Below are 72089 nucleotides of genomic sequence, written 5' to 3'. Positions count from 1 at the left end.
AGCTCACCAAAAATTTAATTATGGTTTTAATTACAATGAACAAACTGACCTTGGCAAATTTGGTCCTTCAAACTTCTACTCCTGTTGGGGATAACAGCCAATAGGACACTTTGAGCACTGACATTTTCAAGTTCTTGTAGGAGATACCCTAACGATGATGTTCTATAAGGTATGTTGCTCCCACAGACACAGAATAATTCTTCCCTGCTTGATGTTCACTTGTGGTCCACACACTGAATCAGCAAAGAGCAACTATGGATCTGTAAGTTAACCCTACAGCTTGTGCACTAAATTCTCCATGCTGACAAGCCCCAAGGTTCCAAATGAGGTACACAAAACAACTGTAGCACAGCTGTAAAGTGCAGAGGGATCCCTTTAACCAACCTCAGCTGTGATATGCAAGACGTGTACATGGTGAAAAGGTGAAAATTTACCTTGTTAATGTGTCAGATAAACCTGGTATGACTTTTGCTGAAACATTCACAGTGGCATGAGGAATGTCCAAAAGAGAGGCCACCACTAACAAGGTTAGAAATTCATTTAAGAAAGTGCTTACTCAAAGAATATGGTCCTAAAGGATCTCTATATTATTTCCTTTACTACTTTCCAGAGTGCTTTGTGTTACAAAGTTCAATTATTTTTCCAGGAAAAAAATAAAATAAACATCCAGAAACTGGAAATGAGTTAGCTATGAAACAGATCGTTTGCTTTTGTGTAGCTGACAGTCCAAAATTGTCCTTTGATGCATAGAATGATTGTTTAAAAAAGACAAATCTTGTTTACAACCCCCACACATACTAGAGCAAAGAGAGGGGAACATTACATGTAACAAAGACAAGGTGAAAAGGATTTACTGTAGAAGCTACCATACACAGGAAAGTCTTGCAGTGGAAAATGTTTGAGTACTAAGGATGCCACAGAAATATTTAAATTATTTCTGAACAAATTCAGCACTTTCATTGCAGAAAGACAGGTTTATAAAATGCTAGTAATTTACTAATTCTTTCTGTCAAAATAAAAATCCATTTCATGGCTTTGTGGCATAGGGTCGCATCTTCAACTCTTAATGTTAGAAGAAATCTTATTCATTGCATAAGATCATGCTGAAAAATATTACTCACATAATAAAGCCATCATCAAAGTCAGCTCAATGTCAACAACTCAGAACAGAAAAAAAATTGGTTAGGTGAGGAGTTACAGGAAAATAATAGCAGACTAAATATTGTGCCATTGTCACAAAAATATGTATTGCCTCTTCAAAGAAGATGGGATATGCTATTACATTTATGCCAAAGCTGCTGCTGCACAACGTGTATTTCTATTTTTCTTTTTTGAAGGGAAATAAGCAACCAATTGCAGAGCAGCTCAGCATGCCTGAAATTGCCTTGTGATATGATTAGATGTCCAGATCCCAGAAATTCAAAGACACATGGTTGCAATGATGGCAATTACAACAGGCAGGACATAAAAACATCCATCTGATCTCCCCATTGATTTCCCTCCTCCCAGGGAGTAGTTCTGTTCTGTGTAACTCAAACAAACTCAAGAGGACATTTCTTTATTAAAAAGACATTGTGAGTGATCTGAGAGAGTTCAAATAGTTCTGATATATTTTCTGTGGATGAGAAAACAGAATTTCATGCAGGTGAAGTATGGACACTGCAGTTGCTCAGTGGTGCTGCTCCTCTGCAAATGATAGCACTTCTTCAGAGACCATGCTAATGAAGAGATTGTGTTTCCCTTCATCAACAGAAATCTATGAGATCTCCATGGATTCACAAAGGTGGGACAAAGTGTATTCATTCTGGCAGCGAGAATTTGTGATAATACATGAAAATGTCAGTGGTGACATCTATATTACTTGGGGCTTTTCAAGTAAATTTCATCACTCACAAACCCATGGAGGGTGCTGAGAAACACAGCTGAGTTTGGAAGAGGCATTGTTGGAGGCAACAATGCTAAATGTTGATACATACCATGGCAACGTAGATATCATTTATTCTGTTCTCAGGTCTGCAGCAGAAATAATACCATACATAATTTCAAATGTTGTGGAGAACCTACAATATATTTATGACCAGTTTCACATAGCAGTTTGGCTTAAATTTTATGGAAATATTTGATTTACATCACAAGAAATTCTCTATTTTATTGCACCCAATAGATTTAAAAATCATGAAATTTATTTTGGAGCTTATAAATGTCAAAAATTTATATATAAAATGCATCTATGTATACATAAAATACTCCAGCATTAAACCTGTAAACAGCCTATAAAAGGAGAAAAATATTTACACATTGCTCACAATAGATTATTCTTGTCAAGTGCATAACTCCACAAAAATTGCTGCTAGCTGAAACTTCAAAAGACCTCCAAAGGAAACTGGATATTCATTCAACAAAAGAAAAGTAAAAGGATCTTGAGCAACAAAGGCAAAAAAACCCCAAAAATACAATGCAGAAAAGATACATTTTTGTGAAAATATGGGGTATTCCATTCTGTATCTTTTCATCATGATCCTATGAAAATAAGACCAAGATAGTGTGAAATATGCAACTGCCTTCCTAAATAGTCTTATAATTGCATTACCTAAAACTATTATGAAGTGGAGGAGTTCACAGAAAAATGCTGTATGGTGTAGAAAGGATGAGAAGAAGCTTGGTTTTCCTTTGAAATGGAAAATGTGTTTATTCAAATTGCTTCATTACCAGAAGCCAGCAGCAGACATGGAGCTCAACACTTGCACAAAGAACCACACACAGCTCAAAACCAGCTCTTATCTCTAGAGAAAACCCAGCAGATTACAGCATTTCCTTGCTACCTGATGTATTTTTTCCTCACCTAACCAACTCTGCAATCCAGATTATTGATCAGTCTCTTGGTTAAAGCTAATGTTATTACGAACCATAGATAATACATTAACTGCAGCTCACATGGACGATTCTTCTGGCTTTGTATGCTTTAGCTTTCTAACCCACACATTGACTGTTGGACCTCTTTGTCTAACTACAATGTGTTAATTACCCTTTATTGCTCAGCCTAAGGTTTCTGCTCCAGCACAGGCTGACTTGCTGTTGTGGGTGGGAAACTGACTGTTGCTGTTCTCTTAAAGAAGCAGAGGGCTCTGAGACTAGGGGGCTCCCTGAGTCCAGTGCCATGGATCCACATTGCCAGTTTGCAGCCCTCCTCCCACCCTGAGTATAACTGTGCTGGGTAGGGCCAAGCTGACTCAGCCCAGGCAGGGCCAGAGGCCAAGCAAGGTGTGATCCAGCAAAGCCTGGGTGGCAGAGAAGGGCTTTGGTGTGCTTTTAATGGGTACCGAGCACAAAGACTTCTCCCACGTTGTGTTACAGTGTGGATTCAAGACTGAGGCCCCTTTCAGGTACTCCATTTGCATAAAATGTATATTTAGGATAATACTGAGAAATAGATCCATCAGAGGATGTTTTGACCAGAATGGCTACTTTCCTGCCAGCTGTAACATCCAACTAATTACACTTCTTTCATAATTACACCAGTTTTATTCTAGCACTGCTTGATTACCTTCCCAAGGTTGCTCCAGGAACTTAACTCTTTGGTACATGCAAAGTCTTCTCTTGTATCAGATCAGTTGGTGTCTTTTTCTCCATGACTTAACTGTGCTTCATTATACTTGTGTCATCTTTTTCCTTTGGCTTAAATAATTCTCCACCCTCCATAATATGCTATATTCACTTCCCTATTCACAGGTATACATCTCACTACTTATACCATCAATCCATCTCTGCTGTCCCTCACCCTCACTTCATCAATTGCTGTATCTGTTTCTACAAGTTTTTCCTCTTCCTGTACTCCCATTCTCCAAGAATTTAAGTGTAAGTTATTTATCAGAAGGCCTCGTCGTGTGAAGCCTTCCCCTTGGAGAGTCACACCCCAACTCCCATGCATGAATATTTGAAACAGAGAGGGAATTCAGAACCAGGGACACAGGTGATGTAAGTGTGGAGATATTTACAGAAAGACATGCCCCACACCCTGCATCCTGCAGCAATACAGCAGTGTGAAGTCCAGACATGGGACAGGAGAGTTAGACTCACTCAGCTTCCAACTGCAGCCCCATAGAGGGAGGAGATGATGGCAAGTGCAGGGCAGCATCAGGAGCACAGGTGGTAGAGCACAGAATTTCCATTATGAAGTCATTTTGGTGCCCTTATCCACCTGCTTCTATGGTGATTCCCTACTCTACTTAAAATGCCTTTGTACTACATGCAGAAACTCCAGAGAATGAACCCTAGACCACAAGGAACAAGACTGGTCACCTGCTCATCAAGGACAAATTGTTTATGGCCTTCCTATTCTCTGTTCTCTGTTTACTGACCTTTCAGGTCTTTATACCTTCTTTTTAATATCCATGACAACTATAATTTTATTTATCATGCCTTTGAGTCCTCCTACGATGTCTAGAGCTACTTACAAATCCCACAAAAGAGTTTTGTCACAGATTTAATGTCAGGCATTCCTGTAACTTCAGCTGCATATAAATCATACCTGATACTGGCAACACAATTTTCCTTTCTCCTCATAGCAGTATAATATTTTTATTAGGGTATGTAAATCTAGATGACACACGGCCTTGATCTCCCATTCTGCTGGTGTTCTTATACCATAAAAGCTCTTACTTTTATTAGATATGCCAGAGTTCTCTTCTAGTATTTTTTATTGGGTCTGATTCAGTATTCACTGGGCAAGAGACAGCCTGATTTCTGATTTTTATATGTTCCCAGGGAAGCCAGCCCTTTTGAACCTTTGTCAAAAAATCCTCACCTGGCAGACAACTCTATCATCATCTCCTGTTCTTTTACTCTGCCTTTTCCCAAATGAGATAGCAATCATTCTTTTCTCAGTTTTTGATTATTCACCACCACCTCAAAGTCCTGGGACTTCTGATTTCCAAATTTTCACCTCCACCTTAACAAGGAAGCAGAGATGCTGCTGGTAAGTTATTGTAGCTAACCATGCAGGAATGCTCTCCCACACAAAACAGAATTTTCACATTTCAGCTGGCATAGAGTAGTTGGCTTCCAACTGGACAGCTTCTTCCAGCTTCTCAGGCTTGCCCACTGATTTCCATACCTGTGGATTTGCAAGCTGTGGCCATTCTCACTTTGAGGCATTAAAACTGAAATCTGTGCACTCCAGAGAAAAGACACACCATTGATCAGAGGACAATATTAAATGCTTCTTTGACAAAAAACAAAAAAACCAAACAAAGCCAAAAAACAAAACCCCCACCCTTCTCACATTTGTTTAACTTCCATTTAGCAGGATGCACAGTGATGCTGCAATGACTCTGTAGTGACTGTGCAAATATAAACCTGCCACTCAGCTCCACATGTAGCCAGGAGTTCTCAAAGTATTCCCACAATATAAGCAGCAACTTAGCACCTGCCAAGTCACAACATCAGCTCCAGTGTGATTTGCATCATCTGTTTTAAATAGCTGTCCCCACACAATCTTTCGAGCAATTTTCTGCTGAAATACTCCTAAGCAAAGCTCCAAGGAATGGTGAGAACACATATGAAAATATGTTTTTGTTTTTGTTTTTTTTGTGGTCACAGACGTCCTTCTCCCAAACTTCTCCTCTGAAATCCATGTTTAATTCAAACATCCCGCTGAGTGATGTGTAAATTTGTGGCAATCCAAGTAACCTCAGTGGATCACAAAGGTCATTCTGCAGGGCACCATTAGAAGTGTAACAAGGCTATTTGAAAGGCCAGCACCCTAGTTCTGTTGGAAATACTTTTATTTCTGGCTATTCTCTGGACAGAGTCTTTCTTTCACTGCTGCAAAAGGAAAAGATATTTTCCCATACATTGATTAGCAGTCAGTCCACTGAACAGAAGATTTTCCAAAATGAAAGGACAGTTTCATCTCCTCTGCAGAGGCTTGAGTTCCCCTAACATACAGAAATATAAGACATTTTCAAGATAGTGGAGACCATATACTGCTTCTTAGGGCTGTGCTTCCACTGCAAGGCTTTGGTGACAGGCTGAGGGCAACACATGGGGAAAGAATAAAGAAGCCAGGCCTGCTACAGCTGGTCAGACACTCCATATCCCATGAGATTAAACTATTGTCTTGCCTGCTCAGAATTAAAACTGACACAAATATGTTGAATTGCTGAAATCTAAAAACATGTCATAGACTTTGATATTTACATTGTTGCAAGGAAATTCTTGTAATTTTTGTAAGCATCCATGGCCCAATAAAACCATGAAAAGATGGTGTTTTGTTTATTTTTTTTCAATTAGTGTTAAAAGCAGGAGTGTATATTGATGAATATTCAGAATAAATGGAAATCAAGAAATGGCATTCATATAATCTATGCTGTTTCCTCACAAAAGGAAAAAATCATTGCCTGCCATATATTTATGTCATTTGCTAACTATGCAGTTGCTGGGACTGCATTAACCTTGGCTCTATTTCTGTTGCCAAGGGGAAATGGATGTCTAAATCTTAGATGTTTATCTTGCCTCCTTCATTCTGAATATTTCCATATGATGCCCAGATCCATCTTTCTCTAACAAAATCCTCACTGCTTCTGGTTATTCACAATTTGACTTTCAGTTAGAGGATTTACCACAATTTATTATTATTTTAAGATGCTTGGAACAATTCATCAAGGTTTGTAAGAAGTAGGAAAACGTCACCTGGATGTAAGACGTGTTGCCTGACTTCCTGAATTTCTCTTTGGACCTGTTCAAGGTTTTGATCATAATGGCCATTCTTGTGTAAATTTCCAAATGGAAAAGGGAGATATTTTGGTGTTTAAGATTAAAAAACTGAGATTAAAAATGCGATTTTTTAAAATAATTCAAGAAATTTAAAAAAATATTGAGCCCAGATATACGAAGTTAATAAGTAAAATACCCTGTTCCCAGCAATACAATTTTTTTCCCAGAGAACTGTTTGCACCTATATTTGCCAAATGAATATGAAATTCTGTAACATTCATAAACACATGCTTTAGACCAGGCCTTTTTTGAGGAATAAGTCTGATATGTTTGTTGAAAGAATTAAAGTACTTCTTTTCTTCTTATAGTTAAAATTTTACAAATATATTACTATTGAGTAGTATTAATAGCTGTGTTTAAAAGTCCAGTGTTGTTTATTTGCCTTTTTTTTCCTGGCTTATGAAGGGTAAAATTAAATTTCCTTCAGTTGAATATGTGAAGTTGTTTCTGTATGCCACCTTCACTCCCAATCTATAATGTGAAGACCAGGAATTCTATGAAAGAAAAACCCTATACATAGGTCATCAAAAAAAAAGCTTGCTTTGCTATGTTTTTATAAGTCTTATGGAAGGTTGCATTTATTTAATTCATTTTTCTTGGCCAACAGCTATTCTTCATTGCATAAGTTGGTAGTATTTCAGATATTGCTCAGGAAGTAAAAATACTCTTTTGTAAAAAAAAAATCAGAACCTAGTCTTTCTCCCTTTAACCTATATGGAGGAAGTGCATTTCACTCCTCCATGAGAATTCAGCTCCCTGGGTGCTGGGGATGCTGTCTACCAGTGGGGAAAGTGCTGCCAAGCACTTTGGGAAGGAGCAGGCTCTGACATCTGCAATGTGCAGACTTCACCAAGAGCAAAAAGGCAGGAGTCTGCTGGTGAGCAGTGGGCTTACTTGATACTTATTTTTTAATGAAGTAAAGAGAGACACAAGCATTAAAAATCCCAGTATTCTTCTCTTTTTGAAAAAATGCCATAATTTTCTTTTTTTTTTTCAATGTTCCTTTAGTGCCAAAAGAAACTCTCATGCATTATTTAAATAGTCTTTCTTTACTGCTTGAATGTTTCTTTCTCATCTTCTTGGCAAGATACTAATTTTGGGGTTCTTATTGTTTTGGATACCCAATCTTTCAATCTAGATATTTCTCAATTTTTATAAGAAAATACCCTATATATTTTTTACATAATCTTAAAATCTCTGTCATTAGATATTTCCTCAATGCTTGTCTGATGTTTAATGGCTATGATTTTCTATGACAACTGCAAGATCTGTGCCCAGCCATCTTAGTTGCATAAGAGGTGATTGACAGCTTTGCCTGCTCAAATTTTTGTAAAGGATTCAAAGGAGGAGATAATATGATCATTAAATTCCCTAATTTCAAGTTTTCCATTACTCTTTGTGGAATAGCTTATCTTGAATGATGGGCAAAGCTGAAAGCTCCTAATGCCTTTAGTATCTTCAGCAATGGGGAGTGAGTTTTAATACCACACTGGCTTCTAAAAGATACTTTGCTTGAGGGCTTAAAAAAACTCAGAGTAGATAAACCATCTTTAGCCAACCCTGTTGGGGGGGAAAAAATGAAAATAGAGACAAGAAAATTATTATGTTATTAATAATTCTATTTTTTTTCTTGTGATATAAATTCATAAATTGAATTGATGTGATAACAGAGTGGTTGAGGCATCTATGAGCAATGGAGAGAGGACTTTCAAGATAGAGGAAAAAAACTTTCTTCTGTTACAGCTTCAAGAACGATATGTCTATCCTTTTGCAATGGATTGAGCATTGCAAAACCTGCACTGGCTACAGCAGAAGAAAGAATTCACATCCATTTCAACAAGTGTTCTACAAACAATGATTAAGGCTCACCCCTGTGAAATGAATAAATGCTGTCACTCCCATTTTACAGATGGTAAAACTGAGCTACAGAGGAACTGTAGGATTTGCTTACTGCTGCATGCAAAGTTGAGTACAAACCAGTCTCTTGTCTTGTAATCTGTCTCCTTAATAACTAGACTGCACATCCTTCCTAAACAGGAAATGTCTGGACTCTTTAGAGATACATCAACCTGGCAAGTTATATACTGGCAAAAATTCTTCTGTGACATACATACCCTAAAATTCTTCTGAAGTCAAAGCAGAATTTATAATATAGACTTTTTTTTTTAACTCACAGATTTCTTAAATGTTTAGGAGAGAATTTTTAATAAGTAAAAGACATAAACAATGGAGGTGACTGGATGAAAGGTCTGTGCCTTTAGAGGTTCATAGAAAATACATACAAACACACTGGTTGAAGAAAAATTCCCTGCCTTTCACAGCTACAACTAAACACTATGGATCATGACACCACCTTTTGTTAGATGTTGTTTCCCTGATTGCTTTAGACTCCAAAAGTTACCGTAGCCAGCTATGGCCACTCTAGAATGCAGCATCTGTAAAACAGACTATGAGCTGACTGGCTCAAATGTCTCAACTCATGCAACTATGTTCCAGCAAATATTCCTATTAGAAGTCTCTCTTGATTCATGATGCAGTCTGGCCTGTTAAACACAGGCTCTTCTGCTGACTGCAACCTCTTAAGCAATTTCCAGGTCATCCTGTTCATGGCTATTGGAGTGGAATTAGTCTGGCCATAGCTGTAATGTCTGATCCTGCTTGTTTGGATGCAGAGCATTTGCTGCAAATTTACAACCAACAGACAAAAGCAGGAATACCCATGTTGCAGTCAATTCCATCTTAAAGATAATTAAAGGCAATTATTCTATGCCAAATTTAAATAGGCTAAGTGAATCACCCAATAAGGCTCCTACTTCTCTTTGTTTGCAATTTGGAAATCTGAGCTTGCACAGCTCAGTTTTGTCAAGTGAGAGGGACCCCAGCCCTGGCAACTTTGGTGAATTATGTACATGGTTTTACATTTTTCTTTACATGTTTTGGGGTTTTATTCCCTGACAAATATCCTGAAGTCCTGATAAACAGTTGTTCTTTTCCTTCTCCCACGTGGAGAACTGGCAGACCAGCTCTTGGAAATCTGTAACTCCTTCCTATGCCAACCACTAATGGCAGTCACTACTCCAGTGACACATTCCTGAATACATACTCTATTTTGTTCCCTTCCAGCAGGACAATTTCTTTGCACTTTCATGTGAAAAAAAAAAAAAAAAAAAGAGAGTAGGAGTAAGTCAGAAAGATGAGGACAGGAACATAGAGAAAAAGCAATGGTAGATGAGAATCATCTTGCAGGCACTGAACTTCAGCAATATCAGTGCAACAAGGCTGGTGCAACTTTAGTGGGATGCATTTTGAGAAACTTACCAGCAGCCATTTCATTAACAGAACATCCAGGCATTGACAACTCCCAGGTGTGTCTTCCTCCTCTGACATATTACAAGTAGACTTATCTCTGCTGATGACCTGGTTAAAGAAGTTGTGACATCTTTCACTTTCAATTGGTGTCATTTCATTCATTCTAGTGGCTTTTATCAAGGAAGGCTTGTCAGAATAGAACATCTAATTTTTCTAAGTTTTCCAAGTTCAGGACAAGCATTTTTTCCCATTTGATCAATTTCAGGTGTCTTTTTGATTAGATCTGACAGGAAAGTAATGTTGCCAATCTGCAGGGAATGTCATTTAAAAGAAAATATAAGTGCTTTTGAACTTATTCAAGCCAAAGTCTGTGATGTTACCTGAAAGAAAGATAGATGTTCCATGGATGTTTGCACTTTCTAACTCTGGAGCTCCCTGGGCAGCTCTGCCTGGCAGCCTGCTCCAGGACCACTGATCTCAGAAGCTTGTCCAGCCCCTCTGGGTGCTCTCTTTTTAGTCCTGCAATGGGCCAGAGGAAGATCTTACAGATGAATTTTTTAGGCTGTTCAGCAGTTGCTGCTGAATCAGCCTTAACAGTGCTGAAGCAGGAGCTCAATAAATTGCTGCTAGGGAGCTTGTTTTACTGACATGTCTCATTTGCCCTCAAAAGTCTGCAGCACTTCTAATACGTGGTACAATAACAGGGTAATTGATGAAACCAGAAAGAAATAAAAATGCTTTTTACTTTTGGTCCAGTTTCCCACTCTGCAATCAACATGAGGTTTGTCATGACTTCAAAGGGAGAAGAAGAAGGTCTCCTGTTTGAAGTTTAGCTTGCACGATTTTGAAGCATTCTGTGATGCCTCAAATGCAAGACAAAAACTGAAGGATTGAAAACCTCAATTAAAAAGAAAATCAACAACCTGAACCCCTAACTTTAAAGTCATAAAGAAATGCTTTGGCTCTAAAGAATTTCTCTGAAAACCCTTCTGGGACAAATTATTGTAATTGTTAGCTTTGCACCAAGGAGCAGTCACTTCCACTGGAAAGGAAGAAAGCAAAACAAAAGGAAAGAATTTTCATCTTGATTTTGTTGATTCATCATTATTTAACAGCGAAAATAGAGAGAAAGGAAAAGGAAAAAGAACTTCCTATAAGGCAGCTGACTTCATCTTCTTTAGATCAAAGCAAAGAAAGAAGAGACTTATCTGAAGTGCCCTAGTGAGGGTTCCTCTGAAATAAATAAGTGCCCCTGCAGGGAGAGAAAGAGATTTTCTTCTTGCCTTTGTTAATTACAATTCTCTCAACGAGGAAAAGAGAGGAATGGAGACAGTGCTCTGACATGCTGTTCTGTGTTCCTCTAGCCCAGCAGAAATCCTTAATGCTGGATTACCCTGGCTGGCACAGGCTGTCCTGCTTTCTGCTTGGCTGGCCTTATGGCTGAGGGAGCACTCACTGGCTCCTTCAAGATTTTCCTTCTACTTCTTTCTTCCATACCCAGAGCAAAAAGGATTCAGCAGAGAAGTGTGGCCTGAACATAGGATCAGAAAACGGACAAGGGTCTGAAATATTTTAACATGTTTGTACTGACATTGTCTTCTTAGAGGTTACTGGATGGACTTTATGTGGGAAAGAAAAGACAGAAAAAATTGACCAGGATAAATGGCTGCTATTACTGAAGTCCTTGCAGGCATTGGCTTTGACATCAGAGAAGGTGTCTCATCTGAAGGGTAATTTTGTTCATAATAGCTATCAGAGGACTGATAAATAGCAGCCAAGGTGACAAAACAATTATATAGTTATTTCCATATCCTTTGTGTTTATTTAGTAGCACATTTAATCATTTTGTAAACTATTGGTGCATCTGAGATAATGAACACTATATGGAGATAGATGAAGGGACAGTGATGATACATGTCAGCCTACAACATATACAGCAGTCAGCGTTAATCAGTGAAAACACTGCTATGATGAATCTGAAAAGATGCTCTCACAAATGATTTTTCACTTTTGTAGAGAAATGTGGCACAACTTCCAATATTCTAACTTGTCAAGACATGACAGATGAAGTATCACTGCGTGATTAGTAATAGAGAAGGGCAATGGTTATGTTAAATAAAATCTGAACCACCATTCCTGATGTAAGCCCAGTTACTGAGTGTCTGAGAAAGACTGAGGGCATGTGAGACACCCATCTTCTGTCATTCCCTGTTACATCATCCTTCACTGAATCAGTCTCCACCCACTCTCCATGCTTAGAATCATCTGTTTTCAGGCCTGATTCTCCTGCATATACCTTTACTTTTCATGGGGAGCATCATGGCCCTCGGGAAAAACCTCTGCTGGGTCCTGGCCCCCATCAGTCTGGAGTAGGTATCCTAGAGGAGACTAAAACTAAACCAAAACTGCAGGACTCAGCATGTACTGTCTGCAACTACAGCTTTCCAAGCCTGTAAGTCCCTGTTTGCCTCCAGGATGTGCTAAACAGCAACCCAGGATGGAGTTTTTCAGAGAAATTAGCTGAGAAGTTGCAGAGAAGCAAAAAGGAGACGCATAAGGAATTTGCTGTAGAAGGTCATCAAGACCCACCTGAATGCAGGCTTACCAGGAAATAGATGGCACTGAGCTGATAGAAGAGAAGGGAAACCTTGAGATTAACCTCTAATGACAAGAAGTGAGAGTAGGTATACATCTGCTTGCATTTGTTTTTCCCAGGTGCAGTATATAGCACAGCTGAGAAAACAGTTCAACAAATGCTGCCATCCTTAATATTATTATTTTAAGTTAATCAAAAAACAAAATTTATGTCTTTTCTACTACCTTTTTACTAGCTTTCCTCTGTAGAGATCTTTCTCTTCCTTTCATATCATTATGAAAAAATGTCCAGCTTTCAAAGAATTCGTGGCCGGACTCATTTTTGACGAACTATCTCCATTTCTTATTCACTACCATCTTGCAGAATATGCCTGAGACTTTACTAGCTTCCCAGCAGAAATTAGTTCAGCTCCCCTTAGGCACCTTTGAGCATATTAGAATAGAAGAAGTAGGTAAGATTGGGTTTTTTTTTAATTTTTAGTTTTAGAAAAAGGAGGAGCTGGGGAAGAGAATCATTTAAAAGGGAATGGAAGTACTATGCTCATAAGAAAAATAAAATATGATGAGTTTCCAGCATAAAAGAATAAAAAAAGGAAAGCATTGAAAAACTTAAAAGATTATAAAAGTCTCTTGCTTCTGTTCTCTTCAAATTTGAAGGACATTCTTATATGCTGTGGAGGCACACACAATTCTGAAACAGTTCCCAGAACACTAGCACATATTAATTGGTAGAACTGTGAAAGAGGCATCCCACCCTGAATGATTAAGGGCATGTGCTTCTGGCCCTAAAGATTTACAGTAATGAGGGTGAAGTGGTGTCTTGTCTCACCAATGCTTGTCCTTGGTGCTGCATAAATAAGTAAGCCTCAGTGTTTCAAATGCAGGATAGTCACTTGATGGTCATTGATAGTCATAGCATTAAGTGCTACCATACTGACCAAATTGTTTTCCTTTGAAGACACTCTTTTATAGATCAGTAAATCTAACAACTTCTTTTTCTAGAGCACTTCGTCTCTCTCTAGATCAGACTTATAAATTTTTAACTGCTTCTACCCTGTAGTCAGATTGGTAAATTTTTAATTGCCTATATGGTGCTCCACTATAGTCATCCCACAAATGACTGTACAGGTTTCTGCTGGTTTCACAAGCTTCTTTATCTTAGTGTCATATAACTTATGGCTTTTCTGGCCATCAATTCATCAGTTTCTCTTTTCAGAATAACATAATCACAGAATTAAAGTTATTATCATGTTTATTGTTGCCATTAGATTGGTCTTCTATATCTCTGAATTCCTACTCCAGCAGAATTACAACAAATAACATTTCCCTTATGAAATATAAATAATACCTTTTTTGTCTTCCAGGTCTGAAGCCTTTCTACACGTGTTTCATCTCCTCTAATTTTAGGAATTTTCACTTGACAGATTGAAAATATCTGGGTTTGGTGTCAATCTGTGTGTTATGCATTTCCACAAGCATTCAAGTTACTGTCTCCAAACACTACTGTCGTCCACTTGATCTTGCAAAATGACCCGATAGATGTGGTCAGAAATAGCTCATATGAAGGGACTATATCTTCATATCCTACACAGCAACACAGAAGGCCCACTAGCTGGTTTTTATCCACTGAGTTTATTCCTACTCATCCCTTTCAATTTTTTTCTTCAGTGTGTTTTCCAATTTTGCATGATCTAACAATCTGTTCTTTATTCTATACACCATGAATAGGCCACCAGCCAATTTTGGCTCTCCTGGGAGGAAAACTATGTCTGTCTAGAAGGATAACATCTAGATTTTATAGCACCTTCCTAATTTATTGTAAAAAAAAAGCAATTATTTACAGCATGAAGTTAAAAAAATCCCTTCTGTTATTTCAGAGTTTTAGGCAGCTCATTCCTACTCAACTTTAATTTGGTTCAAACATTTTCTCAGTTAAAATTAACAAAGCACAGAGTTGCTTCTCCCTCTAACCCTCTGCCCCCAAAACATTTCTTTTCTTTCTTTCATTCATATTTTAACATAAAAAGCTTCATGTGTTGCCATTGAAGGCAATAGATCTCATAATATTTCAATTCTCATTTGAGAACAAAATGCAATTCATGATCTTCTCTAGCATAGCAGTCTGACAGGGACAGAGAAATTCTGTTTCTTTCAACCCATTCCAATGAGCAATCTCATGCTACAGCATGCAATCCTACTGCAAAGCAAAGTCAGGACAGACAGCATCCTGGTTTTACCAGCCAGTTCTTTACTGTTTTGAAGGTGGTTAAACTTTTTCCAATAAATGTTAATTTTAGAAGAGATTATGTTTAGATAAAACTTTTTTTATGTCACATTTTTCCAAGAAAATCGAAATATGAAAGTCTATTTTTTCAACTCACTATTTTGCATCATATTTTTCAGTAAAGTAGTAGAGAAAAAGACAAACAAGGTGGAGGGCAGAAATGGGTGAGGAAAAAACGTCAGCTTTGTAAAATCTCAACTGAAAATTTCTGGTTGTATAAGCAACCATTTTCCAGATTTGTGGAATAAAAATGTTGATAATTTCAAATAATTTCCTCCTATTTTTTTTTTAACTAGATCTAAGAATTTTCTCTGGACCTTAGGCAATAAATGAGTTAATTCTCATTTGTGTTTAATTTCTAATGAGATAGATCCCTCAGACTTTCTAAATGCAAATCATATTTGTTATATAAGAAAAACTCATTCTGCAGTCAAAATAGCCTGAAAGACAGGCCAGGTATTATTATAAAATTACTTCATTTTACTGGAAATAGTTACGCCTGGAAAGTCAAGAATAGAATTTGTCAAGAAAATCAGTCTATTCCTAGATCTGTGACAAAGATAATATATTTCCTTTTTTAAAAAACCTTTTCAACTAAAAGGCATGTGGTGTCAGTAAGAGACTTAGAAGAAAAACATGCTAAATTCAAACCAAATTGGCATTTTCAGAGCATTTGTGTGCTCTGAAAAGTAGAGAAGGACACTGAGTTCTCCCAGTCAGCTGATGGCCTGGAAGGAGATAATCCAGTCCATGAGATGTTCTGTGTGAATGAATAAGCTGTCCAGAGCAGCAGGGTGAAGTAGGCCAGGGTCAGCACTGTGCTAGCTCCTCTACCCTTGGGGCTGGTGCTGGCACCTGCAGAGCATTGTCTTGCAGAGCATGGATGCATTCCTTAGCTTGCAGCTGCCTTGGAAATGCTACACGATGCTTTTCTGTGTGTGCCAACCTACCTCTGGAGCTGCTGTCTTCTGAAATACCTGTGTTCAGCCATCTAACTTGAATTCCTGAACCCTGATGTGATGCCACAACTCTAGTAAGTCCTAGCTCACTTCAAATTATATGTACCTTCTTGAGTTTTATCATTCCTTTAAGCAAATACATCACTTGAAAATGGATGTTAAACCAGAAAGACAAAAGCCAAACATACAGATTTCCTATCTCAATGGAAATGTTTCTACTAACTCTGTGTTCCTCCTGGCATATATGCATGTCTCAGCAACATTCAGACCCTTTCTTGAATTTTATGTTTTGACTAAGGAGAATATTATAGAATTTGATTTGGAAATCTGAGAATATATCTGACACAGGAAGTAGCAGCTCCACCCCACACGAGTGCTCTTCAGTCTTCTTAAGGTCCCACTCTCCGTTCCTTAACAAAACCATCATAGCACCAAACAAGCAAAGTAAACTTACATAAAGATGTATTAAGAGCACCACCTACCAATTACTGTGTCTGCATCTTCTACAAGTGAGTCAGCATCAAGTAAAACTCTGTAACTACAAAAATGTGGAAGTTGTTGTGATGTGTGAGAATGGAGGTGCCCCACCAGGTTCCTTGCGAGGTTCCACACTGGCCAGGCTCTGCAGGTGACCCTGGACAGGAAGACATTGTCCACTGCTGTATTTAGCTTGTCTCTGGGTGTCCAATTGGTGATGTCCCCTTGGTTTATTTGTAAATTGTTGTAGTGATGCACTAAGGATGTACAAGCAATTTCTCTTTAGCAGCCAGTCTCCTTCTAGTCCAGAAGGACTGTATGGAGGTTTTGGGGTAACTGCTGAATGCCCCTTTCACTTTTCTTTCAGTGAATCTGTATGCCCACTCTAGCATACTAATTTAGTTTTCTAGGCTATGTAAAGTCCCTTCCAAGGAAAGAATGATCCTAGGGTGCTTTTCATATCAAATTTTTCTACTTGCTAAATTGTAGCAGCTCCTTACATCCTTCATGGAAGCATAATTTCACGGGATCCTTGTTTCATCCCTCAACACTTAAAAATCCAGCTATCACTTTTGTCCTTCTGTTTTCCTCAAGGCACCAAGACCTTATTCACATGTCCAGCTTGGTTCTATATTCTAAAGGCTAAAAAGTCTGTAACTCAAAACAGTGTTTCTTGGGAAAGAAAAGTCAACAAGAGAGTGACAGCTCTCTAGGACAGTAGGTGCTAAAAGGTCTGATATAATGGCATGAAGAGAAAATCTTCTGGATTTTCTTTTCTCCCTGGTCGTCTGTGTACTTTCTGTAAAACTAAAGTGCTTTATGCCTCCTTCCACCAGCATGGTACCTCAGTATCAAATAAAGTACAAGTCTGAGACATGGAGTTATTTAAAACCTCTGAGCCTGAAAGTTCAATTCATTCTTGTCTGTTTTGAAAACCATATTTTGCAGGAAAGATGGAAAATGTTCCATTCTTACAATAAAGACAGGAATCAAGAGAAATATCTGCTACCATCCTCTGAGCTTTCCTTGTCAGATGAAGAAGCATGAGCCACAGAGTGTATGAACAAATTCAGAAAGATGAACTATTCTTCACTCTTTTACCATAGACTATCCTCTGGCTTTAGCATATGGCCAGGATATCACACAGAACAACAGTTTCTTAATATAGATTAGGAACAGCACTGAGCCAACTGCAGTTTCAAACCCATCTGCCCATGCAAAAATACTTTTTCGCTGGGATCTTCCTTCTAATGCTGAATTATTTCTGCCCACAAACCCCTTCTTCCCAAATAACTTATGAAACAATGCACTTTAAAAAAAACTAAAAGAAACAGAGGGCTCCTGCTACCCACTATCCCTACAGTGGCCTGTCATTAGGAATGAGGCTCACAATCTTCCAAGGTCCTGTCAGGACAACTTCATAATGTTTATTGTCATTGTGTTGATTCTGCATTCTGTGAGTATCCATATGCAAGCTTTCTCCTGTAATCAGATTTATCAGAGCAGACTAGTGTCTATGCAGAGTCCCTCCACAGTCTGTAACATTAAGCATCTTTGCAAAGATCTATGGCACTCCCCAGGCCATTTCTTAATTTTCTTGTTGCCTATCCAAGATTTCTCTTTCTAAGGGGAAAAAAATTGTGCTAGCTTTTTCAGGTGCTTGCTAGCTTTTTTTGTTTTTCCTCAATCTGACTGTTTTTTGTTCTGTGGGGTGTTTTTCCCCCCAGTTTTCCTGTTATTCTTCCCAGACTTCTGATATTTTTACTCAAAATTTCTTTGTTGCATGATAATAAAATACATCCACCATATTTTCAATCTCTTCTAATCATTATCAGTTCAAAACTAACTACATTTCCTTCCAACAGAAACAAGACTTATTCAACAATTTCTTGTGAGTTTAAATGTTTCTTCTCTAAATTGTCTGATGAAAACATTACTCATATTTGTAAAAGGGAGTGAGGGTGTGGGATTAGACAGTTTAATATGACTGCTTTCTCTTTTGCATTTTGAATTCAATACTGCAGATCAGGCACTGCACTGCAGCATTCTTCCCAAAACTCACAGGAGCCCAGCTCTCATCTCTCTTGCTTTTGCTGCCTATTGGTTTAACTCCATGCAAGCCTAAGAGATTATACCAATAAAAACTTGAGATGACACATTAGAGAATCAGGTCTATATTAACTTGATTTCTACAAAGCCAAATCTTTTCCTAACTGAGTTCCGAGCATTCAGAATTTTTTCTAGCTGTTCTTCCAAATGATTCCCTTCTATTTGGAGCCTGCTGTTGAAGTATCTTGTATATTGCTCAGCTTCTTCTGTGCTTTTGCTGCATTTTAGTCAGCTTTCTATCATATACATCACTCCCAGAATGGAGAAAAACTTTTTGGACAGGCAGAAATGAAGCTGTATAAGCTGAAGTAGCTGTATGAAGCTCCTTACTCATAGGTAAGTAACTATAAGAAAATTGAGATTGAAATCAAATACTACATTAACAAGTTAACAGCCTATGTAAATCATAGCTGGCTATCACCCATTAACTCAAGAGTATCTATTACAGAATCCTTAGACTTTCAAAAAAATAAGTTAGAAATGAATCAGAGGCTCAAAGTGCTTTTGGTAATTAAATCATTGTCTAGATACACATTACAGATTCATTGAAGAAGAATGAGATTTATGTTTTCCATTAGCTGTTGAAATGGCCCATTAGCTGTTGTTGGTTCCCAACAGGAGAACTTTGTAGGTACACAGTTTGTGGTAGCTGGGGGTGGGGCTGAGACCAAGCCTCATCCCCAATGGGCTGCAGCTGTGAAAAACAGGTGAGCAGTGTTGAAGGTAATGAGGTGCCCGGGGGGCACTGGCCAATCACCAAAGGGAACAGAGGGCACACAGGTGTAATGCATGACCGTGAGAGGTATAAAAGGTTGGGCTAAAGAACAGGAAGGGCAGTTGCTTGGAGCCTTCTGAAGGGGTGTAGTGTTGCTCTGTATGGGTTGAAGCCTTCTGAAATTGTGTGATGTTGCTCTGTGTATTGTTGCTGTCTCAACTGCAACATATGCTGCAACAAAACTTGTGAGTAAATAAAGGTGAATTCCTGTAGACTGTAGCTCACTTTACTCTTCACTGAGTAAAAATCTGGCTGGATGGCTGAGCCTAGAGAGTGGTGCTGAGTGGAGTTCCAACCAGCTGGTGACTGGTAAAAGTGGTGTTCCCCAGAGTACAGTACTGGGCCCTCCTCTGTCTCAGAGGAGGGGATCAAGTGCACCCTCAGTCAGTTTGCAGATGGCATTGAGCTGGGCTGGACCATTGATCTGATGGAAGGTAGGAAGGCTCTGCAGAGAAATGTGAACAGACTGGGTTGATGGCCTGAGGGCAACAGTATGGTGTTCAAAGTGCCCAAGGGTTCTGCCCTCGGTCACATTGACCTTCTGCAGTATTACAGGCTGGGGGGAAAAATGCCTGCAGAGCTGCCCAGTGCAAAAGGACCTGGGGGTGTCAGTTGACAAGTACCAGCAATTGAACAAGAACCAGTGTGTGCTCAGGTGGCCAAGAAGGCCAATGGCCTGATGTCAGAAATAGTGTGGCCAGCCGGACCAGGACAGGGGTTGTCCCCCTGCACTTGGCACTGATGAGGCCACGCCTTGAATCCTGTGCTCAGCTCTGACCCCCTCACTACAAGAAAGACAGGGAAGTGCTGGAGCAAGTCCAGAGAAGGGCAGAAGAGCTGGTGGAGTGTCTGGAGCACAGGTCCTATGAGGGGTGGCTGAGGAAGAGGAGGGTGTTTAGCCTGGGGAAGAGGAGGCTGAGCAGTGACCTTGCCACCCTCCACAACCACCCTAAAAGGAGGCTGTAGCCAGGTGAGTGTTGGTCTCTTCTCCCAGGAAACCAGTGACAGGACAAGGGGCAAGTTCTCAAGTTGTACTAGGGGATGTTTATATTAGATATTAGGAATAATTGCTTTGTCCAGAAGCTTGCCATGCACTGAAATAGGCTGTCCAAGGAAGGTGGAGTCACCAGCCCTGGGGCTATTCAAAAGACATGCAGATGTTGCGCTAAGGGACGTGGCTTAGTGGTGGAGTTGGCAGTGATGGGTTAATAATTGGACTTAATGATCTTAGAAGGGTTTATTAACCTAAAGAACTTGAGTACTTTTATTCTGGCTTTTTTTAGGGCTTTTAACTAATAACAAGCTTTGAAAATGATATCTTGTTTGAAAAATATTAACTAAAAAAAATTAGTTTTTCTTCATGTTGGGCACATGTCCTGAGACATGACAAGGCATAATGCTAGTCATAAAACAATGAATTTTAAAAGGGTTTCCATCTATTCTGGGAGGGTTCTTTTCCATTCAGATGTCATGTATTCATCTCAGCTTCTGTTACTTGACCTAAGTAATTAGCAGACATTTTAAAAGAGATGACAACAGAAGACATTTTCCACTTACTCCTACCCTTCTCCATAAGAACTGAAATGCAGAGGATTCCTCGTGACAGCCCAGATCTAAAATACACTCCAATAAAAGGTATCAAACAAAAGCGTCCAGGGTTTCCCAATTTCCCCTCAAAAGAGATTAGCATATAACAATTTTAGCCTCACTTCCCCAAAAAATGAGAATAAAAAAATCTCACGGCCTGTGTGCCATGTACGAGACCAGCCTTTACCAGGTGGTAACTACTGACTGCAGTCACCCATATTAAAAAATAAATTATTAAGGAGAAAAAGCCAGCATGGTATTTTATTCCTGAGAGTGTGAGAAAATAGGGAGACCTTAAATTGGTGGTGTTGATGTTAAGTGCAGCAGTAATGAGACATACATTACTTATTTTTTTTTTACTGTGAGAATTTATATAACAGTAAGAGTGCAATATTTGCTGTTGGAATATTCCACAGTAGAAAGAACTGAAAATGTACTTAGATATGTACATACCTGGCAAAGAGCAGATTTAACTCAAGAGCAAAAGTTCTGATGGACACAGCCAGGATGGGATCTGAATTCCTAGCATGCAGGTGTGGTTAGCTGTATTGCTGCTGGACTCAATTGGAAGCGCCTTTTAGGAGGCTTCAATCCCATGACTTATGGAATCTCCTGGGCTGCACTTAGTGAGTCTTAAAAGAGAGCTTAGGAAAGCCATTTACTTAGGAAAAACAGGGTAAAGGGAAGAGACAATAGGTCTTACCTTAAAACTTGTTGATATGGACTCTGCTGTATTTCACAGAATTACAGAACTGTTGAGGTTAGAAGGGAACTCTAGAGATCATCTGGTCCAGTGCCCCTGGTCAAACAGGGCCACTTAGAGCTGGCTGCCCAGGACCATGTCCAGGCAGGTTATGAACATCTGCAAGGATGGACATTCTGCAACTCCTCTGTGTGACCTAGAGGAGTTAATTCTTAGGATAGATATAGATTCTGAAGAACACATCCAATTTTTCTCTCCAAGGATGATATAAGGAGGTTTGTGGTTTATTTAGCAATAGTTCAAAAATATATAGAAACATACTCTAAAAATCCAGCTTTTACCCAAGCTGACAATATAAAACCCTTTTGACCAACCTTTCAGTGTTTTCCATCATATTCACTCAATTATGCTCTTTTTTCCCCACTTATCTAGTCAACCAGTAATTTTTTAGATACTCATCTTTCTCCTTAGTGATTAAATACAGCCATTAATGAAAGATTTGCCAGAATAAAAAGTGAACAATTACTGCTCTGTACAAAAGCTAACAAGAACATTTCTTAAACAGCTGGAATAAAGTACATGGGAACTGTAAATGTCAGTCTTCTGCAAAATAAAGATAATTACAGCAAGATATGCACTCTTGAACTCTTTTAATGGGAGGCCTGAAAGTGTGATACAAAGCTTATGCTTTTCATCCAGGCTCTTGCACCCTTCATTTTCCTTCTTTTGGTGCAAGTCCTCATGGTGAGGCAGCTCAGGCTCTGCCTCACCTGCTGCAGTGCTGGTGCTAAGTAAGGAGAGCCCTCCACTCCAGCACCCACCCAGCCTGATTCCAGCTCTGTTTCATCTTCCTCTTTGTGTCTCCAAGCACTCATAATACCTTTTACTCCTGGGGCTATCTGCATGTTCTGGTTGCTTAGAAACCATTCCTGAATGGCTACAGAGGATTTAAAAAAATTGTCTTCAATAATTCTCCCACCTCTTTTCTCATAGTAGAGTACTGTTTTAAGTACTGTAAGCAATTCTTTCTTTCACTTTCATTTCCATTAAGTTTAATGTGGTGGTTGTTAGGTTGTCCTGTGATCTTGCAAGCACCACAATTGTTTTTTTTTTTCTTTTGCTTTCCTTTTCTTTCATCCTTATGGTCCAATGTAACTTTCAGTTCTGCAGAGCAACTGAAAAAGTCATCACAGCCAGAGCCCTGGAAACAGGATTTGTCTGAAGGGACAATGCAAAATTACAAAGGTCTAGTCCTAAAAATGTCATATGAGTATAAAAAAGAGCTGCTTCCTTTATCCATGCTAACTTGATGATGTCATCAAATGCAGAGAACTGCAGGGCTCTCCCAGGCACTGCTGAGGCTGAGAAAAAAGAATTGTGGTGAGGTCTTACCAGATTAACACCTTTATAAAGATCAAAGGCTAAAATAGGTAGCAGATCCATTGTGAGAACCCAAATAAGAGCAGAAAAAAGGCAAAGAGGCTCTTAGTCTTCACAAAGACTTAAATTGACAGAACATGATTTACCAGTAGCCCTGTAGCTCTGGACACCATCAAAAAATGCATATTTTAGGCTGTATATTGATTTTCAATATTCTGATACAAAATAACCAGTGTTATATGTCCAGCATGGGATCTTTTAATACACTTTATTAGATCTGTGGACAGAGCTAATATTTTCAAAAAGACAACACATTTGTTTCATTTTTTTGGAACTCTTGAATCTATACCCACATTTCCTATAATTCCTTAGGTCAAATATAAAATTTACATTATTTTGCACTACAAATGTGTGTATGAGTCTTATGGATATTCTAGCTGTCTAAATGATTCTGTGACTAAGAAAGCAATAGCTTACTGTGAATAAGAGGCTATTTTGATTGTCCTGCATCACCTGGATCACAAATAAACTCTTTGGTAGCTGAGCAAATAACTGCCCGATTAAAATGGCTGTGGAAAAGTTTCTTGTTAAGACCAAGAATAGTGACTATTGTCAGTTGTGCACCTTCCTTATCATCCTTGCCTGGAGTCTGATCTTTCCCAGCATCCTGGCACCAGTCATTCTCTGATACTTTGTAGTTAAAAGTGCTGAAGGATCTGCAGATGGACAGACTTGTGTGAAGGCTCATGAAAACACCTGGCTGTGCTAGTGCAAGCCAGGGCTAAAACTCCCTCTCTTTAATGAACACCAAGATACAGTATTAGTTAGTCATTTTTCTTATCTGTGTTTTATGGTATTCCAAAGCCAAAACTACTGTGTCAGCTGTGAAACTTCAAGAGCTCAGAAGTCAGATTTAGATAACTAAAAAAAAAATATTTTGAAAAAATGAAGCTAGTAGTGCTAAAACCAGAAGTGTGTTTGACACCCCTCATTATGATTACAGAGACTGTATCCCTGCCTGGAGGCAGCTATGTCTTCAAGGGAAGACACAGCATGATGGACCTTCACAAAGGGTCTCCCAGACTTCACTTATGCTACTATGATTTCCATCCTGCAAGATCTGCTTCCATAAACTACAAGAGAGACAATGTGACTCTTCTGTCCTTCCCCTGGAATGTCACATATTTCTTGCACTGCAGAAGAGCAGGGAACAGACTAGCCCTTGATAAAGGAGAATTTATCCCTCCCTGCCATCTGAACATAACCTCAGAAGCTTTTGTTTCTACCACTCTTCAAGTGATCATATTGCTGCATCATACTCCTATCTTAAAAGCAATGCTTATAAGCAGCATACATTCAGTGTTTCAGTTTTATACACAAGCACCAGTTTAGAGCATGGTGAACTCTTCAACAGATCTGAGACCATTCAATGGTGACCTTGTTGTTTTGGCATAGTCCTGTAATCCTATTACTCCTCTAACTTTTCCTGCTAACATTTTAAAGAGCAGCTGAGTGCTTACACCTCAGTGTCCTATATGCTGGGGAAGGAGGGAGAGGGAGGGAAAACCATTTATTTTGCTGCCTTTATTCCCATGAGAACGACTAATCACGTGGGAGTAGAACAACAAGTTCTGCTAGGCACACGGAATCTGCTTATGAGACATCTCTGCATGCTCTTGAGGTTTCATTAGCTTAAAGTGGATTTTTTCCACTCCTCCAGATCATTGTTATTTCAAAACCAAATTTATTTAAACTAGGGAAAGACACATCTCTTCAACTATGTCGACTTCAAACTCAAGCACAAAATGTACTACATGTATTTTTTCAATTATTAAAATATGCATCAGTTACAACAATGGGTTTATGGAAAACTCTCTTTTCCTGCTGTAGGGAATGCTAATAATTAGCGTGATTTTTGTCATCCTTCTAAGACACCTCTGAACCAGGAGTTATTATGGAGAAATATTTTTTCTATACAGGCTGTCTTGCAAAAATAAGCTGTTCTGTGTTTGTTTATGATAGTCAAGGGAGAAAGTAACACAATAGCTACACCCAATGGCAACTTCACTAACAGCTAGTTTTCAAAGAAAACTAGGATTTTCTTACCAGGGGCTCAACTAACAAGGTCAAATATAAGTACTTAGGCCAGTTTTAAGAGTTGTTTTCCCTTGAAGATAAATGCATTTTTAAATTACATTGAGTAATCTTTGATTCAATTTTTTTGCAATTTATCTTTTAATACACCACAGTGTTGTACTTTTGCCTGGTTTATTATTTTCACTCAGACTAACATAATGGATTGAGCCACTTATGCTTCTCCTTACCAGATTCTCAGGTTTTAATATGTCTATTCCATTGTTGTGACAAAAGCAGCTTTCAGATTATTAACCACAGGAATTGATCCTATGTTACATTGTGGGTTTGCAAAGAAAACTGTAAGTGATGCTCTAACATGCATAAAATATGTCTTCAGTTCTGTAGAGCAATATATTAGCCCCTGAGACAATAGAAACCAATAAAAAAATAAAGGACCCCAGGTCTTGGCTTCTGAATATTATTAGGACAATGATTTTTCCTACTTCAATGTTAGAAAATTTTCATGGAAGTTAAAAATATCCATTTTGCTTTAAGGATAATGAAAAACCATATTACATCAGTTCTCGGTAGGTACAGAATTACACATTGAGTAGAAAGAAGTACGTTTGGGAGCTTTGCTACTAATTGAAACAGACCAAGGAAAAATAAAGTGAAGAAAATCATAGTCTGAAATTTTAGAGTCAACAGTGCATGGGACACAATTTTGACATCATAAAATTAATGTCAAAGAAAGACCTGAGAAATAGGAAGAAATAAAACAGTGGACTTGCAACCAATGCTTCTGGTGAAAAGCAGAGATCTCCATACTATGATTTTTCTAAATTTTATTTTTGCATAACAGCTACTTTAAATTTGATGGATTAACTTTTGCCTCAGAAAAAGTGTCAAAATACTGAATTTCATTAAAGTTTCACTACTAGGAATTTTGGGGTAATTTTTCTAAAATTTAATAAATGAAAGGCTAGAATTTACATATGTCCTTATAGCTTCTAAACTTGTATAGTTCAAACAAGTTTATACATTCATTTTCCAGTCACATTCTGCACCAGTGTGAAAGAAAAGCATGATTCATGACCTGCATCATGCTTTCAGAGCCATGAAGTTCAGTGGAGAACTGATCCCTGGCCCCTCCTCCCCTGAGCAGTTCCATTTCATGACATGTTGCATGTCACAAAAACAACTGTGATTTTCCTTCTAGACACATGAGAAGAGTTGATCCTCCTCCGCAGCAAAGACTCCAAGATATAATAAAATATAAGGGCAGAAAAGGTGCAAGGAGATCTTAGGTATGGGATTAGCCAATTTGTTTCCCCCATACCCCTACTCTAGGAAGAACCCAGAGAGATGCCAAGAAAACCAAAATGACACAGAATGATTGAGTACAAGCCATCACTCAAATAAATCAAAATGTTATCTCACCTTCATCTCAACAAGCTTAGAAGGGGACCAAAGCCTCTGCTAAAATCATATGGATACTTTCCTTTGAAAATACCTTCATCATTGCCCATAGAAATAAAACACTCTCACTGTTTCAAGGCATCTTTCCATACTCAGCCTACATATTTCCTCAAAGCTTGGAACTGCTTTTTGGTTTCATAGCTGGAAGTTCAACCCAGCTGAATATTTGCCATGTGGAAAACTTAAGTCCAAAGTTATTTGCTTATTAGCAAAACTGCTTTTAGTGAGAATCTTGTAGATTGTACTATTTTACCATATGTAAGAGCCTCCCACACCACTTTCCTCAATCCAAGTTCTGCTAAAACTAGTTATGCTGATTGCAATTTGCTTAAAGGACAGTTAAAGGTTGCTGGAAGGATGTCAGTGTGTCTATTGCTGGAATATATGCATTAAAACACCAATGACAGGCAAAAATACAATGGGAAAACTTGAAAAACAAAAACGTGTAATCAGAAATCCCTGTTTTACCATAAAAATTATAGCATAGAGTTTTCATTTCCCTGCATACAGTAAACCACTTGTTACACAGAAAGGTCCCTGAAAAAGCATTTTTTTCCTCAAGATTTATCACCAGTGTTAGCAGACACCTTGCAAGGGTGGCTCCTCCTCACACAGCAGTGTCCTCATAAGCAAAAGAAGCAACTTGGTTCTGCTCAGCACATGTGCTCCCAATGTCAGGAACAGCTCTTCTTCAGTAATTGTCATTTATGGAGAAAAATGGGAGGAGTCTCTGGTGAGACTGATGACACCTCAATGCCTCAGTTTTAAATGCAGAGCACCCAGGAATTACCCTGTCACTTCCAGTACAGCTTCACTTCAGGCTCTTTTAGATCCTCAATACAGAATTCATGCAGAGAAAAACAATAAGAAAAAATTTAAAGGATCCTTTTGAAGGAGAGGTGGCAGGGTTTTTGACTAAGCTCATCCATCCAAGCTGATAATTACCTTCCCTATAAAGAAGCTGATGCCTTAACAGCAAAATAACTTCAGCATTCAAAAGAAAAGGAATTACTCTGAGCTCACTCTGTAAAACTTTCCCAGCAAAGACTGTTGTGGTAGGTCCATGTCATAGTCCTTTTCCTACTGAAATTAATTAATTCACAGGAGCACTGTGTTTAGGGAATTAGATCTGACAAATCAAAATGCCCCATTCTTGCACTTACTGAAGACAAGAGAAGAATCACCGCTGACTCTGAGACAGGAATTTTTTGACTCATCAAGCTTAAATATCAGTTTATATATGCAGCTTAGCATATTGACTATGACTAACCTATTTGCTAACTTGGGGAACAAAGCAGCAGCATGGGCAAATGGCAGTCCATGGGCATGCCCTGGTTTTACCTCTTTTTCCACCTTTGCTTCCTTGCACACTTCCAGATTCATCCTGGGAACCACAGGCCCGTTGTTTCCATTTTTTGGCAAGCTTTCCTTATTTATGGTGTAAAGGTCTTCAGGACTGAGACCACACCCTGAGACCAAACTTTCTCTTGAGTTGCAGCAATCCGTGGGCATGAAGGGTGTTTTACAAGCACATGAAGTGACAGCTCCATAACCTAAATATCTGACTTTTTATAGCTGGCTTCACACAGCAAGGGCCATGACAGGGAATGGCAGGGTTGAAAAGGATATAAGAGGACAGAATTATGAGAAGGGAAGACACTGAGACGGGCTTGGTGTTGTGTGTCCACTGTGGGAAGGAAGTTTTTTGGAGACCTTGCAGGCACATGTGTATGGGATTATTTTTTTCCCCCAGTATATGATCTCGGCTGATTTTTGTAGTACTCCTCAATCAAGAGTAAATTAACATTTTCTTGGTAAAAACTGTAGAGGGTTCACATTTAGACAATTCATTCACTTAAAAGGGTAATTAATTCACAGATACCACCACTTCCTTCAGGCTACTTCTTAGCATGAAATTAATATAACTGGTACCATCAAATAAGCAAAATCATTTCTCTGAACTGTTTTATTTTTAAGGGTGGTGGTAGGGGAATAGACAAAGATCTGAGTCAGCCCCATACATCCCTGCTGGCTGTTTGGTCAGCCTCAGTAGCTTCCCTAAAGCTTTAGCTTCCCTAAAGCTTCCACAATATCACTATTTGTGTTCGTGCCTGGCTGCTGCAGGATGTAACACCTCACTTTCCCTGGAAAGTGAGCAAGCATTCAGAATACATTACTCACAGGCTGCAGCTCCTGGCAAAGTCACCTTCATGCCACATAACTTGCAGGTAGGAAACACTGCACAGGGACTGCAGCTTGAGGGAAGTCCTCAAAACCACTTGCCCAAACTCCGGCACTATCCTGCAGATAACCACAGGCCGAGATTCTACTTGAGATGAAGTGGCTCATTAACTGTGTCCTGTTAGTTGTCAGGATAATAAAGACCATTAGAGCCTTATGATTTAATTTTATGCCTATCACAGAATATGACAAATGGCCAACTTTCCTCTTCTGAGGTTACTTTCTCCCTGTGGTCCTCCTACAACCAAGGGAGTAGGATGCTCCTATATATGGCTATGGGTTCAGACTCCCTCTGTACCTGATTCATTCCATCTCCTCTGACTATAATGAGAGCCCAGTGAGATTAGCCCCACAAAGTTAATAGAGTTTGCAAAGAGTTCTTAATCATGCTTTGTTGTCCATTACTGAGCTCAACAACTCACTGAAGTGAACATTCATTTCAGAAAGGCATCTGTTTTTGAATTGAAGGCACTACAGATAAGATTATCTGATATCTTTGTCTCAGCCAGTCATCCTCATTTTGCTTTCCAGTCCTTCTAGAAAAATAGGGCATGCAAAAATACTTTGGAGAAATGGTACTGTGGAGTGCCTTGAACACAAGGGATCACTTTCAGAGGCTCAGATTAGATGAGTCCACCCCAAACAATGCTGAATACACCAGTGCTTCACTACTTTCATTATCCATAAAATTTAATTTTTTTTTTCACCTGGTTGGAGGTTTTTCCTGATAGCCAGAGAATCACAAGCAAGTAAATATGATCTTTCAATAAAAGAGAGAGACAGAGAGGCTTCTCGTCCATGTATCTGTGCAGACATGCTCATAAACACAAAAAAAAACTTGTCCTACACTCTCATAAATGTGGAGGTTTAAAATGTCAATACATTTTAAAAATGAATCTCATGATTTGCACACCTTCCTAATCTTTGAGCAGTTAAGGTTGACAACACTGTAAATAGCAGCTTCTGGGCAAAAACACAAAGCAAATTTTAAAATTTAATGCAGAATGACACAAAAGATAAATAAAGATGACCTTAAACTTCTGTCAAAAAGTTCATAAGCAAGATAAGCCATTCAGGAGAAAGGTATCACATTTGAAATATCTGCTTTCACCATAAAACAATCTTTCAGATCCACAAGGCAGATTAGCAAAGAGTAATAATACATTTCCATCATCTGCCCCAGTGCAATGAAAAGAGAAATATAAGACTTTGTCAACAGATCCAGAAGGAACTCCAAACCTACAGTCTGCACAGCAGGTGAAAGACAGGAATTTAAGTTTGGGTTGAGTCTTCAACAAAGTCATCAATCCATTATCATGACCAAAAGCTTCTTCCAGTCAAGTTCTCTTTACAGTGAATCATTCCTCTTGACAGCTCATTTCCAGAATCAGTCCACCTGGAGCTCTAGGCTCTTCTTCTCTCAACCCAAACATTATCCCTAGCCAAACCCTAAATGAACCAAATTGATAGCCCCTCTTTCAAACCCCACACTTCCTACATTTTCTCTACTATGCCATCTTTGTGCAGACCAAGTGTACAGATTTCATGAAGGAGCTGGGAAAACAAACTGCAGCATGTCAGGCTCAGCTCCTTATTTCAATTGCCTCAGGACAGTTACTTGTCATACACCTGGCATTGCCTTCTTCCTGGTACTTATACTGCCCTCTTCAGCAGATCTTATGTGTCTCCTGCAGTAGTCTTGTATGATCTAACTCTCCGAGTTTCAATTTCCAGGCATGTCAGACCAGAAGATCCCTGATGTACATCCAGGTGCTCAGAGAATTAGGTTTTAAGACAACAGGACAGGCTTAAAAGTTCATTTACATAAATATAAATAGCTCATCCTGAGAAGGTAGGCACAGGGAAAGCCTGCACTGTGAAAGTCATTAATTAGATTTACAACAAGTCTTTCTTTAGAAAAATTCAAGATTTTTTCTCTTTTATTTAGCATTGATTTGTTAATCATTACCATGTGCCTAGACTGCATTTTCAGGACTTTTCCTTTGAATAAGGTCATTAAAAGGTATTTAGAAAATAAGAAAGATATTCTTAGACACAGATCTCTCTAGAAGCCTGAACTTTGATATGTTCATCACATACACAGAATAAAAATGTGTTTCCAGTTAAGTGTTTTCATCTACCATCTGCAATGATGGATATGAAAGAAAGTGAAGAAGACATTACCTTCTCAGATGCAAAGCACTGATCATTCAGATGTTTACTTTAGTTGGCAGTACCAAATCATGACCTTGAACCCCTACAGAATTATATTTGAAATTGGTGTACTGGATCTATTTGAGATGGGGTTAATTTTCCTCATAGCAGCCCGTATGGTGCTGTATTTTGATTCTGTAATTTAAGCAGTGTCAATAATACACCAATGTTTTAGCTATTTCTGAGCAGTGCTTGCTCAAGGCTGCCTCTATTTCCCATTTTGCTCCCCCAGTGAGTAGGCTGGACAGCTGACCCAGACTGACCAATATGGTATTGCATGTCATGCTCAGAAATGAAAACAGAGGGGTGGATGGTTTAGGGAAGCTACTCATTGCTTGGAAACTGGCTGGGAATTAATTTGCCTGTGGGAGGCAGTGAGTGACTGCCTTTATATTACTAGTTTGTTTTTCATTTCTTCTTACTCTAGTTTTTTCTCTCTCTTTATGTCAACTCATGAGTTTTCTCACTTTTTGTCTTCATATTCTCTCCCCTGTCCCCTGTCCCACTGTGGGAGCTAAGCTGACAGCCAAGGTCAAAACACTGTCATTGGGATGAATTTGAGTCAGGGGAAAACAGTTCCTTCACAATCTTCCTGCAATGATGCCTTCTGCCTTCAAAAGTCAGAAATTGTTAAAAAGTAAACAAGCTCTGGTTTGCATGTGCTCACATGCACTTGTTGAATGCAGGAGCATGACCTCAACTGCTGTAGGAAACAGTCTCACACCGCGTGGACTTGTGCACAACATGAATCCAAAGATGTGAGCTAATAATATGTGCTGTGTGCTCATCACAGGCTACTGTGGCTACAGAAAGTTGAAGAGAAACTTCAAAAATATTCCAGTTGTAGCACATGGACCACTGTCTACAGTACATGTGTTGATGCTTAGTAGTAGGGGAATTCTGGAATGACCAGATCCTTGGAAAAACAGGTTAAGTATATGACATAGTTTAGACTATGCCAACAACAAATACCAGTGGAGTTCCTCTTGTGACAGTGCACCCACACGGTGTTGGTGGGGTTGGTTCTACTGCTGTCTTCACCCTGGGCTGTGTGGTGGGTCCAAGCAGGCCACATCACCTGCCTTTGCTGCTTCCAGGCACAAACAGGGGCCATAGCCTCCATTGCACACTGCCTTGATGCCTTAAAGTGTCCTGGGCATGGACACTTTAAGGAAGGTGCTCCATCTAGGAACACCTGCTGTGCATTTATGGCAGATGACAGTGCCCTGGCTGGAGGTGTTGCTGGCCCAGCAGATGCTGAGAAACAGCCAGAGGGGTAGCTGTGGTCGCAGGGAGGCTGGTGAGAGAGGCCAGACCCCACAGAGGGGACAGGGCAGCCGTGCCTGGTGAAGCAGCCTCTCAGGAGGGCCAACAGAGGTCCAGGGGTGTTAGGAATGGCATGGGAGGGAGCCTGGCACTGCAGGGAGGCAGCAAAGGCAGGTCCTGCATGGGGAGACAGAAATGAGGGCCACAAGGCCTGCTAGGACTATGGAAAGAGGTTCATGCTGATGGCTGGCACAGGATACCATCAGGGCCAGGCAGTGACCCACCCCTGGACAGGTGATGACCCATCCAGCACCAGCACCTATGGCTAGGGAGAGCACTGAGCCATCGATGTCACCCTGTGCCAGTGTGGGACCCCCAGAGGCGTGCCCTGGAGTCCCCATGTCACATTCTGTTCCCCACCAGGCAGCGCTGGCTGAGAAGCACCAGCCCCATGGGGTAACCTGGCTCTGCTCTTGCAAGGATGTTTCTATTCATAGAGTGAGGAGAAGAAATTAAACATAAGGGCCACGTACAAGTGTTGGTTCTCCTGTGGTGCTGTAGTAACAGGGATTTACAGCCCATCTCCGTAAGGCCTGAGAAGGGCCCTGGGCTCAGCTTGACAATAAGGAAGGATGGGCTCATGCTGTCATCGCCATCACTGCACACAAAGAAGGTTTTGCTCCTTCTTCCACGCATGAGCTGCAGGAAAAAAACAGGTCTGAATTTACTGACAGCTGGGTGCAGAGGATCTTTAACCACTTTTACTTTGACCCTCAGTGCCTAAACTGTTTCATTCAGGTGGCACTTGTCTGGACCGCAAATGACCGCGCAGAGCTCGATGCTTTTCCCTTCTCCGCGGCCGATGCCTCTCATCCGACCAGCGCAGCAACAGCAGCATCTAGTGGCAAGTGGGCTGGTGGCTGCAGCACAGCAGAAACCGCCTCCCGGTGAAGGAAGGATAAACCAGGCACGAACAATCAAGGTTAGAAAGTAGCAAACAGAAAAAAAAAATCTGCATTAATTTATATTTCAAAGTTTTATCATGTTTACATGCATACATAACATATAGAATCTATATATATATCTCTCAAAAATAAACTTAACTTGTTCTTTTCTTCACTCGACTGACACTCATTACTTCAAACATCAACTGATTTGATGACAATATGTTTATATCCTATTTAGCATGCTTAGATTTTACACATCAGAAGCATAACAGCAGAATTTCAAGGGAAATTATACATGAAATTATGGTTTTGTTAGGTACTCAGTCAGTGAACAGGATGATGCCTTAAGCATCAGAGAAACATTAGTTGTGCAGTAAGACATTCAGTTCTCCTGCAAGGACAGTATTTTACCTTGTCTTTCCTATGCAAGTTTCAAAACAATTCAATTTTTTTTCCTCTTTTTCCCTTCTGGCACAAGTCCTGGGTTTTGCATGCCAAACAACCATTGTTCAAGCTAGATGATCTTGATAGATAGATACACTTAATCTACACGTCCTCATTGCCATTGTACTGAGTCTGGCTGGGATGGAGTTAAGTTATCTCACAGCAGCCCATATAGTTCTCTGGTTTAGATCTGTTATCAAACCACTGTTGATATCACACTATCACAGGTATATTTTAGCTATTGCTGGACAGTACTGGCACAGCATCAGAACATTCTTTGTTTCTCACTCTGACCCCACACTGATTAACCTTGGAGCAGGCAAAGAGCTGGGAAAGGACATAGCAGGTACACAGCTGACCCAAACTGACCGGAGGAATTTCCCATATCAGGAAATTTCATGCTCAGCAGTAAAAACCTATGGGTAGTCTTTCCAAGGCAGCTGCTGCTGAAGAAGTTGCTGGGCATCAGTCTGCTGGTAGGAAGTGGTGAGTGATTGCCTTTGCTCCCCTTGGAGTTTTTTGGTTTGGTTTTTTTCCCTTACCCCTTTCTTTCACTTGTTAAACTGTCTTTATAATGACCCAGAAGGTCTTTCTTGCCTTTCCTCATTCAATTGTCTCTCTCTCACTGCTGGGGGCAGGGAGTGAGCATGTGTGATCGCTGGTCAGTGTAACTCACCACAACCAAGCTTCCTTTCCTTAATATCCTGTACATTACACTGTGTCCAGAGCTACCCAGTGTGATATTTCACATACTGCTGTGATATTGCCATGAAGTTCCCAATTGTCACAAGCTAAACTATATACTAAAGGAAATACAGCATCGTTTTCCACACCCGGAACATTTCTTGTGTCTTGGCTTCCTCATGAACTCATCCCTGGACACTGCTTTGCCCTTGAATTGACCACTTACAACCAAAACTTCCAGCCCCTGAGATTATCCCAACAAAACTCAGTCTGGACTTGTGCTCCCCCAAGTCCATTCCTCATCCATGATGCTTTTTCCACTAAGAACATTTTTCATAGATGAGAAGAACCGCAGCAAAAGGGCACCTTTCCCCTCTACTCAGTTTCTGGTTAGAGAAAAACTGTCTTCAGCAGCAAGGTTCCTTCTGAAATCTAGTGTATGTAGGCAATGCATATAGAGAAATCCAGTGCTTAAATCCTAAGGAGAATATACAAAGAGTATGTTAATTCCTCTAATAGCAAATTATATTACTAACCCTGTCCAGATCTTGTGTAACTGCTGTTCTATACCCTGCACCTATTTGTGTCACAATGAGACTTAATTCATTTGCTAGGTTCTTTTATTTTTTTTTAATTTCCTGTATCAACTATCACTCATTCCAATGCTTTAGGACAGAATTACAGGTTCCAAAGAGGCTCACCACAAGGAGTTAGTATTTTCTCTGTGCTGTATCAGTCCACAGGGAATGTGAAGAAACTGGGAACTCACTAAAGTGAACACTTTTATTTTACAGGAAGCAAGCAGAGTACAATTTGAAAATTGTCATGTACTGTGTTAATGTTGGAAAAAATAGGGGTAAAACGTGAAGCAGAGACTGTGAACAGATAAGGAAGTATAATCTCTCCTTGGAAGACTTCTTTTCATAGGTAATTTCTTATGGAGTACATGTTAATTTATTTTTACCACTCAGAAAACAATCCATATGTGTTCAACAGTCAGTGTTTCTACTGACAATGTGTCAGCTTGCCAAAGGGATGATTGCCCTAAATAAAAACCAAGTGGATGGCATATTTCGTTTTACCACTTATGCATGCAAGATGGTAGAAGAAAGAAGAGAGAATTATTTCCTTCCTAAAACAGCATCATAGAGTTTCCCAGTCCTCTTTACTTGAATCACTCCAGAGCCAGCTGCCTCCAGGAGCTTGCTGTACTCTGCTGCTGTTCTCTCTTTCCCTTCTGTCTGGACCAACATATTCATGGAATACGGGCCCCACTTTTATCTTCATTCAGATTCAACCAACTGCACTCCACCACCTGGTGGAGAGAAGAGAAAGAAAACACACCCTAAGCAATGAAATATTACATTAAGTCATATTTCAGTATCACAGAAGACAATGAAACAGCCAAAGCACCAGAGCATGTCTTTGCTTGGCCATGTAGTTACTGACATCCCAGAGCTGAAGGGAGTGGTATCACTAGGATAGAAATTTCCCGTTTTCCCCAGGTAAAATTGACAGGACCTTACTGATTTTGCTCAGAAGATGACTCTGTAGGCAGTGCTTTCAAATCTCCTAGGGTTCAGTTTAATGCTTAATGGGATTTTTTCTATGATGTATACATTTGTCTAACAGCACAGTGTTATGGTACATATCTGATATTCCTTCTGAGAGCAGTTATTTTTAAAATAAAATACCACAAAAGATCAAAGTATTAATCCTTCTCAGAAAAATGTCTTTTAAAGAGCTCACACAATTTTCTCATTAAAAAGGCACAAACATTGGTAGACATTAGATAACCACTCTGTTAGATTTCATTATCTTGTACAAAAATAAGCTAAAAAAGATGGCAGCTGAACCTGAAGCAAAAAGACACTGCAGGGTCTCTCCCCCTGGAGATGGCTGAACCTCATCAGAGGCACGTATGGAGCCCTCACAGCCAGACATGCAGGCACAGAGTTCATGAGAGCAAAGAGACAAAGGCTGATGAAAGAGAACTCTGTCACCTCCAGCCTAATGGTAACACTCTAAGTGGCCCCTGACATCAAAACTCTGGCAATCACAACTTTGGTATTTATGATGTGAAAGGAGTCACTGCAGCCTAGCCTTCTTTGGCTTCCTCTTTCCAAGATGGGAAATTAAAAACAGAGCCACTAAACCAGGCACAGTGATGGAGCCCACAAGGGAGCCATATGACTCTATGAATCCTGGCAGTGCTCAGCAGCACTGGGACAGCAGTGTAAGAGGCTTCTGAGAGTCTCTCAACCTAATGGCACTGACTGAAGGGCAGAAGGGAAAATCTGGCACCAGAAAAATGTATCAAGCAGGCAAAAAGAGAAAAAAAACCACAGCTGCCATGTACACAAGGGGATAAACCACCATTCACACAAATGAGATGGTAGAAAAAACACTGAGCTTCCTAAAGCTCTCATCACTCTCACATTCCCCTTTTTAATCCAACCAAGACAGTAAATTCTCGCTTTACAGTTTACAGGATTCTGACATATGTCCTGTTTTCCAATGTCATACCCATCATATGTTATAGGAGTTATTCTTTTCTTTTCATAGTTTGAGAAAGACAGTTCAGAGGCTTGTTAAGGAAGATCTATTGTCAGTCACATCCCAAGTCACAGACCTGCTTGAAAGGGAAAAGTACAATGCAGCAAGAACACACATTTACTCCACAGAGTTCTGGCCAGTCATGAGTTTCAGCATTTCTATTCAGCATTAGTTTAATTGGAAAACAGTTGTGTTTATATCCTTATATTGTGGAGCCCAAAGCTACACACAGCACTCAAAGTGGGACTGCACCTACCCTGAGTGTAGTGGGCCAACCACTTCTTCCCACAGCTCAGTCACACTGTGCTTCTTACACCTAATGAGGCAGTTGTCCATTTTGGCCACCACAGCAAACTGGTGGTTCCTATTGAGCTAACAATCAACCAAAACCCCCAGATCCCTTCCTGCAGAGCTATACTCAAGCCCCAGTACCCCAGGCAGGATGTACTACAAGTACTTCCAGGATTACACCATCCCAAGAGCAGAATCTGGAATTTGTCCTTCTAAAATTTCATATGGTTGGTGATTGTGCAGTGGTCTAATCTATCAAGATAACTCTGCAACTCCTCTCTACCCTCAAGGGAGTCAATGCTTCCCCCTAACTTAGCAACATAAGCTACCTAGTTTAGCATCATTGGCAAATGACTTGGTAACATCTATCAGAGGGAAGGCTCTTTTATCTTCAGTTAGAACATGGCTGAGATTACTTCTCAAAAACACGACAAGAATGTGAATTTTGAAATCACTATAGATTGTTAATGAGGAACATTCAAACCAAAATTGAATAGAGGAATTTTATGCAAATGCACATACACACAGGAAAACAGCATCAGCAAACATTAAGGAAATTGAAACTGCTCCCTGTCTGCCTTAATGATATGCTGTCTGGGAGAGAGTCATTTAAGACACTCTGCATTCACAGTCCCTTCCATCTGAAGGGACATAATATACAAATGTTATCAAACTTAGCCATCTGCATGGCAAATGAGGAAAGGGAAGAAAATAGGTGAAAAATCTTTGCATGGTATAAGAGAGGGGGGAAAAGGCAATTGAAGTCAGCCCCTTGTTTCTCAAACTTCAAAAACTACAAGTGGGAAGAAATCCCACCAGAGAAGAAACCTTCCACATTTAAAGCAGTCAGACAACAAGCCCTCATGTTTAAACCAGTATGCTTTTAAACCTTCATGCAGAGACAAGGTCTATTCAACCAAGCCTCCAAAGGTGAGTGGGGTCTCAATAAATGTTAGGTCCATCCTGAGGGCCAGATCTGCCTTGGTTGTTTGCTGGGATTTTTTTTCCTTTAGACTTCTACCATGCTTGTTCGAGTTCAAAGTCAGTTTACATTAAGATGCTTTATTATGAACTATTTTATTCTCAGAGAAGAATGTCCCTGAGCATTTCAGTCTTAGACATCTATATAAGACTGAGTTATATTTCTTACCTTGGGGACTAAAAATCCACTGATGTATTGCACAATGATTTGAGAATAGTCAAGGTCTTCTCTCAAATTCATCTTTTTGGACTGAGACACAGATTTCCTGGCTCTCTTAATTTAAATAAGCTTCTTTCTACCAGACACAGAGTACAGCACCTGATCCACATAATCTTATTGCTTCTGAGAAACACACTGGTTACAAAACATGATGTGTTTTGATGTGTTCTTCTATCAGGTTCAGCTTTTTCCTTCCATCATCAAGTATAAGGCTAAAGAAGCAGTGTGGATTAAAGCTTGTACTGTCAGTTCATCAGTCAGCAACACGCTGGCACCTCAGAAGCACTTGAAAGCTTATAACAAGGAAAACAGAAATCAGTACAGAATACCAAGAACCTGAACTCAGCATGATGAACCAGGGTTCATAAACCAAAGCAGAATATTACTTTAGGCTTTTTCAAAAGCATAGATTCTCCACTGAACTGGCTTTTGGTGTGGGAAGGCTTCACAAAAAGAAACAAGATAGCAAGGGATAGAATGTAATGAAGAAAACCTTAATTGATCTGGCATGCAGCTCAGCCAGACAGGTGTAGGGAACAGCAGCTTGCAAAACATGATCAGTACATTTTTCGTTACCTTTTCTCTATTTCACCAGGCTGGTTCCTCCCCTACCCACCTTGATTCCTCCATTTCCTGCCTTTGGCCCTTTCTCTAAACACTCTAAGTTTCCCACAAGTCCCACAGTAATTACCACAAGCCCACTTTAACTTCCCATGATGCTTTCACTCTGATAAGCCCTTCGATCATTTTGTTTCTGCCCTTCTCCTCAGCTAAAAATATTTGGCTGAACTTCTTCATGGCTTTGTGGGAATCCTCCAGTGTCCCATCCACTAAGGGGACAGGGAATTCTAATATTTGTCACTGTGCTTCTCGTTGCCTGTTTGCTAGCTTCTGTACCTAGATGTGGTTAATTACTGCTTTTGTCTCTTGCCTTTGTCTGTGAGGCTGAAGAGCCCTTAACAATCTGTCTCAAAACTCAGGTACCCTCACATTATAGATTTCTTAATATTCTTAACATTCAAAATGCCATAATATATACAGATCAGAAACAGTATCTGTTTCCCAGCTTCTAATACTACAGGGTCTCCTGTGTTACCAAAATACTAGGCCTAAACATACAAAAGTCAGAGCAAATTCCAAACTCCAGAAAAATGTACAACTCCTCATTCTGGATAACATGCCCCAGAATCTGTGAAGCTTGCATTTAACAAGACACCATTTTTAATTTTTGCATGTTTTTAATAAGCATTGAGAGGTGAACAGTTTTGTCAAGCCACAGCATCCTTAGCATTCCTATCACAGCCTGGAACTGCAGTCTTCCTTTCCTGTGTTATGCCTTGCTGATTTCTTCCTTTTGTACTATAAATGAAGAAATCAGCAAGGCATAACACAGGCACTGCTTCATTCATCACAGAGAAGGTTTATGGGTTTAAGACTGTATTCCATTTTAACAAAGCATTACCTGTTTTAAAGGTACAAGACACAGCACTGAACAAAGACTTAATACATATCCTTCTGACAGCATGAGTCTTAAGTCATTCTCAAGCCTCATACTGAGATGTTGGAAAAAACCCAATAAATTGTATGCGTTTTAAGTCAGCCCATGACAGCCTGATTGCACCAATATGTAACATAATGATCTATTTCCTATTTAAAGGGATCTGTTTCAACCTGTAACAATTAAATTGCTTTTAGCAAGCCTGGACATGTATACTGCACCCTTTCAGAAGCTGCACGGTGTGAGAACTCCCAGTTCTGAAAAGGCCACTCTGCCAGTAGCCTTTCAGAAGACATTGTGCTCAGGGAGTCAGTGTCTTGGACAGGCCACGTCTGCTCTGAGGGCCTGAGAAACTCATGTGTTATTAAGGTAATGTGTAATCCATAAAATATTTGGGAAAGGTAAGCTGCAGGTGGACCAAGGAATGGAATGCATTGATCCTGAGCAGGAGCTTTTTGTGCATCCAGGAGTCAGTGCTGCCCATGGCAGCGGCCATGCTGCGTGCCCGGGGTGGCCTCAGGCCTGTCCTGTGCCACAAATATCCCTCAGCCCAGGGGGGCTCAGGCAGCTCCCACTCCCACATCACCATCACAGCCTTGCCTTTTACAATGCAGCAACAAGTTCTTGTGAGAACAGCCTCTTTCTTGTAAGAAAATTTTTTTATAACCCAAATGACCCAAAATGAGGCGTTTCCTTCCATGGACATCATCTGTACAACGTACTGTGGGAAAATCCAACAGAGCTCCATGCTGTGCTGGATGGAGCATGGACAGATGTGCCTGGCATCTGAAGAAACATCAGGATTTACTTGCTATCTATCTGCCTCTTCTTTCTCATTAAGACAGTTGTTTTATCAAGCCATTTGTTGCAGGCCTTCCTTACTGAGTTCCAGAAAGCATCCCTGTCTTCAGTGTAGAGTATTCTCCATAACCCTGGGAGACCTTCGCTCAAAATGTTTCATTTGTTCAAAATGTTGCTTCATTCAAAGTGTTGAAGCTACACTAAGCTAGTCAGCAATAAGGCTTTTTTGAAGGGCTAAAGCATTAGAAGGGAGAACACTGTGGAGAATTTTGGGGGAAACCCACACATTTATAGAAGCACACAGAGCTCAGGAGAGCCTGTGGACAGGTCCCCAGGTGCCTCAAGGGCTCTCTAGAGCAGGTCAGTGAAAGAAGGGGGAGCTGAACCTTGGAGCCAGCAGGGAACCTGGAGTGTGGGTCCCACTGTCCCACGGTGGTTCTACAGCCACAGATTCTGTGGGACAATTTCCCACCCTTCTGCCCTCCATTGGAGGTCTCCTTTGGCAAGATGTTTCTTGGCAGCATTCAGCCCCCAGCCTGATCCTGCTGCAGTGGGGCTGTTTGTCTTTCTAAGCAGGGGTTCCTTGCTCTGTACCTCTCCTGCTTTTTTTCTTGCTCGGTTACTGTTTCTTTTGTTATATTTGAAGCAGCATTTTCCTGGTGCTCAAGGCTGTGCTTCTTCAATGACCCACAACTATCAGCAAGTTCTGAAAAGCAGCAGCCACCAGCTTCCAGTTAGCACATTAAGATGGTAAATTTCCTGGCTTTTCCTGCCCTCTGCTGTTTCCTTAACTCCCAGGCTATCAGGCCAAGGCTTTGCTGGAAGTTTCTGTCCTTTCAGAGCAGCCTGGGGAGCAGCTGACTTCACTCAGCCAAGTCAAGCACAGCCAGTCTCAGTGTTTCCTGCTGTTTCCTACCCCGGGCATTCTTCTGCTCTGGGCTGATTCCCTCCAGCTGTGGCCAGCTTTCATTCATTACTCCTAAGCCATACTGGAGCTACAAAATGTATCTCAGTCTATATGGCAAAAAACTCTGTGGAAGGGGGAAAGAACTCTCTTGGCAGAGTCATCTGCTTCAAGCAGAAAACCTCTCACTGCAGCACCATGAAAGGGCATGAACTTGAGAACAGCTTTCATTACCCCAAACACGGGGAACTTGGAAACCTCCACCTTCCTTCCTTTCTTCTGGCACAAGCTTTTTGAAAGTTAACATATCCAAGAACAAGCAAAATCAAGGACAAGGGACCTTATATATACAGCAAGGTGTCATCAGAAATGTCTGTTGGAACACGGAAACTGTAGATCAAACAGGGCTTTAATTTGCCTGCGTGTAGCAAAGCACTTATTTCAGCTCTCTTCACAGTGTTTGTCATTTAGGAAAAAAAAAAAACCAACAGCTCCCTAAAGCCAAGATTCCAATCATGCAAGCTGTCCTACCATGTCTCTGTAATTGGTATATTAAAGCCTTGTGTCTCCTGTGTGTACTGAGGCTACTTTCTCCCTGTCCTTCTCCTACAGTCACATGAGTGAGAGGCTCCTGTAGATGGATACTGAGTGAACTATATCAAGCTCCTCTAGTATCCAGCTTAATGGGCAAATGCAATTACTGTTCCAGAAAAAACTGCAGAGTGATTTTTAGTGCCTTCTCCAAATGTTTCTCACTTCAGTAATGTATTATTCTGCTTCCAGGATGTGCATGGGTAATGGCAGACTGTGTTTGATCAAATGATTTAAAGAAATGGCAGGAGGCATGAAGTAAGTACAACCCAAGTACATAACAAAATTACTTCACAGCATCATCTTCCTACCTGTCTTGTAATAAGAATCCCTGGGCTTCAACCAGTCACTAAAGTACAACACTTTTTCATAATTTAAATCAAAGTCCAAAGGAAATAAAAAATTAATGTATTTTTTCATGCAAAACTCCCCAAGGCTCAGACACGATTTCTCCTGGAACTCCGAAAAGACCATAAAGGAGACGTAATTTGGTCTGGTTTTATTGTATGAATATTTCAGGAATAAAAATGCAGGCACAAAAGCTCAGTACAGGGATTAGTTTTGTTTTGCAGGAACTCAAGTACAAATTCAGCTCTGCTTTTGTCTGATACAGTGTTAAAAAAAAGAGAGACTGATACAAGCTGAAGCAGACACACTGCACATTTCTTTTGTGGATTGTTTCTTGTGGAACAGGTGCTGATTTCTTTCTTTTCCTCCCAGATCCAAAGGCAAGCCAAACCCGGCTTCCAAATTTGTAATGCATGCATGCTAAGATCTTTTGACAATGTATTACAAAAAAGGTTGGCAGCCTTAACTAGAAGCTAAGCTGATCATTGCCCACTAAGAAGAGAATAGCACATTTCTCAACCTCTTCTGTTTTGTTACATACATAAAACATGTACTACTATTTCCTTCCTAAAACAGCATCATAGAGTTTTCCAGTCCTCTTTACTTGAATCACTCCAAAGCCAGCTGCCTCCAGGAGCTTGCTGTACTCTGCTGCTGTTCTCTCTTTCCCTTCTGTCTGGACCAACATATTCATGGAATACAGTTGGGTTTCTACAGGCCCACTTTTATCTTCATTCAGAAGGGATTCAACCAGCAGCACTCCACCACCTGGTGGAGAGAAGAGAAAGAAAACACACCCTGAGAAATGAAAAGGTGAGCTATTTTTGAGCTGTTACTAGGACAGATCCTAATGTGACTTTCAGGAAGAAGCAGTCTCTACATTATGTCACATTTTAGCATCACAGAAGACAATGAAAGAGCCAAAGCATCAGAGGATATCTTTGCTCAGCTATGTTGGTACTGACATCCCAGAACTGAAGGAGGTGCTGTGGCTGGGATGGAAATTTCCCATTTTCCCCAGCTAAAACTTTACAGGAACTTACTGATTTTGTTTTGTAGCAGTGCTTTTGAAATTCTGAGGCTTCATTGTGATGCTTAATGGGATTTTTTGCTGTGATGCATACACCTATCTAAACAATAGTAAGTCTCTTTGCTCTTCAAGAGTTCACACCTACCAGGTTTGCAAGCTTTGTAGACTTTTGCCAGCAGTTGTTTGCATTTGTCATCATCCCAATCATGCAGTATCTTGGATAAAATATACAGTTCAGCTTCAGGTATTGAATCATTAAAGAAGTCTCCTGTAAAGCAAGAATACATGTATTATACAAATTCTCACAACACTGAGAGCTGAGTTATGCAAATATTTTCAGTTCTGTTCAATTCCAGGCTTGCAATGTCCTTCAGACATATAAGACAGCAATGGAGGTAACAGGTGAAAGTCCTCTGTTGCACTGCATAAGGAATTTTGCTCTTGATCAGTCTCAAGAAGATCTCAAACATTTAAAGGCAATAACTAATCCTGAAACAGACTGATGCACAGGAAAGCATTTCAGTTTAGGTTTTCTCCAATGACAGAAATTCAAATTCATACTGCACTAAGGACATAGGTTCACACAGTTCCTGTCATGAGAAAGAAGGAAAGAATATTGCCTTCTCTAAGAAAGTTTTCAAAGAGAAAACTTTGGTAATCACAGAGTTACTTCATAAATCCGTAGGTAAAAATACCCATCTCTCACCTCCTAGCACTAGCTTTGCTATTCCTTTTGTTTAGCACCTGCTGTTCTGCACTCAGAAATTTTTTTCTCAGCATTTTACTTTGTCATTTCTTTTCCCATTTTGTTGCATCTTTGTTTTTATACACTCCCTTCCCTCCTCAAGGCTCCTTTTCTCTCTCTCAGCTTTGAGCAATTTTAAGCACTTCCAGCACTTTGAAGACTTTTGTAAACATTAAAAATGAGATCTCCCTATACTCATTTTCCTCATACATAGTACAAAGACTATGCAGGATCTGTAGCCTGGGCAAGAGGGATAGGTGCTAGCTCACCCACTTTCATGCTTTAAAATATCTTAGGACTTGAAGATCAATCGGTTGTGACCAGAGAAGGAAAAACACTTGTTCAGAGCAGACCTGGCATCCCTCACATCTGCCAGGAGGTTTGCACAGGAGAAAAGGGGAGTGTTAGGAAAATTTTAAACAAAGCATAACAGATTTCAAAATTGCATGATGCCTTTTTTTTTTTTTTTCCTAATGTTCCAAGAAATGAAATAGTTCTCTTCAGGAGTTAATGTTGCTGAATAACTAACGGAGTTGTGTCTCTGACAGCTGCTGGTGAACAACTGGGACAGCTGCAGAGCCAGGCTGGGGAGGCTGCAGCCTGAGACACTGTCCCCATAAGGGGCAGCTGGAGACCTGAGCCTCCAGAATGACACCTCTGAGCAGAGCCAGGGCTCTGGAGCCACAGCTGTGACAACACCACACCACTGTCCCCACCTACCTTCATGGAAAGTGATCTGACGCTCCTCAGGGGAAACAAACTGTTCTTTGGCCACCTGCACAACTTTGGGCAGGTCATAAATTGTGACAGTAGAATTTGGATACAAAGAAACACACTCTTGGGCCAAAGCTCCTCCACCTCCTTTGAGGACAGGAAAAGAAGGTCAGTACTGACACAAACCCAAGCTGTTCAGTGATACCTCCATGAAAGTATATAGGCAAGGGTGCATTAGGCCTCATGGAAGCTGGCAATGTACATATGCACCCCTTGAGACACCTCTTCCCATGTGGTGCTAGGAGAGAAGTGGAGGGGCAGGAGAAGTCACTGCCTCCATGTGTTCTGCAGGAAGATCTGGGGCCTGCAGCACCCAGGCATGTGGGGTCAGCCCCTGCCCTTACTACCCCTACACTCCCTCCTAGCCAGACCAGCTGTGGGTGCTGGAAGGTGAAAAATGAAAAACAGTCACTAAACCAGGCTCTGGGAAAGGAGTGAGGGAGGCCAGGAGGGAGCCTGCCTTGTCCTGTGAATCCTGGCAGCACTCAGCAGTGCTGGGACAGCAGGGTGCTCCAGGATAAGAGGTTGTAGGCAGCACCTCAACAACAGTGACTGTAGGGGAAGAAGGAAAGAGTCTGGCACTGGAAGAATGCAAGCAAGGCATGAAAAATGCTACAGCTGCCACATCCACAAGGGGATGAGTGACTGCTTACATAAATCAGACTGTAGAGAAAAACATTCAGCTTTCTAATGCTGTCATCCCTCTCACATTTCTGTTTTTAACCCAAATCAGTAAAATTCTCCTTATATTGCTATGTCCCGCTTTCCATTGTTTTGCCCAACATATAACATAGGAGTTGTTTTCCTCTGCAGAGCTTATAAAAGACAGTTCAGAGTGTTGTTAAAGAAGATCTTCTGACACTCACCTCCCAGGTCATAGATCTGCCTGAAAGGGGAAAGGTCAAATGCAGCAAGAACATCTCTGCCACATATACTCCACACTGAGTTCTGGCCAGCCATGAATTTTAGCATTTCTTCATCTGATCTAGCAAGGCAAACAGAGACAGCACAGAGAGAGGGTTCCTTACCACATCCTCAGAGATTCCTATAATATAACTGCTGCTACATGTTTTAGCCTAAACAAAAATCTCTGGTTTTATTGACACAGAATATGTCCTCTTTGCATATAAACCTACCTTGAATATTACTGTATCAGGAGTGTACAGCTATGAATTCATGCATTTAAATAGGGAATTAAGACTAGTGAAATCCAACAGTGTATTATGCTGCTCATTCTAAGAATTTCCAAGGGACTTTTTTTTTCTTCAACTACTATCAGAGATCTGTGATGTTTTTCGGGTTAGGAAATTATATACTTCTATTCAAAATATCAGATAGTGTCCCAGTAATTGATATTGTTGAGAAGTAAAAACATTGCATGACACTGATGAGAGGAATTGTCACCTCATCATATTTAATTGTTCTGAGTCATAATTAAAAACATTAGTTTTATCCACAACAAGAAGAATAAAATTTCTATAAATATTCGAATGATTACCTGTACATTGCTCCAAATGGGTCTTTAGATGAAACACCAAAAGCTCTTTCATATTGATTTCTTCCTTCTCTAAAAGAGCAATTGAAAAAGCCTATGAGAGTGCTAATATATTTCTCAACCTCTCTCAAGAATGACTGGGTCCTTTCAAGGTCAGGGTGGGATGGCACTTTGAGCAATCTGATCTAGTGAGTGGCATCCATGGTAGGAAGGTAGGAACTAGATGATGAACTTTAGAGCCTCTTCCACCCCAAACCATTCCAGGATTCTATCATTTAAGGGAGCACACCTGAGGTAAAGACTGATGCAATCATCACCATCATCTACACTGTGTTTGGTCATCAGTTGCATGGACTGGAACAAGTGAGACTCCAGACCCCTATTAAACTGCCCCTATAAACTTTTGAAACAGAAGGACACTTAGCCACCACTACTCATTATTTACTTTGTTGATGCCACATCCAGTAAGATCCATGTAATGACAAAGTGCTTTACTGAAAGTGATACATAAAGAAATCTGATTTCTGGATCATCTCTACAATGACAGGGAAAAGGAAAACAAGAACATACACAAATGGAAAACAAGGGGGGGAGGGGAAATGGCACACATATGGCCATGTTAACAGCTGACTTATCTGTTGCTTTTAATTTCTGAGAATGAGTCGACATCTTTACTGAGCTCTTCTCCAGAAACACACCACTCAGAGCAGTAACACAGATGCTGCAAAGCACCAGACAGCACACAGCACTCCTCCTTACCTCACAGCATCAGCCAGGTACTGCCAGCACAAGTAGACTGTGTTGGAATAATACATCATTATGTGATACTGAGATTTTGGACTTGATTTTGTAAGGTAGACATTGGAAATTTCTGTGTTTCTGTAGAGGGCTAAAGGGTAAAATAAATGCATTTACTAACATATATGATATATCACCTTGCCAAGTCTGTTGTACAGCTTGGTGTTTATCACCAGAAGATGTCTATACAGCCAAAGACAGAGCCACATTACTTCTACAACCAAAGCCTTCCACTGCAATGAGCAGTGGGTGAGGGCTGCTGAAATCTGTGTTGCCCCATTCTATCTACATAAACACCATCTCCCTGTGCTTAACTCCAGCACCAAACATTTCTTTCAAGGAGAGCAAAAAAAAGCCTTTAAAAAAGTGTTGTAATTTACATATAGGTTTCTGCTCTTAGAGAAAGCTTTCGGTGTGCTCTATTTAAGTGAAAACTCTTTGCAGACAAGTCTTTTTCTTGATCAACAAGGTCAGCAAGTGGAGGGAAAGTCCCCAAAACAGCAGGCCAGCCACACCTACCCTCCCTCAGTTCACTAGGACAGGACCTTCTGCAAACAGAAGAATGCCTAAAGGACTCCCAGAAATCCCTCCCACTCCCTCCAATGCTTCTGCAGTGGCATCACTCACCCACACGACTTGCATACCAAAGGAATATAAAAGATAGATCCTGCTCTCCCCAGACTCATTGGGCAACAACTGTAATCCCTACAGCAGAGCATGCCAACACAAGGCAGAGCAGGGGACACAACCTGTGAGATATTAGCAGGCCCTGACCAGCTGTTGGATGGCTAGAGATCCTTTCTTTCCAAGTGGATTCCATGTTTCTGACATAAGGAAAAACTTTTATCACCTCTCAGTTCTGATCAACAACCTAACAAAATAGTTCACATAATGGTAAAAACCCTATGAAAAACAAAACCTGTTTTAAATCATGCTGTTACCATCCACCCTGGCATTTTGTTTTAAGTTTAAAATCCTGTCCATACCCCAGAGAGTTCTTGAGACAAGTTCCATAGAGCTTGTGGAGCTATCCTAAATATCTTCTCCAAAGTGAGGATCTTGTACAAAGACATTTATGGATATAGAGCCCTGTGCCTGTGTTTCATTTTATACTTGTGATCATGCTGACATTTGCCTCCTCTTTCAGCTGAAGAGTTAATCCCAAGAGTGATTCTATCCTTCTTCCAGCTACATTAACTGACTTAACATTTGGTATCACCTTTGCCCACACATCTTACCTCACTTTCAAAACCATCAGAGGTTTCAATCTTACAATTTATTTCCATTCCTCTGCTTTTATTACCTCCTTCTTGTGTCATCTCTACTGCCAAGAGCTTCAATCCCACACAAGCATCCAGCAATCTTCTCATCCCCAGGGTGCTGGCACCCAGACCTGCAGCAATGGCATCTGAAGACAGAGGCTTTCCTGACTCCAGAAGAAGATCAAACACCCCCAACTCACAGGCAGTGAACATAACCTGGGAGCAGGGAAAGATGGCAGTGAGGGATTAGGTGAACGCACAAAGCCTACTGCATTTCACAAGCTGCTTAACTAGGGAAAGTATAAATTTAATAATATTTATTTCAGATAAACTTATATTTCATATAAACAAGTTCAATTATTAAATTGCAGTTTATCAGAGCACCGATATAACACACTATGCATGTAATCCACTCATTAGTCTTATTCTTTTTCCTTTTCCAGTGAAACCAGCCAGTACTTTTTGGCTTCCAAAAGTCCACATTTAGAGACCAGATTTTGTGTGTAAATGTCCCTGCCTCTTCCTTAGTTTAGAAACACATTCTCACAATCTCCTAGAAAGAACAAGGGCAAGTCTGGGTGGGGGTGCTTGTTGTCTGTTTATGTTTCTGTTCTTTAACTAAGGATCTAGTGCCTGCTTCAGTGAACCCTGGAGAGTCTCTCATGGCTTGCAATAGGGGGAATATCCCAAACTAGGACCTTGTTTTCAGGGACTGATGTGAAGGACTACAGTGATCTTCCAGAAGCAGGGAGGTTCCTCTCATGCAGAAGAACTGCTGCATTTAACTAACAGAACTGCTCAGTCTTTCCCTAGAGTTGTTGAATTTCTCCAGTAACATTCATCAACCTTCGGACAAACACAGCTAACCATACATTTAAAAAAAAGAACCAACCATCTTTCTTTAGCTATACACAGTCAATCTTACAAGTATGAGCCTATTACTCTGGTCACATAAACACTCCTGAAACAGTAACAAAGACATTAATTTAACTGACTGCCTGTATCTACAATGATTTGAGCTACAATGATTCCTGTACAATGAAGCTCCTTTTACCCTGAGTAAGATCATGGCTTAACATGGCCAAAGTTGAAGTTGTTTCTCTAAAACATAGTACTAACAGTATTAATTTGGAAAGCACTGGGCACCTCTTTTTCTCACAAAGTGATTTTTCATTATCTATTTTTCCTCTATTTATTATCAGCTCTGCCTTTCAGGAGCCTAAGGTGCAGCAGTATTTGCACAACACAAAGAACATTCCTTCTGTTACCATGTTGGCCAGAGGATCAGCAAGGGACAATAGGAAAGTTAAGTAGTAATTGAGGAAAAAAAACATCCACTGCACTGGATATTATAATTTTATGCCCACGGGCTTAAGCAAATAACATCAGCAAACAATAAGAAGACTGAAATTACTAGTTTTGCCTTTGTGCCTTAAAAATATCTTTGCAAAAGCAGTCATTATAGCAGTGCTTTCACCTCTTCCAAAGACTTACATTTAGGACTAAAGAGAAATCCTTGAATATTTCTTTCTGCATACTCTAAGAGTTATATTTCTTACCTTTGAGATTAAAAATCCATTGCTGTATTGCATGATGATTTGAGGATAGTCAAGGTCTTCTGTGGAACCCATCTTCCTTCTGGACTGAGACACAGATTTCCTGGCTCTCTTAATTTAAATAAGCTTCTTTTCACCAAACACAAAGCACACCAGCTGATCCTCATAATCTTATTGCTTCTGAGAAACACACTGGTTACAAAACATGCTAGCTGAATTATTTGGCTTTGATGGGTCTTTCTGCCTGGTTCAACTGTTTCTTTGGATCTTCCATCATCAAGTATAAGGCTAAAGAAGCAGTGTGGATTAAAGCTTGTATTGTCAGTTCATCAGTCAGCAACACAGTGGTACCTCAGAAGCTCTTGAAAGCTTGTAACAAGCAAAACAGGAATCAGTACAGAAGAATACCAAGAACCTGAACTCAGTGCAATGCACCAGCATTCATAAACCAAAGCAGAATCTTACTTGGGACTTCAAATTTGCTGTGGGGACAGTCCAGGGGACCCTGGGCTGGCAGTAGGGTACACCTCATCCCTAAGTGCAGAAGCAGCAAGTACAAAGAGAAGCTGTAAGAATCTGTTGCTGTTTTCTTACTGTGATTAGTTTGCTCTGATGATGATCACTCAGATGAAGCCTACAAGGAATTAAATCTATATTTTTTACTTTTCTGTATTTTGCAGGTCCTCCCACCCACCCTGATACCAGCTTAGAAAGGAATACCTGGAGCACCTCAGCAGGGGTGTCCTACCTGTACTTTGCCATGTTTTGACAGAGCAGGGTGCTGAAGGATGACAACACATTTTCATTTTCCAGCTGATTACTACAGTTTTCCTCCCCTTCTCTGCAAAACAAATCATGGGCAGCAGAAAGCCCTTGGGAAGAAACAAGGAAATGACTGCAAAGTGCAAGATAGGGCATGGATTTCAACTTCACACCGGACATATCTCATAGATTTTCATCAGAAAATTAAACCCCTGGATTACTTTCCTGAAATCTTGCTGCCCCACTGTTCATTTCTTGGTCTCTGTCGGACATCTTGCCCATCTCATCTTGGGGTAGATGTGGCAACACTCAGGTGAGGAAGATCAAGGAAAAGACTCAGATTTTATATCACACATTTTGTGGCCCTTCAGGAAACAATGTTAAATTAAACCTTATTTAGGTAGTACACTGAAGGCAAAATGTGACAAACCAGCATTTTTTCAGTGGCAGCTTTCTCCATGCTTCAGATTCCATTGTATAATCTTTCTCTGCATCTGTACTTTCTAACTGAATTGTATATAATTGCATATCACCACCCAAAGATAACTATTGTTAGCAAAAAAAAAAAAAAAAAGTTGCATGAAAGCTGTATGAAAATAAAAAAAAAATCTCTTCTAAAGGCCAATTCTACGTGCTTCTGAGAAACTGGTGTGATTTCATGCAAGCTTAAGGATTTCCCACTCCTGGGAACATAACAGCTATTCAGCCCCATAAATGCACTGCACTTAAGGCAAAGTTATTTGGTACACGAGTCTCCACTAATAAAATGACCACACAGTTGATTAAATACACTTGAAGTTCTTTTTTTCAATTTCAACTAAATCTGTCTGTTGAGGATACCAGTTATAATCATCTAATGGGATTACCACTAGTAGTGAGATGTAGGGGAGGAGGCTTGCAGATAACCCACACCAGATTGAAAAAAGCCACATGCAGAAGCTGTTTCCAAGTAAATTGTTAGTGAGCCTTAGAGTTTAAGCTCCTTTTAAGCTAGAAATGCATTAATGAAGATGAAATTGCAATGGATTGCTTTCTATGAAAGCCCTATCAAGATTTCTCTCATAGGGCTTACACCACATGCAGGCTAAAGCCCTTATTTTACCACCACAGTTCTTTTTCAGTGATGCATTTTTCTTTGCCTAAATGACTCACTACAGTCAAATGCTACACAAAAACCAATTATGTCATTTTTGCATAACATTTGAAAGTAAGAAATTATCTATGAACAAAGGAGATTTAGTTAAATGAATGTGCCTGCCAGTGAGAAATCTTCTCACACAAAACCTTCCTTATAAGCAAAAATTACAAATCCCAGGGATGTGACCACAATGAGTTTCAATAATACCAGTAGGAAGCAACTGTGCCTTGCTATCATGACTAAGTCTCTAAGTATACCCAGTTAATAACACATGCCCTGGAAGGGCCCTAAGGTATTATTTTGTGGTCTGTTTTTAAACAATCCTAAAAAACAAAGATACTCAATATCATACTTTTTCTTTGAAATAGACTATCAAGTTTAAAATGCTCTTTTCTTCTTTGTAGCTTCTAATTATTCTCATATTTTACAATAGATGCATTTTCCTAGTAACTTAACTATTATTTCCATCACTTTTGACACACATCAATTTTAGTTTTTCCTGTTTTCATCACATATACAAATAACAAATATTTGGAGTGGGCACAAAAACCTGTATATCCAGCTCATTTTCTAAGCAAACCCTCCCTTCTCTTTAGATTCACTTACATCTTACTTACATCTTACATCTCTGAGAACATCTTTTAAAGTGCATCTCAGACAATCCAGAGTTGTTCTTGGTTTAACTTGTGGACAGCAAATAATCTCTCAACAAATAATTCAACTAAATAATCATTGAGGTTTCTATCAGAGGAAAGTCCCAGCAGATTAGAGTCATAGTCATCCTGAGGATATGCAGCTACATCAGCTACAAGTGGTAGATGCAGAAACTTTAGAGAGAGAGACAGATGCAAGCAGAAAACCAAGATGGATAGCAGCTGAGGCAGGCTCTGATGATTTCAGAAAAAGAAATGATTTCAGCATTTTCTTGTGTTCTGTCAAGCATCACAAAGGAAAACCATGGATACACAACTGCCTTAAACAGACCATTTTAGAGGCTTGGCTTGGTTGGAGATGGCAGGAACGCCTTCCTGCCCAGGGGAGGTGGTGAATAAATTCCTCATTTTGCCTTGCTTATGCACCCAGCTTTGGCTTTACCTTTATATTGTGCTTATCTCAATCCATGAGTTTTTTCACTTTTACCCTCACAATTCTTTATCCCATGCCTATAGGGGTGTGTGAACACCTGCATGGAGCCAGCTGCTATAAATCACAGCAGCAAGACATGTGCAATGAACAGAAATGATTTTTCCAGCCCTTCTCTTTTACAGGGAAGGTAGAGAGTAACAGGCACCACTAGGCAATTCCTCAGAGCGTTGACATGTCTGGGATCATATGCAGAATTGCAGGGAAAATCTAATGTGAAGGTGATCAGTTCTTGTTCAGACACTTTGCTGGCAATGCCTGGGAGTGACATCCCTTCATATTGTCCTACAAGAAGTCCAGTATCATGGACAGCACACGTGAACATCCCATGCAGAGCAGGTAGAGCTCACCTGGCAGGGGTCACAGTGCACATGCAGTTAGATTAGTTATCAATTAGAGAGCAATTCCAATTAGCCTTAGCCCTTCAAAAATTTTATAATATATGCTATGGCAAAGCATTAGCCTGAGCTAACCTATGAATTTTTTTTTTTTTTGTCAGGCAGCAGGAGATTCAGGAGTTGCAGCATGTGAGGGGGTACCAGACCAAATTGATTTTCTGTGCTGCCACTGAAGAAGAAAGGATGGTGGTGCACATCCCTTCAAACAAGCCTCAAGAGCCCAGTATTAGATTAATATAGGACACTTGATTCACTCTGTGCATTCATTCAGATCTGAAGAATCAACGGCAACTAGATTGCTGCTTTATACAAACACTAGAGACAACTGCAAATTTACTGCAAAAGCAGCAGAAGATACTTTCTGCAAATAATATGCTGATTAGGCTTGGGAAAGGCCAGATCAACCGAATGTAAAGTAAGCTTACTGAAATGTGTATTGTATTCAGAATAACCAAACCTCAGAAGCAGGATACCAGAGCAAGACACTGGCAATGCATAATAAACACAAATTTGATCTGTATTGTAATACAAGACATCAGTGGCCAATTTTGCCCACACATTTGTAAATTAAGATATTTGCCAAACTAGTTGGTTTAATTGCTGTCTTATATAGAATGTAACAACATCTCTAGCTCTGCTATCAAACATGAGCAGCCACAATAGTCTTTTATAAGATCCTATACAAGAACTGCCCTAAAGCTGACATTGGTGCCAAATCCAGGTAGTCCTGATCACCAGTTGACTCTCACTAGTTTGTCTTTATAGCCTTGTGGTACGGATACAATCTTGTGTTCACAATTTTGGAAGCAACTGCAAAAATTCGCCTTTTCTCTGTCAGCTTTAAAGATGATGCTTCCAGGTAACATAAAATATTTTTATACACATACCTAATTATGCCTATGTCTTTATTTTAGGACACTGAATAGATTACTCTGCAAAGGTAGAGCCAATTAGAAACAGCATTTGGATATGGTTACAGCTTTGGTAATAATTTTTACTAATATAAATTACTGCTGGCAATCTGACTCACACATTATCAAAATGCCTTTACCACAGCAGGTAGTAATCAGTTGAAAATATCACAATAATCATATTGAAGGGCTTTGGCCTTGCTGTTGTAGCAAAGCTGTTGTTTGACTAAGCTGCTTCCCAAGCCACCTAGTGCAGGCTGAGGCCAGGAGATAACAGGTCAAAAGGCTGGTACGGGCAGAGGCTCATCAGTCCTCAGACAGATACGAGAGGAGACATTCCTTAAGGATAAAACAGGACTATGCAGCAACACTGTTCATAGCAACAAGATCTTAGATTTCTTACCCCTTTGAGACTCCTGTTCTTCTTTGTTTCTTTGTTTCACAAGGGCTGCAGAAAAACCATTCCTGGCTGCCACTGCCAACAGCTGTGACAAGGCAGCAACACATGAGAGAACACATGCACCAGCTCCTTCCCAGAAAAGGGAGCTCAACAGCTTTGGCACACAAACTTCCTACCCCCTTCAGCTCAGACGTTGCTGAAAGCAGTCTGTGATTAGTTCACACCTCCAACAGGAAGAGGTCACATGCTCCCTTGTATCACAAGATGATCAGTACACTTTAAAACTCTACGCAGCCTCAAAAGCAAATAGGGTTCCCACTCGGTCCTGTCCTTCTGGCAAGGACATAAAGGAGACATTGTGGTGTCAGATGTGAAATCTCTCCTGAAGCCACATGCAACAATTGAGGTCCATTCTCACAACCAAGAAAACTCTCCTCCCGCTTCATCACGTGAGTTAAGAATGATCAAGAATGACAGCAGAACACTGGAATAAACACTGGGCATTTCTTGGGACACAGTACATGAAATAGGGCTCAGAGGTCTCTTTCCCTGATGCCTAGACTTTCCAGCAGGCATAAACACAGGGCTGTAGCATGAAGTTGCCCAATCCATGGTTTAACAGGATTTACACCCTGTATTTATACCACACCAATCATGCTAAATGTGGACATTTTTCCACTAGTGAAGGAAATAACCTACCAGTTAAGAGTGAACCTGAGCTTTCCTCAGCAACAAAGCCGGCTGATTTTAAACTAAGCTTAAATTGACAGACATGGCTGCCTGACACAAGGCAAGAAGCTGGGTGAGCTCTAGACTTGGCAAGGGAAGATTTTGGAATGACACAGAAGAAACAATCCCTTCCCTTGACCAGATGGCAACACAGTAAATGATGTGCCCCAGGACACAGCTGGCCCACCTGGCTACACTGAAACCTATGTTCAATCTGCCATCCATCACAACCCCCAGGTCCCTTTCTGCAGGGCTGCTCTCCATTGTCTTGTTCCCCAGTGTGTGTGTACATCCAGAGCTGCCCCATTCCAGGTGTGGAATCTAGCATTTGCCTTTCATGTGGCTGGTGATTGCCGCGCCCTCTGATGTGTCTATGCCTCTCTGCCTTCGAGGGACACAACAGCTCCTCACAATTTATTGTTGTCAATGTCTTGCCTTTTTCTGTCCGCAGCTAGCACCTACAAAGATTTCAGCAGCATGGTCTAGTAAGAAACAAACCCACATGGATTCTGAAAGTAAAGCAGACACTCAGTCAGCCAAGGATCCAGCTGAGCTGAGCACTAAGGTGCTTCTCAGACACTCCAGGAAATGGATACACTTTGATTTCATGCATCAGGGTGAGGATAATGGCATCTGAAGGCTGTAGTTAAAGAGCACACATCCTGCTGAATTAAGAATTGACATAGCTGTAACATAAAAGGACCATCAAGAAGAGAAGCTTAACTTCATTCAGATGTGCTGAGTGATGCTTTCAACAAACAGGTTATTAACACAACACTTCTGCAGATTTTAATATACTGACACATGAAAACAGCAACTTCAGTTCACTGGAAACAGTTTTCTTTTTAATTTTACCATAAAAATGCAAAATAAACTCTTTCACTGTAACATTATAGCTTTTAATATTCCTGAGCTGCATTTTAAAAGCAAAAGTATTCTTGAACAGATTTAACAAGAGACACTGCAGCCTTACTTTTCAACAACACAAGTAAAAATAATTTAGCAAGAAGGCCCCTTTTTCAAGACAATGTTTAGCTCTTTATGTACCTGAAAAAATGTTTCAAGTAGCCCTATGCCACCTGAAATTACAAAGCCAAATATATCAACAAAATACCAGAACAACTTTCAACCATTTTACCACTGCTTGTTACTTCCTACACCAGGTGTGCCTCTCTTACACGGAAAGTATTATACAAAGGCATTACACACCAGAATAATGTGGGCCACAAAGCTTGGCATCATACAGACATATGAAGGAATCAAAGCAGTTTAAAAGGTATCCTGCATAACGTTATCGTCAGTTTTAAGAAAAAATATGAAAGTCCTGCTATCCATGTCAATCAATAAAAACTCTACTTTGTTAAACATGATTTCATTGAACGCACCAGGAAACACTTTAAATCAAATCTGTATGTAATAGCTTGTCACCTCTGAAGTTCCTATAGCTGGCACCCATGTATTTCTTAAGCCAAATTAGGTGATAAAAACTAAATACACTAAAATTAAGGTTTAGAAAACTGAAACTGAAGAAAACAGGTTGGCTTTTAGCACTTTAGGAACTTCAGCACAAGCACAAATGATTATACCTACATTGTGGCAGAAACCTAGAAAGAGACAACAAAGGAAGGAAAGTCAAAAAATCAGGCATCTCTTTTTTTGATTTCAAGGACTAGATGCAAGCTTAGAATTGGTTGAAACAATTGTGTTTTCTATAGCAGTCACACCGATGAGGTCTGGTGTCCAAATCTGTGGCCCTTTTGTCCTACCAGAGCCTTTCAAAGGAGCCAAGGCTCCACTACCCACTCAAAGTACTCCTTTGCTTACAGAGTGATCACCTCCGGTGCCTTCGTCTCCTGCTGACGCTTCTGCGACTCCGACTCCTTTCCCTCCTGTCCCGCCTGCGCTCCCTACTGCGCGTTCTTCTGTAGCGGGAGCGTCTGGGGCTCGCGCTCCTTCGCCGAGGGCTGCGGCTCCGGCGAGGGCTGTAACTTCTGCTGGAGTGTCTGTAATACCTCCTGTCCTTCCTATGCTTCTCATCCCGGGAGCTCACATCTCTTCTGTGTCTGCTGCTCTCCCGTCTACCCTTGCTCTCATCACTGTTTATGCTGCTACATGAATGGCTCTTTCTTCTCCTTGGCTCTGTTCCACGTTTGTCCTGCTCACAGGGCAAGTCCTTCTTGCAAGTGCTCTGGTCATAGCTAGAGAGGCTTTTCTGGTCCTGGTTATCAGCGGGAACACATGAAAGTACCCCTGAACCCTTTTTGTCAGAACACCTCTCAGAGTTTGTAGTATGAAGATTCTGACCTTCTTTGACACGAACTTTGTCATGAATGTTGCCATTTAAGTACTTGCATTGAGTGTTTACGCTTTCAGGGGATGCTGCTTCTATTTGAGAGCCAGGAGCCAGTTTGGCTGTAACAGCCTGTCCTGAGGTAGAAGTGATGCAGCTGGATGACACAGTGTGGGGAACAGCACTAGGGCTTTTCAGCACGTCAGCCTGAGATGCTTCGGTTTCTTCTTTGTTTTGATTAACTGCATCCATTTTCTTGCTCAGAAGATTGTTCAGTAGCTTCTCCCTCAGTTCCTTTTCTTTTCTCTGCAACCCCAGTGCTCTCTCTTTTTCCTCTTCCACACGTTTAAGTTCAGCCTCCTGGAGCCTCCGTCTCTCCTCTAGCTGTTGAAGACAAATCTTATTTTCATTCTGTTCTTGCTCCAAAAGCTTTACTGCCTGAAAGACAGTCAAAGGGAAGAGTAAACAAAAAATACCTCCTCCTGTTTCCAAGTTACAACATAACACAAAGGCATCAATGTGGCAAGAAAATAAAATCTAACCAACAGAACTTTACCATCCCAAAATAAAATGGCGTTTCCTTTTTAAAGGGGGAAAAAAAATCAAAACCAATCAACCAACAAAACCCACTAATCCAGAACTGATGTAAGTTGAAACATTATTTGTCCACAGTTCTTGAAGAGAAGTTTTGTCTTCGTGGCTCCTCAATATAACAAAATGCACTATTGGAGTACATTTATCAGGGTCAAAACTTGAAGGTTTCAGTAAAATTTAAAATTTCAAAATTCAGTCAAATTGAAAATATTTTAAATTTTATTGAAAATTACTTCTTTTAGATGACTGCCATCTGTGGCTCATAGATGACTCTACAATAAGTCCGCAAAACCAGCAATTAATTAAATGGACAATTATTATGTAGAAACTGATTGCCATGTTGTCAACCACTTTAAAAACTCATGATACTGGAAAAGATTCAAACCTTTTTCTATTCTGACCTTGTCAAGGGCTTAGTATAAACCTCAGAATTCTCTAAATGAAAGAAACACACTCTCTGCTTCATCAGATAACCCTTCTATTCCACAGCTACAAAGTTAAAAGGCCTGCAAAAGGCATTTCTCCCTTCTTCCAGTATGTAACTGATCTGTGAGTTCAAAAACACTCCTGAAGTGCACTGATATCAAGAAAAAACTGTGCTTTTCCACACAGCTCTTCGTTTCTACAGAAAAGATTTCACATTCAGTACACCCTAATACAGCTTTATCTAAGTCTTAAGCTTCAGTGTTTCAGTGAAAAAAAGAACAATACTGTTAGAGAGACAGGATCTAACATCTGAAACCTTTGCTGACAGTACTTGTCCTACAGAAGAAACATTCTGTGCATTTCAAACACTGACTAATGAAAGTTAAATCTCTGAAACTGCAAACAGTGAACAGAATTGCTAGGAGGCAGATGGGAAACAGTATCTAAACCAGAATTAGAAAAGGAGTCTTGCATCTTACCCTCTGTGGTTAGCTCACTTCATCATGCTCACACATTCTTCTACTGGACTTAAGAAAACCTAACAATTAATTTACAGATAAAAAATGCTATTCAGGGACTATAGGTTCAAGCTCACTTTCCATTTACCTACAAGTGCATATCTTACCAATAGAGAAATACTGTTCCATTGTGCTTTTCTGAAATTTTGGTCTAAGAAATAGCAGCTGCAGAGGTAGTGTACCTTGTGTTTAATGAACAGTGCTCCCCACCTCCTCTCAAGCCAGCTAAGGGCTTTGTTCTGTTGGATTCTTCATTAGCTTCTGAAATAAGTATTTAAATTACCTTTGCTCTGCTTAGCAGTTCTGCAATTAGTCTAATGGACTGAAGGTTTCTCTGAGCTAACAGGAGCTTCCTTTCTTCTAGCTTTATCTTCTCTTGAAGTTTTCTCTGTTCTTCAGCTTGAAGCTTTTCAAGTTGCTTTTTGTTCCGTCGAACTTCACGATCTTTCTGTTTCTGTTCTCTCTTGCGCAACTTCTCTTCTCTTTTTCTCTCTCTCTCATATTCTTCAAGCTCTCTCTGCTTCCTAAAAGAGAAGTATTTTTGCCTTACCTAGGCAAAGCACAATTTCAAACTCCTACTGTATGTTCAACACATTTTACGCTTCAAGTAAATTTGTTTCTAAATAAGTCATGTTGATGAAGAACAAAATAGAAAACTGAACATTTTAACCCTTACTTGTGACAGCAAACAGTCAAATTCTATCTATTTTTAATAAGTTGGAATTCAAAGAAAAAAAATTGCTCCAGCAAAGAATTGTTTTTTAAACTTTGACCAGAGATAATAAAAATGCATGAGGCAGCTGGGCAGAGAATTATCACAGCTGCAAGAAGAATACCAAGCCAATGAATGTGTGCAGTGGTGCTGGGTTTTATTTCTGTGATTAGGCAGCTTCTGCTAAAGGCCAAGGGTCTCTGAAACTAGGTGACTAAAGACAAGACTTTAGGAAATTGAGTATTTTGCAGATTTAATATTTTGAACTGAACATAAGCATAAGTGGTAAACTAAACCATACTCAGCTTTAAGTGCTTCATTTTAGCTAGAGACAACTTGTGTTTTTTTATTTTCTATCTTCTGATGATGATATGAAGGAGCAGTTTTCTCACACCTGATTGTTAAAACTATAACCAAACAATAAGCGGTAAATACCTTTCTTCTTCTTTCTGTTTTTCCTCAGCTTCTTTCTCTTTACGTTTTTGTTCTTCTCTCTGCTTTTCAAGCTCTTGAAGCTTTTGCCTTTCAAGTTGACGCTTCTTAATCGATGCATCACTGAGGTGTTTTGTTGAGTCAAAAGAAACCTGTACATGATACAATTGAAAACAGTTTTAAGAAAACAGAAAAAAAAAAGCAAAATTACAACCTGACAATTTTAACTTAGACCTTGGTATAAGTACAATCAGATGTGTAAAACGTTCTTCAAAACAAAGAAAACTTCTCTATGTGCCCAGAGAAAGCACCACCTATTCTAATCAGGTAATTGGGTACTAAATGTGTGCACACATGTAGCAAAATCAGATACTACTTCTATGTCTCACAACCAAAAATAAACCCCAGCGTGGCTGAGGCTCTGTCTGTCCCAAGATTTCAATGTGTCGGAACGGGCACATACAGAACTCTTAATTAATGCAAGCTGTTAGGGACTGTACAGCACTATGTAGAAAGAGGTTTAAATAAAGCCTTCTTTTCTGTCTAAATCTGTGATCCTTAACTTCAGCAGAAGACACAGTTCTGCAGCATTCAGCACCTGGTTCAAGCCTCTGCACCACTTCTAAAACCATGATTCTCAAATTGAGGTACAATGGGCAGAAGATCCCAAGTCGTGGGAACAGAAAGAAAAGAAAGACACACACATCTGAAAAATGAGACTTCAGAGGCACTCAGCTTCCAGGATATATGAACACACCTTGGTCATGCCCAGCTGTGTGCTGGAACAGGACACCACCAGACATGACAGCCCTGGCATCCTAATCTCCAATTCTGAGTGCAGGCAGGCAGGGACCTATAACACATTTCCACAGACCCATGGTCATTGAACCGTGGGGCAGAGAACAAGGAGCACAGCCTCTGCAGTTTAATCTACTCAGGCTTTATGCAAAATGATGTTTCACTAACAGACTGAGAGGACAAAGAGGTACAAACAGACAAGGTGTGGTGACCTTGTATGACAGAGAGCTGCCATCCTGACAGGGCAGCTGCCAGGAAGGCACGACTCTTCTTGCACAGCCATACTAAATTTGGGAACCCTGATCCTCCCCTGCATGTAAATGACAGGTTGAGTTTCACGAGGTCAAGGCACAGTTTCTATCCCACAACTGACAAGCTTTGATAATAAGATAAAAGATTGCAGTATTTTACTTACACTGACTAAACTACAATTTGAATAAATACCTGCATGTTCCACATTGCACAAACGAATACTCAAGGTTTTTTCTTCTGAAATACACTCCCTGGTTTAATGAATGACTACTGAGCATACCAAATACATCTCCAAACAACTCACTCAACTCATATGTAAATGCACAGACTACCCCCAAACAGAGTAAGTTTTCTTGAGGCCGTGCTTTCAGAGACACTACATCTTAACAGACTGCCTTGCTCCCGCCTGTCACAGCTGTAATTTCTAAGACAATGCAGTTAGAGAAGATTACCTCTGGAAAACTCTGTATGTAAATATTATGAAATAAGCATAGGAAATTCGCAGGAAGCTATGCTACAAATGAAAATTATAATTTAAATTTTTGTGGGGCCTTCCTGTATATCAGGTACACTGCCGATTAACTGTGTATTTCCCAGACCAGACAGGCCACGTGCTACTAAGCCTTTTAGTTCTGACCTTCGACTGGTAGACCCAGCTATCAATGCAGGGACCAAATACAGAGACTGTGAAATTCTCCCCCAAAAAGTCTCTCTGCACTGAACACATGAAAGAATGCACTTTACAGTCAATCTTCTGGTGAAATTTGTCTGAACTTGTTCTGAACTGGAATTTTAAGTGAAATCGCAATTTACAAATACATATTCTTTTCTAAAGCAATTTAGAAAATTGTGTTCATAAACTTGATCCTTCCATCAGCAGTTCTCACTTCTAGAACCATCTCGTTAAGAAAAAAAGCAAAACCCCACTTACTTTAGTTACATAATCTAACAGCACATTTTTCTACCAACATTTTATTTTGAAAACTGTATTATGTCTGTCCCATGAAGCTACATTAACGCTGTCAATGTCACCTGTTGCCATCACTGTGGTGTAAAGGTTTCAAGCACTAAGGAAATAACACTTAGCTGTACTCAGTCCTTCATGTGGGCTCCCACCCAAAAGGCTGCAGACTCTCACCTTTATATTGCAAGCCACAGCTTTGCCATCATCGCCCTTGTACATCAGCTTCATCCCTCGCAGGGCATTCATGGCCTCGATGAATCCCGCATACTCCCGGTACTGGACATAGGCCTCAAAGTTTAAATGGCCTCCAAAGCTGAAAGTGTGAAAATTCCTGCCAGTCATCTCTTCCCTGTAAGGGTCCAGCATGGGTATGTCCACATTACGGATTTCTCCAAATTTCTGGAAAACTTTTATAAGGACTTCTTCACTTGGCTTTTCCGAGCCAGTCTCCTTTGCTGCAAACCACTTACAAGGCAAACCCTCCAGGTGAATGGTGTCTGGCCTTTCCCCAGGCAAGGTTTCGTTCATATCTTTTGCATCTCGGAAAAATGAGTCCCAGTCATGTCTGGTAGGAAAGTCAATCTTGTACTCTGCAGCACGCACTTTCAAAATGTCAGAGAAGCCGCTCAGCTTTATTGTTTTGCCATCAAGGCACGCCAGAAAAGATTTAACCAAACTTTTGTTCTCGACCTCTCCTTCAAACCTAATGAAATCCATTGTGCTTTTAGAAATCCGCAGAGTGGAAAACTGATGAGTTTGCACCATCCCCTTCAATCTTTCCATAACTTCCCAGTTCGAAATGGATTTTCCCGGTTGCTTCAGCTGAGGAAGTGCCACACTGATGGTCATTTTTGTAATGGGTTTAAGGTATAACCCACAGGGAGCACAGAGCTCTACAGCTTCTGATGTATCATGAACTATTGTTGCAGCAGCCATAACAAAGAAAAAGCATAGGATAAAAAAATAAAAGATGCAAGTTTAAGTTGCAGGCCAACAGTAGTCAAATAAAATAGCCCTTATCCATAAATAATTTAATTCTTTGGCGATTTAACCATTCCCAAGTTAAAACGATGTCTCTTAACACAAGAGTGAATTAGATAATTACAACCGAGTGGTACAAACATCTTAAATTACTTTACAACCACTAGAGCCTATAAGTAATTAAATCTCTGTAAGGCCTCTGAATAGAAAACTAGAAGCTGATGACAGTCTTAGGAATACATGAGGTTGGTATGTGATTGCTCAGAAAGCAGCTACCCTTTCTCAGGAGGGAAGGGACTGGCGGCGCGATGTCACACCGCTCCCAAATCTACTTAACAACCAGTGAACCCCAGCAGGCTGGCGCCGAGGCGGATCTCACGTTCTCCGGAAGGAAGACCTGGAAAGTGTCTGCAACGAGAGAAAAGCGTCCCTTTTATTTAAAAGCCCGAAGCCCCGCCGCCTCTCCCTGCCGGCAGCGCCGAGCAGGCTCCGCGTGACAAGGCTGGATAACAACACCGCGACTCACACCGGGGCCAGCGGCCACCGCCGGCAGCTGCCCCCGGCGGGCGGAGCCCGGGCGGCGGGGGGACAGCCCAGGAAGACGGCAACGGGAAAAGCGCCCCTCGCCGACGCCAGGGTCCACCCGCACCCCCCACCGCCGGCTCCTGCGCGTTCCCCCGGCAGGCGGAGCCCGGCCGCCCGTCCCTCGCTCCCGCTGCCCGGACGGGACCCCCCGCCCGCCTCACCCGCGGCCGCCGGGACGCACCACCCCGCGTGCGCCGCCGCCGCTTCCGCTTCCGCGTGGCGCGAGGCCGCGGCCTGCGGGAGCGCCTCGCTGCGGTGGGACGGCGCCTCCTGGCGGCGGGGCGGGCCCTGGCGGCGGGCGGGCGGGACGCGCGGCCCAGGGACACGGGGATTGCGCTCCCCGGGGAAGCACGGCCCGCGTTCCCGGCCTGCGCAGGGACCCTCCGTGCGCTGTGCTGTACTGAGCTGTACTGAGCTGTACTGATCTGTACTGAGCTGTACTGAGCTGTACTGAGCTGAGCTGAGCTGAGCTGTACTGAGCTGTGCTGTGCTGTGCTGTGCTAAGCGCACACCCGGCGTCTGCGGACAGCTGGGGCTCGCTGCATGGCGGTGATTCCCCTTGCACAGAATCCGTTCGGTGGGAAAAGCACCTCTGAGTCATGGAGTCCAACCTCTGACTGAACACCACCGTGTCCATAGACCATGGCACTGAGCACCCCCGAGCCTTTCCTTAAACACCTCCAGGGACGGTGACTGCACCACCTCCCTGGGCAGCCCATCCCAATATCTAATCATCATTTATGTGAAGAAATTCTTCTAATATCCAACCTAAACGTTTCCTGGTGCAGCTTTAGGCCATTTCCTCTTGTCCTGTCGCTGGTGGCCTGGAAGAAGAGGCCAACCCCCCCTGGCTGCAGCCTCCATTCACATGGTTCCAGGGAGTGATAAAGTCCCCCCTGAGCCTCCTTTTCTCCAGGCATAACAACCCCAGTTCCCTCAGCCGCTCCTCACAGGACTTGTGCTCCATGGGACACACACTTAATAGGACATGTGTTCCCTCTGTCAGCCCAGGACACGAGGGCACAGCCAAGGCCACCCTGACCCTGAAAGGCAGAGCAGGGCTGACTGTGCTCACCTGCCCCTGCTCCACCATTTTAAAACAGGCTCCAGGTCCAGCCTTGGACAGAATTCCACCATTTGAGAAACTGTGACTGCAGAAACCTTCAGCAGCAGGCTGGGTGTAAATAGTGCCTTTGAAGCACCACTGACCCCAGTGCAGGGGGTCACCCTCAATCCAGCAGCTGCAGCAAGACAGCAGCTGTTTTGCAGAGGTGCTACTTCGCACCTCAGGTGTTGGTAACTGCTGGCCCTACTCTGTTCCTGTTATGGTTAAGTAGCAGTATAAACACAGAATAAAGAACTACCAACAACATTTGAAACAGTGTGTGCTTTGTAGTCTGAGAGCCCCTGCAATGTGTGTCACACCTTCTCCTACAAACCTGCCCTTGGGAGCACACAAAGCTGAGCCAGAAATGTTCCAGGGAGTTTCAGCAACAGCACAGGGAGACACTGCATATGGCAATGATTTTGAATCCTGTGCATAATGATAGCCCCACTGCTCGAGACTGTGCCAGAAATCAATATTCTGTATTTTAAACTCAAAGACTAGAACAATGCTCTGAAAAGTTACAAAATACCAGCATTGAGGTTACCCATGACAGGACATCAGCCACAACTTTAAAAGCTATCACAGTCTATTTTTCTGATATACTCAAAAGAACTATTACAAACGTTATATTTAAATGGGCAAGAGGAAGTATTGATAATGTACACACCTTTTAAAGGATGTAATCAAGCATCAGTACTACAGTATAAAAAGGGTAAAGTGTCTCTGCTGAAATGCAGTCTGTTATGTTGGGCAGATGTGTTATTCTCATTTTTATTTTTTCAGTGAGATACTTAATTGAGTAAATGAAATGTCTCTCTTTGGCTTTCAGAGTCTAAAGTGAAGGTCAGTAAAGGATATGACACCAACGAGGCAGAAGGATGAACCAGGAACATCTATAAGGGACAGTGTCTGAATGCAACTGTGCATGTAAATTTGTTTTTTACTGTAAGACATTGATTTTCCCCAACTCTGTCAAATACATTGTGCTGTTGACCTTACAAACTGTCTATCATGTCTGAAAGCTTTTACCTCTTTTCGGACTTCAACAAAGAGTCTTATGGGAGATGTCACTTCTGCCTATTCACTCTATTCTGTACCTTCCCTAGTTAAAACACCAAATCCTACAGAAGTTCACTAGAGGGAGTGCTTGTTACTTACATATAAGAGATCTATTCATAAACACAATTAAAATAGGCTATAAACAGCAGATACTAGGTTTTGTGTTCATGCCAGAATACAGATCATTCTTCCTTTCTTGGAAGAGGATATAATCCTCCCAGCTACACATGGTCCTATCTGGGTACTTCTGCTTTTCCTGAAAGGCACGGTTTTCTTGACCTTAGTGGTCATTTGCAGAAATGCATGCAAGATGTTACCTGGATATTTACATAAAATAAAACAACACCCCCAGTATATTTCCATTTCCTTTCCTTCCATCTTCCTTCCTTTCTGAAACACACCAAAGAAGAAGACCTTTTCTAAGTATAAAACTTAGCTGTATCTCTTGGAGAATGATTCATCTAAATCTTTGCTACCACTCCAGAAATGCTCCTGGTACATATCTTTCAGAAACAGGGTATGTTGCATGCAGTAGTTCCTTTGGATATTATTTTGGTTTTCTGTTGTCACTGATCAGGGGATATCTCTTTATTCTCTCCCACAGAGAGAAAACTGAATGATTCACTGTGCAGTTGAACAGTTTATGAATGGAAATTGGAAGGGGAAGCAGGAGCACAGAAGAATCTCTCAGATGAAAAGATTGCATAACTGTTGAACAGACATTACAATGTTGGTTTTAGGCTCTAAATAGCCTCTCCCCACAAAGCAAAATTAATCCCTGAAGTGGGTAGGAATGGAGGAATGAACCTGAAATATATTGGGTTTTTTCCCATGGTAAGAAACAGCTCCACAAATAATTTCATTTCCTTTCATTAGCTCTGCTCTTTCTTGTTTGGATTGTTCTGTGTGTCACTGAAGTTTGTGGGTGTGACAGATCATCTGCCTTGGAAATAATACATAACATTAGATGTAATACATATGCTGATTAGTAGGGCAGCTTCAATTAACTAGAATTAATAATCACTTCCCGGGCCTGGTTCTCTACAAGTCTAACTATTGCATTCCGCTTAAAGCAATAGAAGATGACAATATAAATATCCAGTTTCACTCTCTCTAACACAGCCTTATGGCAGAGAATCAGCCTTGAAGCACTGTGTAGGATGCAAAGCAGATAATTTTCTACTAATTGATCTCTGTGCCTGTGCCCACTGCCATCTATCTCACACTAAACAGAAATGGCAACATTTCTGCTTTTTGCCTTCACTGAGGCAGTATTGGCATCTGTTGTGGTATTGGTTTATGAACTGTCTGGTCAAACTATAGTGTGCTGTAGCCTATAAAACATAAAAATTAGATTTAATTGCCAAGACACATTGTACTATACTTGTTAGCACAATGTGTTTTTTAAGAAGTTTTAGTGCTGTGTTGTCAGATGCATTGCTGGTTATTTCAGTTTTTATACATACATCCATGAAATGTTTTCACATAATGACAGATTTCAAGAACTGTCACTTAAAATAAATGAAAATGTAAAAGACTTAAAATTTTTTCCTATGTTTTTTCCAATGTCTGTTTAGGAGAAAATATTTTAATTGGATTCAAATTAATGCTTGAAAATTAAGTATTTCCTCCATAGTATTGCATGTTACAAATTGACACCAATCATGACAGCATCTCATGCTTTTATGTACACTTTTTAAATCCAAACATTTTCTTAGTAACTTATGGAGTGAAAGGCAAGAGCTGTTGACCTTTCTGAAGCAAAAAGAACATCAAGTTAATAACACTAACCTTCCTCAGCAGGATATTTCTTTTGACAGCTTCCAGAAGAGTAATTTCAAATGCAACTGTTGACACCATAAAAAGTTTGAGTTTTTTAAAGCCATAAAACTGTATTATTAAAATTGAAGAATTACAGTTCTGAAGAAGACAAGACCTTTTAAGCAGACAAGATCCCCTCTGTAGGTTCAGTCTGCCCTGCCTACTAAAAGTCTCACTAATCCAAAAAGACCAGAGATATTTGGTAGATCTGGCATAAGTATAAATGACTGGCATCAATTCCATATTTTAGCAGCAATGTCTGAGCCTGTTCCAGTGTCCCATTAAAGAGTAATGAAATACAGGCAAAACACAAAGAATGCATAGATAACTATACCATAACATTTAGCTTATGTAGATAATGGACAAGAAAGAAGAAAAATATTAATATTCAGAACTGAAGTTTCACCTTGAAGATCACTAACAGGAGAACAGCCTAATACAGGAAAAATGGAATGTAACTTGAATTGAGTGACTAAGCCTCAAGAGGGATGAGGAGTGCAAGGCATGCGTGCTGAAGCATAGACTCTACCCAGAGAAAGAGAGAGGGACGTATCTGCAAGAAAACATTACTAAGTATTACTAATTCAGAACTGCATAATTATGGGAAATTATTATTAGCATCACTATTTTTACCAGATACTTCTAATTTATGTCAAGAGTAATATAGATAAAACTAACATAGAGCCTTTGACTCTATATTAAGAACTCTGAATATGTACTGTTTTTAATCATCAAGGCTTTCGGACTCCTTCTTCTTGGAAAGCCCCATCTTACTTCTCACTTCTGAATCTTTTCACCACTGATGCTTTCAGGTTTTTGTATTTCTTGTTTGTGTGAACAAAGCCATGCTGGACATACAGATTTTTTTTTCATTTTTACTAATTTTATGGAAGCTGCTGTGTATGTTACTACTCCAACTTACTTTGCTTCTATCTTCTACTGCTTAATATGTTTCCTTAGAGGAGCTCATGTTAAAGGATGACTCCAAATGACTAGGTTGGAAGAGACCTTAAAGATCAATCTGCTGAATATGAATGAAATAGCTGAGGTTATAATTTCTTTCAACATCCCATCTAGACCTCAAAGAGGACAGCCTTTTCCCAGTCTCAGACATTTGCACCAGTCAGGAAGGATTCTTACCTGATCTGCTTAGCATGGGCCACTAGTACCAGTGCAGAGAAGTTCTCTGGTTTAATAAATTAGGAAAACAAATGCAAACACCTTAACATTAGGAAGAAACTTTAGCATAGAAATGGATTTGACAGGAACAACAGAGGTCTAAGGAGCCTGTAAACATTGCTGGCATTACCTAATGTGATGTCTTTGTTAGCTGTCTCCAAAACAGGGTGTCTGTACCCCAAGGAGTGTGAAAGACAGTACAGGGGAATTCAGGAAAAATATGGTTTTGTACCATTAGCAAATGAAATAAAAATAGGAGTTTTTAAAAGAGTGATTCTTTCATCTTTGTCTCATCCTTTTTAATTCCTATTTCTTGTAGGTTTTATAATGTACATAACATAATATGTTACTACAGTAGTACATCTGTATAACTTGTTTATAAATAAACATGCATAGATTGAGAGGCTGTGCTTAATTTTTTTTTTTTTTTTACTTGAGTTTCATGATCAAAGAAGTTTGGACATCTGTGTCATACTGGAATCATCCTGCACTGGACATTTGTCTGATCAGCTGCAAAGCATGAGCCTTGGTACAGATTAGGACTCCTCATGTGGCCAGCTTTAAGTAGCACTGTTGAAACAGGTTACCTGTTTTTTCCACTATGGAAAATTAACCTTATGGGTGAGTAACAGGGACAGATCAGGCTGCTAATATAGATACAACATATTGCTTCCTTCATACACATCTCCATCTTCTTCTTGGATAGTACTTTATATTTTAAGAAATTCTTTGCAGTTTTCCTTTCTTTAAAGAAAGGAAATACATATATATATATATATATTCCAATACATATATATTGGAATTTCAGTGTTGCAAACCATATGTCAGTTCTGGAAAAATGCCTCTGATGGTGACTCCAGCATTTGTGATGCAAGGTTAGTGAAACAGCTGTACAGTGCTCCATGAGTAACAAAAAAGGTTTTTGAACCGGAAAATTTTAGCAAATATTCTAAAATAGCTTTGTCAGTGATTAAAAGAAAAGAAAATAAGAAGTAAGCGTAATAGTATAACAGATTCATGTATTGGCATCCTACAGCAGAAATGCATTCAGTAAGAAGAGACTGAAGAAATTCAATATACATTAAGAAGTCAGGTAGGACAATAATTTATTTATTTATAATATATAAAGTCATTAAGAGCAAAATTAACTCTTTCCACAGTTTGTTTGACTGACAGGAGTATTTGATTTGTGGTAGCATTTGTTCAATATTTGTAGTTTGAAGAGATTGAGTTTGTCTAGACTAGAGAAGAAGAATATTTAGGGGCCTTAGGTAGGAAGGAGCCCATTATCTCTGTTTAGGGTGAGTTAAGCAGGAGTTCCAGGCTTCAGACTGAATAAAGAGCCACATCTGAAAGATTTTTTTTTCTTTTTTCTCAATTAAAGGTGAACAAATTGCCTGAAAAATTTATACTCCCCATTATTCTATCTAAGAAAATGTTAGATAACCATTTAATGTCAGAAATTGAACTGATTCTGCCACAGGGAGAGGATATGAAGAAATAAGACTTCGTCCAGTCTATTTGTTTTGTAAAACTGTATTGTTTTGTAAAATTGTTTTGAGTTATACAGGGCTAAATCTGGGTTTTGGTCTACCTTTGCTTTATCTCTCAGTGAAACAAATTCCAGAAGGATAAATCCCTATACCCCCAAAAAATATTTTACTCAAAGTCCCATGGATTGTAAGTGATGTGGTTTTATTTTTCTATATTGATTGTGTAATTTTGTAAAGCTGTACCGTAACAAGCCACATTTTCTTAAAAATGTCTGTATGGAATTCAGCCTTGACCATGGTTAAATAAAGTTGTGAAAGAATCCCTGTCTAAGGCAATAGCTCTTTTCTGAAAACAGTGTTTCGTTGTTATATCTATTGATCTAGGTAATTTATTTAGCTAACTATGTATTTTGATCTTGCTCAGTTGTGTAATTCCACTTGTGTTTTATGATGCCAAGTACTTTACATATATAAATCCATCTCAGGAAAAGGCTGAGGTTTTTAGAACTGTTTTTGTAATTTAACAGGAGCATGAGTCAGATTTTGCCTTCTGAAATTACTTAGGCTTCATAAAGAAATATTTTCCTCAGTGTCTCTTTCCAAAGACCTGCTAGTGTTAAACATGGACAAAGTTCCCACAACAGGAGAAGTGAGCAGGGATGAGGACTCTGTGACAACAAAACCCAAAACTCAGAGAGCTAGTCAGTTTGTTCTGCTTGTTCTTCATGAGTTTGCTGCAGGGAAAGAGGCTGTTCCTGTCCTCCTGCCTGCATATGAATTCAACAAACTGCTGAGAGGGAAAGTCAAATTGGGGTGATGAGAACAAGAGACGATGGGTGAGATGTGGATGCTGTAGGGAGAGTGGAGGACAGGGAGATGACCTGTACTGGTGGTGATGCACCATGGTCAGCTGGTTAATGTGGGGAGTGAACTGACTTTTCTGTGGAAAGCTTTCACTGTCCTGGAAAGACATATGTGACTTTATGAAGATATTACTGAATTAATAGCCACTGCATGTAGAGCTTATGAATACTCAGGTGGACAATATACAGAGCTTCTCAAGGATTTCACATAAAGAAATTAATTATAACTAGGCAAAAGGTTCTTTCCAAATAGAAAGGCTAATACAGAAGTGGGTTTGTGGTAGCTGCTTTTCTTGTGAAAGAGTTAATGTGAAAAAGTTTGGTTTCTGTCTTCACTCCACTGTTTTCCTCACAGGACAGTTACTTGACAATTTAGAATA

The 72089-nt window shown here is 40.3% G+C and overlaps 2 protein-coding genes across 6 annotated transcripts; both read right to left on the bottom strand.

Moving 5' to 3' along the window:
- Window positions 1-42629: 42629 nt before the first annotated feature.
- ASMT (acetylserotonin O-methyltransferase) lies at window positions 42630-50426 on the bottom strand. Of its 2 annotated transcripts, none has more exons than XM_036384904.1 (8): window positions 50157-50426; window positions 48639-48813; window positions 47297-47426; window positions 46541-46609; window positions 45909-46027; window positions 44989-45129; window positions 43669-43791; window positions 42630-43261 (listed from the first exon to the last, which is right to left on the bottom strand). In XM_036384904.1, exons 1-8 carry the CDS (start codon window positions 50226-50228, stop codon window positions 43050-43052), a joined length of 1041 nt encoding a protein of 346 aa, XP_036240797.1. In that variant the 5' UTR covers window positions 50229-50426; the 3' UTR covers window positions 42630-43049. The 2 variants fall into 2 exon arrangements, with proteins under 2 accessions (XP_036240797.1, XP_036240807.1); XM_036384914.1 differs by having other exon boundaries at window positions 47297-47333.
- Window positions 50427-56457: 6031 nt separating this feature from the next.
- On the bottom strand, window positions 56458-64214 carry AKAP17A (A-kinase anchoring protein 17A). Of its 4 annotated transcripts, none has more exons than XM_036389223.2 (5): window positions 63878-64214; window positions 62795-63537; window positions 60610-60758; window positions 59746-59986; window positions 56458-58362 (listed from the first exon to the last, which is right to left on the bottom strand). In XM_036389223.2, exons 2-5 carry the CDS (start codon window positions 63467-63469, stop codon window positions 57466-57468), a joined length of 1962 nt encoding a protein of 653 aa, XP_036245116.1. In that variant the 5' UTR covers window positions 63470-63537; window positions 63878-64214; the 3' UTR covers window positions 56458-57465. The 4 variants fall into 4 exon arrangements, with proteins under 4 accessions (XP_036245116.1, XP_054370031.1, XP_054370030.1 ...); XM_054514056.1 differs by having other exon boundaries at window positions 63981-64214; XM_054514055.1 differs by having other exon boundaries at window positions 62795-64009; window positions 64128-64177.
- Window positions 64215-72089: the final 7875 nt, after the last annotated feature.

Source organism: Molothrus ater, chromosome 2, assembly GCF_012460135.2.
Source record: "Molothrus ater isolate BHLD 08-10-18 breed brown headed cowbird chromosome 2, BPBGC_Mater_1.1, whole genome shotgun sequence".
Taxonomy (NCBI): domain Eukaryota; kingdom Metazoa; phylum Chordata; class Aves; order Passeriformes; family Icteridae; genus Molothrus; species Molothrus ater.
This window is presented reverse-complemented; position numbering and strand designations above follow the sequence as displayed.

Coding starts and splice junctions, on each gene's coding strand:
- ASMT (XM_036384904.1), bottom strand. CDS start 50,228: ATGGGTTCCACAGAAGACCTTGACTATCCTCAAATCATCATGCAATAC. Junction 48,814..50,156: donor ATGGATTTTTAATCTCAAAG/GTAAGAAATATA, acceptor CCCTGCTCCCAG/GTTATGTTCACTGCCTGTGA. Junction 46,610..47,296: donor TACCTGGCTGATGCTGTGAG/GTAAGGAGGAGT, acceptor TTGCTCTTTTAG/AGAAGGAAGAAATCAATATG.
- AKAP17A (XM_036389214.2), bottom strand. CDS start 63,556: ATGGCTGCTGCAACAATAGTTCATGATACATCAGAAGCTGTAGAGCTC. Junction 60,759..62,794: donor CTGTGGCTTGCAATATAAAG/GTGAGAGTCTGC, acceptor TATCATGTACAG/GTTTCTTTTGACTCAACAAA. Junction 58,363..59,745: donor AACTGCTAAGCAGAGCAAAG/GTAATTTAAATA, acceptor ACTGTCTTTCAG/GCAGTAAAGCTTTTGGAGCA.